We start from the raw sequence: 64,405 nt of genomic DNA on the forward strand, positions 1-64,405 counted from the left end.
ATACCAGAGATCTGTATTAACCACGTGTAATTAACCATGTGTAATTTATATAGATATATTAACAAAACATACCAGAGATCTGTATTAACCACGTGTAATTTATATAGATATATTAACAAAACATACCAGAGATCTGTATTAACCATGTGTAATTTATATAGATATATTAACAAAACATACCAGAGATCTGTTTTATCCATGTGTAATTTATATAGATATATTAACAAAACATACCAGAGATCTGTATTAACCATGTGTAATTTATATAGATATATTAACAAAACATACCAGAGATCTGTATTAACCACGTGTAATTTATATAGATATATTAACAAAACATACCAGAGATCTGTATTAACCACGTGTAATTTATATAGATATATTAACAAAACATACCAGAGATCTGTATTATCCACGTGTAATTTATAAAGATATATTAACAAAACATACCAGAGATCTGTATTAACCATGTGTAATTTATATAGATATATTAACATCAGGTTTTTGTTGTTGTGATAATGGATCATTGAAATAGTTACTGATCCTTTTCAGAGATCTCAACAGCTGAAAAGTTTTGACATGTTTGAATGCTGTTTGCTAAAACACCTGATGGTAAATCTCTTTGGAGGAGTCCACTACTATAATAATATTTTAAGTCTTCATTTTGCCATTCTTTGGATGTGATTTTGATTAATGGAATTGTCTTGCTTGTATGGATTTTTATTACTTTACAACTAGAAACATGATTTTTAAGAAAATGACAACAGGTCCTGATTGACAGTACAGTAACATCCAGAATCAATCAACATTTCTGTGGTAGGTTTCATGAGACTGGGCACGCTCAAAGTCAAGATGACCTGAAACCACTCTACATCCCTCAATTGGCACCGTTTTAGAGAGTTCAGAGCTAATTATGATTATTAAAATCACTGATAAGCATTATTCAGACATGACTGGTAAACACTGTCTTACCAACAACTTTTAATGATGGGCAGGTTACTCAGTACATTTCTTAGTTTTAAAGAATAATGTTATCAACGATACCAGGGAACATAAAGAGAACCCCTGCTGACCTGTGGTAGTTATTTATAGATATACAGGTAATGTACCTACTGATATTCTGTACCTGCAACTCGTAAAGAACTTATTGACTGACGATTTTCAAGTACACTTATATAATCTGATTATTATAATAAAAATCAATTTAAATAGTTATCTATATTTAACAAAACAAATGTATTTTCTCCGAGTGCCTGGGGGACAGGGGTGGCTTAGTGCGTATGATACCTGTATTCTTTACCTGTAGTTCTCATAGTGCATTCAGTTTAACTATCAACTATTCTTCCAGCCTGGTTAACTGGTTTTTGGTGCGCATTCAGACGGTCATAAAAGTTAAGTCAGAGTTCGACCTTACCTCGGAAGTAATTGGTAAGTTCAGAGATCAAAATACTATGACGTATGCCCATTGATCTCCATCACCTTCTCAGATTGTTGACTAGAAAAATGGCGGGAGATGGTTAACAGCTTTGCACATGCGCGAAAAAAAAACATATCTTGTTTGATGTTAGCCAGGAGCATTCAGATGGCAAAACTAAGCCAGCTTAACTTTCCAAGGTTTTAAGTCACCTCCGAAGTAGGTGCAAGTTGAGGCAGCTTAAGTTTGACCAGTCGTGTTCAGACGAAGAATGGTTGATAGTTAAGCTGCCTTAACTTTTGTCATCTGATGGCACTATTAGGTTTTATCTGAGCTTCAGCAAACTTGATCAACTTTTTAATTTAGTGATGTACATTGGCTGACGTGTAAATAAAGAGATTCCAGGAAAGGTAGACTGATATTTAGGGAGAAGTAACCAACCACAACAGGAACTGTTTTAGAGACTTAAAGAGACTTTGGGAGAAAGTAATGTAAGTTTGCTACAAGGTACATCTGTTAAAGATTCATGAAAACAGTAGAATTCGAAAAAACCAACACAAGTAATCACTGTTCTGACAAAATTTCTATCATTAAAACTATTTATTTTTCTAAATATTCTGTCTCCATTGGCTCAACATGTTTTCCAATTGACAAGCAAACAAGCAAACTAGCAAACAAGCAGACAAGCAAACTAGCAAACAAGCAAACTAGCAGGCAAGCAAACTAGCAAACAAGCAAACTAGCAAACTAGCAGACAAGCAAACTAGCAAACAAGCAAACCTCATGGAGTCTTGCCTAATATAACAGTTCCATTATCTGCTGTTATTGCAACATATGGACCTCAAAGTTTGGCAAGCAAGCAATTCTTACTCAGTCATTCCTAATTTAACAATTCTGACTTTGGATGGGAAATTGTATGTTTGGCCAGAAAATTAGGGAAAATGCTGACAAATGTTTTGAAGCCATCGTGTAATTTATGAAATCCTAAAACAGATCTGACTTTGTTATTCCACAACAGGTTGAATGAACTCTGTATTATCATCAATGACATTAGAATCTGGCACTTAAAACACAGACCAGGTGGAAAACGTCAACAATTCCTGGCAAAAACAACCAGAATTCTTTCTTAATTTAAATCTGGATTATGTAACAGGGCATTCACCGATTTCAAGACTTTATTTTGTTTAATTTGTACAGGTCTGATAATTACCAGGTTTTCTTATTCTTGATAGACTAGGCTATTTTCAACTTTTACGAGAGGTCCTTCAAGATTGTAGAATTAGAGCGCCTCTATAATTAAAATTGAAGCGGGTGCTGCTAGCGAAGTTGACTCTTCTAGAACACCTGATACAATGTTGCAATTTAGTTTGTCATCTCAGCATTCCTCTCTCAGAGTCCACATAACTAATATTGCTTTTTTGGTATATTTCTTAACATGGACAGGGTTTTGCTATGGAAATGACTAGATATTTCAAAAACATCTAGACCATTGCTAGCATCTAACCCAGGTATTACACTCACTAAGCCACAGTGGCCCCAAAAGATCTGCCTTAATGTAACAACTTAGCAAATTGTAACTAGAGAACAGTTTTCAACATTTTTATATTTAAAGTTCCACCAAGATCTAACTGAAATATGTTGACAATGATCCTTTAAATGTTAACAGTACTTGAAAAGAGTTGTATGTTTATAAATAGATCAGCAAGATATAAATATATAAAATATATTAGAAGTACAAGAGTAAATATTTGACCAGGGATTATCCTTTTTTATTTCTACAAAATCTGAACTAATTATAGTAACATGAATATCAATATTTGCATATTATCAACGCAGAGTGGCCAGCTGTTCCCCTCGCAGCCTGAAGGCAAGTTTTTTTGTGCAAGACTCTCATAACTAGGTTAATATTCGGGCAACCTCAGATATTCAGCCCCCCCACCCCCTGGACATAAACCTGGCTCCACCACTGTTGAATACAATAAGTATAGTAATTCAAGTCGGCAAATGTTGGTGTCAGAGAAAAACAGACAAAAATATGAAAAATAAAATATAATTTACCTATAGCCAGCAATATTCCCAGTTTATGAAGAGTTTTAGATTCCATTATAATATTTCTTTCTCTTTTCAACAACATTGTGGTCAGAAAACAGAAAATAACCTACTGATTGACAGTTTTGTTTCTGCGTAGAATATAGTAAATAAGTCACTGACATCCAGTCTTAAAATCTATTGATATTTCACATAGTCTCAATTATCAAGTCACCTTTTATAAGAACATTAACCTCGAACTTGGATTAGACGATCTTCAAGTTTTGCTGACAACGTACTAAAAACTCTTTAAGTTTGATTATCCAGACTGAAAATCTTTGCAAAATTCCCATAGACATAATTACCCAGACCTTAACGAAAGAAATGGAAATACATTTTTGAAAAAAACGTACTAAGTGGTCTCTCACACTTTACAAACGACCAATCAGAAAACTTTAAAAAAAACTACAAGATTTAACGCTGATAAAATGTAAACAACTTATAAAATGTGTGATCATATCTTGGTTTTTTTATTCTTTGGACGGATAACAACAGGAAAGTGGTCGTCAAAGCGTATCAAAATTACGACCGAAATCTGGACGACAACCATCAGTTTTATCTACTAACGTCATCAAGTTTACAACCCAAAAATAAACAGCAAACCATTGTCCAGAGATTAAGTTAGCAATATTTGGGAAATCTGAACTAATTGATTTAACCTCGATACAATTATTACCACAAAATATTTCAACTATTCCAACTGAACCTGTCTGACCCTTTCATAAACTGAAAATTACTTAAACTGTGATACTTGTCTATAAATTGATCATTGATTGTCCAATGTTTGAATAAAGGTCTATCAACTAGTACTGACAAAAACAAAAAAAGTCTCTGATTATACCCCTCTCTAACCAGTTATTATATACAAGGCAAGGCAAGGCAAGGCAAGGCAAGGCAAGGCAGAGGCAGAGGCAGAGCAAGGCAGAGACAAGGTCAAACTGAACTAATATTATCCTGAATATTACCAGTAAATATTGTCAATATCAGTAAATATTTGATACAGATATTTATTCTACGCCATCTGAAAAGGGTTGCTTCTATTTTATCAGTTTGTTTACTGTGTTGATACACTTCTAATATTATAAACAACACATTTATTAAAGAAGCTGGAAGATTTGTGATATTATAGTACTTATACCATTCTTTATTAAGAGCCAACTTTCAAAAACACTTCGAATGGATTCAGTAAGTCTTCGTGCCTTATTATTTGTTATCTTAAACACTGAGTATCCTCTGTGAGCAGCAATGATGGGGGAGACCACTAAAAACTTCCCAAACCTGACTGAGACTAGGACATCTTGCAAAATTCTTCTTTAAACTTATGCTCAGTTGAATTATAACCCAACAAGTTTTGATCGGAACATGGCATTCTGACGATGTGTTAATACGACCTATTACATAAGCTTATTCAACACGCAAATGACCTCAAGATTCCAGCATTTATCAATTCTGACGTGGACTATCTTTAACAGTACATTCTACATCATGTAACATTTATATTCGATAGATGTACATTGTGTAGGATCAATATTTGTGTCATTATTACACCATTACATCAGACGAATGAACTTTGATTTTTATCTTTTCTTCCAATCAGCTTCTATAAAATTAGTTACTATAGCAACCTAGAAACATTATCGAACTGTTGTACATTTATCTCATTTTTATTTTCGTTTCATTAATCAATTAGTAAGAAACCTGAAGTCAAGTGTAAAGGTCTTAATGACTGCAGTATGCCTGAGCCAGACTAGAAGGTGAAAAGGGTTACAGTAAAGATAGTAGCCAAAGTGGAGGGTGTAAAGGTCTTATATACAGCAGTACATCTAAGCCTACATATAGGGTCTAAGCATACATTACAGGATCCTTAAGATAGCTGTAAGCCATCCTCGAGGATTCAGGATGCTAAAAACAGCAAGGGTTTTAAGTTGTTCACTAAAGTCAACCTAGAGTGTTTAGGCTTCCACAGATAGCAGTAAGTCACAGATAGCAGTAAGTCACAGATAGCAGTAAGTCAACCTAGAGTGTTTAGGCTTCCACAGATAGCAGTAAGTCAACCTAGAGAGTGTAATGAGGACCCATCTGATTATCTATTCACAGCTTAAATTTCCATAAACCAACCTCAATTATTTTATCACTGACATCTTTTGTGGTCCAGTGATCAGCTGATCAGGTCAACAGGTCATGTGACCTAGAGGTCAAATTAAAAGGTTAACAAATTGGTCAGGGATTATTTCCTGACAGATGTCCACTTTTTTCTTTCATTAACCTTTTAAATATAGCTTGTAGGTTATAAACTGGGTGAATAGGAATTTCAAAATGGTATTTTATATCCTACTGTTCTGTCCCTTATTTGGCAAACGAAATGAAAGTCCTACTTTTTTTCACTTCCAGGCCTATAACTGAGTGAATGCAGTGTGCACTGAGGAAAAATTTGCCAAGACTGATAAATACAGATGAATCAACAGTTCAGAGTTGGAGTCAGACATGACTTGTGTATAAAGCAAAATAATGTGCAGCTTTGAACTAAATGACTGAGCAACAATTCACCAGACGCCATTCAAGAACCCAAACCTCCACAACACCTGGGCAGGTTTCCACCATATTTGACCTAATTTTACTGAAGTATAAACTAAAAGTTGAAGAGAAAGCCACTTATATCCACTATAAACTCAAGAGAGTGACACAATCTGGTGGCTTTGATTTAAAAGCTATAATTTCCTGTTGCTAAGGGCGCCCATTTCAATTCGTTCTTAGAGGCATACTAGTTAATTCAGTACGCTATTCTAGTCTATTCTAAATTTAATACCATTTAATGAACTGGTTCTGCTAAAGTGAGACAGTTTTGAATAGTGTGAATACCGTACCCAACCAAACTTTCAATAATCAGACACCTCTCTCATCCAAATTTATCATGAAAACTCATCAAATATAGATCTGACAAGTCCCTGGAGATGATGGCACCTCCATTAACTAGAGTTTAGAAACAACACATGACACGCTTCATTTCAAACAACAACAACTACAGAAAGATTGGCAGCCATTTTTAATTGCCATCCTGCTGATTGTTGTCAAGGAATGATGTCATTGATGATGTAATAATGTAAACAGACATGATAACTGTGTTTATAATATAACAAGATAGAGTTTAAACCTACAGTCTCATGTGTTTATTGGTCATTTTGTCTGGGTAGGAGGTCACTAACCTTACCCCTTGACCAGACACCCTGCCATATTGACCCTCAATGTTTATTAAGTGTGGGAGTGGGGGGAGTGGGGGGGGAGGGGGGGGGTTCGTCCAGTGTCTAGTGTTTAGATCTATTTTGTAGAAGAAGTAAGAGAGATTGGTTGGTGTCAGACATGTTTAAAATGTCAGAGTAGAGTAAAACAGTACAGACTTATAATTATCTTCTGTATTGATTAATCCTACAGTTCTTTACTCATCTACCTTCTCTTACAACTATCACTACTTTATAATCTCTAGACTTTTGTCAGGCATTTGATTTTGATTTTAGATCAATGTTTAAGACTTTTGAATTGGTTCATTTCAATTTTCAGTAAAGACATCTGTAGGTCCCACAATTCCACAAACGCTAAGCATTTTATGACGTATTATTAGTAGCTTTTGCAACACAAATTTCAAGTTTCTGTAGTTGACCAAATCACAATGTTCATCATTTTTCCTTCTTCTATTCAAACATTAAGTATTCCCCCTTTTGGGACACTTAATGCCATTCTGCTTTGACACCTCAGCAATCATTTCAGAGAGCCCACATAGCTAATGTTTATATAACTAATGTTACTGCAATATATTTTTATGGTAAATGCTAATTGGCAGATAGGAATGTAGGAATCTATATAATAACAGGTTGGTTTCCTGTTTCAAAATTTCCCTCTAAATTTACCCAATTAACCGCAAGTTTCAGCCAAAATAAACAGCAGATGAGGTTCACTTCTATATTTCGGTAGGTCAATTAGTCCTTTACATTCAAGGTCAAACTATTACACTCTAAATCTTACATTATAGATAGATAACATTATATTCCCAATGGTTCTATTTTTTATGAATTTTATCCTTCCTCTGCATATATACTATAATTCTGAATTAGCCAGGCCACGTATTCTCGAAACGATCTTAGTGCTAGGATATCCTAGGTTCTTATCTTCTAACATTGATTCTAGGACATCCTAGGTTCTTATCTTCTAACATTGATTCTAGGACATCCTAGGGTCTTATCTTCTAACATTGATTCTAGGACATCTTAGGTTCTTATCTTCTAACATTGATTCTAGGATGTCCTAGGTTCTTATCTTCTAACATTGATTCTAGGACATCCTAGGTTCTTATCTTCTAACATTGATTCTAGGACATCCTAGGTTATCTTCTAACATTGATTCTAGGACATCCTAGGTTCTTATCTTCTAACATTGATTCTAGGATGTCCTAGGTTCTTATCTTCTAACATTGATTCTAGGATATCCTAGGTTCTTATCTTCTAACATTGATTCTAGGACATCCTAGGTTCTTATCTTCTAACATTGATTCTAGGATATCCTAGGGTCTTATCTTCTAACATTGATTCTAGGATATCCTAGGTTCTTATCTTCTAACATTGATTCTAGGATATCCTAGGGTCTTATCTTCTAACATTGATTCTAGGATATCCTAGGTTCTTATCTTCTAACATTGATTCTAGGATGTCCTAGCACTAAGATTGTTGTGAGAATACATGACCAGAAGTTTTTTCTGGTATCCCAGAGAAGTACCCCATGTTGGGAACAATGGCTATAAACCTCCATCATCACAATTCAGTTCATTCTCCCAAGGTGTATGTGGAAATCCAAGGGGAAATTGGAACCACAAACACAGGCTGTGGTGTGGAGTAATATAGAATAGAAACTGACCTGATAGTGAGGCTGTTTGTCTTTCCATCAAGGCTGGTCCAGTTGTCTGCCCATCACGGGGTATCACCTGTAAATATACAACACAAACATTAAAATAACATGATTATTACAGGACTATATACCTTCCACTAGGATTAACACAATGTTTAAAATATAAAATATGAGGCAAGGGATAAAATAAAGCCATTACCCTCAACAAAGTGGCCATGGTGACATTCAAAACTTCATTGAATCTTGAAACAAGGACAGAGAACCTTCTACTTGAAGCAACAAACATAAACTTCTGATACAATCGGCAGTGTCCTAACTCTAATAGAACTACCATTAAACTAAGATCTCAGCACAATTACAAACAGAGAAATGAAATGAAGTAAACAGTTGACACCATGATTTAGTGAGAAGTAATTAGTGTGTAGTAGGTAGGTAGGTTAGATACATTAACTGGTAACTCAGTGAGAAGTTATTAGTTATTAATCAAGACCATAGTTTTATAACAGAACGACAGAAAAAGGCTGTTCAGGGTGATTTCTCATAAAAAAAACTGAACAGTTATTATTCTTAATCAGCAAAATTCAGGAATCTCAATCAAACCTAGAACAAAATTCAACTGAACTGACTAAAAACTCATTAAAACATTGTAAAATTGAGTCAGTGAATTACAGTCAGTGATCAATTGTTAATCTGATTAAATATTTTCTCCTTTGATGGCCAAATTTTCCCTTTTTCACACTGTAGAAGTCAAAACATTTCAGAATTTATCTGTTCTCACTTGATAGAAATATATTGGACTTTGATGACCAAATTTTCCTCATTGCCCAATGTAGGATGTAAGAACTCTGTTTCTATTATATCTGATATCTATGATAGAGATATATTTGACCTATAAAAGCCTGATGACCTATAAAGGTCAACTATAAACACTGATCAAATTTGATGAAAAACCATCACCCGTCTAGTTTCCATTCTAAATCAATGAGGTAGAAAATATGAGAGATAAAATTCAGATGACCTGTTAATTTCAGCTTTCAAATCTCTACTATTATTTTCACACCTCTCCCTAGGGGTTGTAAACTAAACAGCTGATAGGAAACTTTAATCTCAAGTGAAATTAAAATGAGTTACACACTGTCACTTTTAAACTTTCCAAATTTAATAATTTCAAAACTTAATTGTTGATCTACAATTCTAGCTGACTCTAACCTTAACTTTTACAAGATATTTCAAGACTTAAAGAGTTTACAACCTTATTTTTCTTAATAAATCTATTCCCATTCTAGAATCCTAGCTGACTCTTTACCTAACTTTCAAAACATATTTGTCAGCTCAAAGAATTTACACATAGTTTACTGCAGCTTAAAACTTTCCAAAATTCATTTTTCCATCTTCAACATAAGCCGTCTCTTACTTAACCCATGAAAACTATTTGAAGACTCAAAGAATATCAACTTTCAAAATCTATACCCAATCTCCAATTTTGCTGAACTGTATCTTCAATATACCACAGCTAGCCTGCAGGGTGGACATTTCACACAGGTCAAGGGGTCAAACTAGAAGGTATGTGAATGACATGTATATGGTGAACTGTTTGTTTACATTGTTGATGTTTATGGTTATTTGTTTACTAAACAAGAGCAGGGTATTTAATAGTATTACTGTATATATATACACTAGGTTTAATATATCCCACCCATGGGTTGTAGCCCAGTCTGATAGAGTGTTGAAATCTTGTCTGTCATTTACATGCCTACATCCTTCTTTTCTCTCTATCAATGTATTCAAAGAAGCAAGTCAGCAAGATCTTAAATGTGCTTAGGTTTATTGTCCAATCTGCATGATAAGATGCTTTTTTCATGTCAGCCCCTAGACCCTAGCACTGACGAGGAGAAGCCAGGTTGAAAAATCTGAAGGTATTATCTCAACCTATGCCGGGATTGAACCCTGGACCTTCAGGTTTGTCAGCAAGGGTTTAATCCACTGATCCTAAAACTGCCTTCATATAGTCTTATTCAGATCCAGATAAATAATAGGAAATTAGGCTAATCTACCTCAGAAATAAGTAAGATATAGGTATATCTAGATTGTAAGACAGTATAGTCAAACGGACCTATAAACTGGATTATATGTGTTTGTTTTGACAGTACCCTAATGATCTAGGAAAGTTAAAAAAGTTGTCCAGCAACATTCTCTCTCTGTGTTTGTTTCTTTCTATAAATAATCTTTACATAATTCTAACCACACAATAGACATTTAACCACAAACATTATTATTTAAATCACACCTTAAACTATACACACACCTTGATTTTACTTGAAACCTTTGACTCAATCTAAAACCTTGATTTTACTTGAAACCATTGACACAATCTAAAACCTTGATTTTACTTGAAACCATTGACTCAATCTAAAACCTTGATTTTACTTGAAACCATTGACTCAATCTAAAACCTTGATTTTATTTGAAACTATTGACTCAATCTAAAACCTTGATTTTACTTGAAACCATTGACTCAATCTAAAACCTTTATTTTACTTGAAACCTTTGACTCAATCTAAAACCTTGATTTTACTTGAAACCATTGACTCAATCTAAAACCTTGATTTTACTTGAAACTATTGACTCAATCTAAAACCTTGATTTTACTTGAAACTATTGACTCAATCTAAAACCTTGATTTTACTTGAAACCATTGACTCAATCTAAAACCTTGATTTTACTTGAAACCATTGACTCAATCTAAAACCTTGATTTTATTTGAAACTATTGACTCAATCTAAAACCTTGATTTTACTTGAAACCTTTGACTCAATCTAAAACCCTGATTTTACTTGAAACTATTGACTCAATCTAAAACCTTGATTTTACTTGAAACCTTTGACTCAATCTAAAACCTTGATTTCATTTGAAACCTTTGACTCAATCTAAAACCTTGATCAATTTTACTTGAAACCTTTTACTCAATCTAAAACCTTGATTGTACTAAAAACCATTGACTCAATCTAAAATTGTTCATCGTCCCAGTGTCACTATCCATTCTTTTTGTAACTAGTTTTACAGAGTGTTACAGAAATAATATGAAATGAATTGAATTTCTCCTCTTTGAGTGTCACAGAGAGATCTGGTTCAATATTTTTTTACTACTTTACACATGAAATTATACAACAATGTATAACAAAATAACCTGTATTATCATATATTATCAACAAATATTGATTCAAATTTTAAATGATAAAGTTTAATTGATTAATAAAACAATCAATTTTAGTGATTGACCCATCAGATGACAAGAACACAGTAAATTTTAGAGAATAAGGCCCCCTTCCCTGACTGTACTGTCTGTAGGGTCAGGAATGTGATCTCTACCCAGCCTGTAAATTAATCACCACCCCACATAATTAACTTGTGAATCAAAATCTCTGTGTCTGTGTTGGCTTTTAACTCCTATCTCTTATCATATCTCTGATAAAATTGTTAAAATATTTGAAAATTTTGAATGTTGATAAAATCGATCACAAGTCAACTGATCTAATCGTTTATCATGTGTATAGTTTCTATTTCTATAATTTATTCAGATTATAAAAACTGACAGAAAACGTGATGATGACGTATTGTTAATCACCGTGTTATAATGATAACATATCAATCAACATAATTTACTGAGTTTTTAATCAGATAAAATATAACTTGTTAATAATCCTTTGAAAATATTTTATAAATATATCTTTCTAAACAGACGGTGTGCTAGAAATTTTCTACTCTTCTTTCTAAACAGACGGTGTGCAAGAAATTTTCTACTCTTCTTTCACTTACAGCTGTTAAAAGATTTATAACATAGCCTGTAGTTCACACGGACTAGACACTTGTCAGCCTCTTCATCACTTACAATAGAAAGCTTGGAAGTAAAACTCCATTCATTTCACTCCATCATTTACAGTTACAGGGGCAAATTCATAAGTTTTTACTTTTAACCATCGTTTAAAAAGATTGTAAAGAAGTTTTCTAATTTTTTCATGTGTATCGATGACAACTATAGCATCAATTTACCCCATTCCAATTTTCAATCAGACATCTGTGGTTTCTGTATTTCCAATAAAACTAACCATGACAACACTAGAGGGGAACTGCATATATATTAATAGTAGCTTCTGGTAGTTCCCCTCTAGCGACCTCATAAAACGTGTTAGTTTTAGTGGAATTGCAGGAACCACAGAAGTCGGAATGAAAATAGGTGCAAATTAGTGTCCCTGATACACATTAAAAGATTAGAAAACCTCTTTACAATCTCTTTAATTGTGGTTCAACATAATGATATAGACCTGATTTTCAATCGAAGCGAAATCAATATATTTATGTCTTTAATACAACAGTTTTTATTGGCTGATTAATAAATTCACTGAGATTAGTCTATACAGATATTGAATTTTGAATTGATGACAGATTTAATCTAGGTCAACTTAATCAATATAACAATATATCATTGGCGTATTACCAATATTTTTGATCAGATCAATAATTCTAATAATCAGTAAACAATAATTATTTGGAATTCCATGAATTTGATTCAAATTAGGTCAACTAGTCCTGATTGAAATCGCTGAAGTGATCAATATTTTTAACACAATCAAAAACAATAGATTGAATAAATTCAATGTAAGTTAATCTAGGGCAGCATATCAATTGAAATCAAGAAATCAATATATTTGACGTGATCAATACTTGTAATATACCATTAACAATAACAATATCCATATCTTGAATTCAGCTGATTCTAATCTCAGTCAGATCTAATGACTGTGTCACCATTTCATTCTACCATTTGATACTACCATTTGATACTACCATTTCATTTGATTCTATTTGATTCTATTTGATATCTATTTGATTCTATTTGATTCTATTTGATCTCTATTTGATTCTATTTGATTCTATTTGATATCTATTTGATTCTATTTGATTCTATTTGATCTCTATTTGATTCTATTTGATATCTATTTGATCTCTATTTGATTCTATTTGATATCTATTTGATTCTACCATTTGATATCTATTTGATATCTATTTGATATCTATTTGATATCTATTTGATCTCTATTTGATTCTACCATTTGATATCTATTTGATTCTACCATTTGATATCTATTTGATATCTATTTGATTCTATTTGATATCTATTTGATTCTATTTGATATCTATTTGATTCTATTTGATATCTATTTGATTCTACCATTTGATATCTATTTGATATCTATTTGATATCTATTTGATTCTACCATTTGATATCTATTTGATTCTATTTGATATCTATTTGATTCTATTTGATATCTATTTGATTCTACCATTTGATATCTATTTGATTCTATTTGATATCTATTTGATCTCTATTTGATTCTATTTGATATCTATTTGATCTCTATTTGATATCTATTTGATTCTACCATTTGATATCTATTTGATATCTATTTGATTCTATTTGATATCTATTTGATATCTATTTGATATCTATTTGATTCTATTTGATATCTATTTGATATCTATTTGATTCTACCATTTGATATCTATTTGATTCTATTTTATATCTATTTGATTCTATTTGATATCTATTTGATTCTACCATTTGATATCTATTTGATATCTATTTGATATCTATTTGATTCTACCATTTGATATCTATTTGATTCTATTTGATATCTATTTGATTCTATTTGATATCTATTTGATTCTACCATTTGATATCTATTTGATTCTATTTGATATCTATTTGATCTCTATTTGATTCTATTTGATATCTATTTGATTCTATTTGATATCTATTTGATTCTACCATTTGATATCTATTTGATATCTATTTGATTCTACCATTTGATATCTATTTGATTCTATTTGATATCTATTTGATATCTATTTGATTCTACCATTTGATTTCTATTTGATTCTATTTGATATCTATTTGATTCTATTTGATTCTATTTGATATCTATTTGATATCTATTTGATTCTATTTGATTCTATTTGACTATATCTATTTGATTCTATTTGATATCTATTTGATTCTATTTGATATCTATTTGATTCTACCATTTGATATCTATTTGATTCTATTTGACTATATCTATTTGATATCTATTTGATATCTATTTGATTCTATTTGATATCTATTTGATATCTATTTGATTCTACCATTTGATTTCTATTTGATTCTATTTGACTATATCTATTTGATATCTATTTGATATCTATTTGATTCTATTTGATATCTATTTGATTCTACCATTTGATATCTATTTGATATCTATTTGATATCTATTTGATTCTACCATTTGATATCTATTTGATTCTATTTGATATCTATTTGATATCTATTTGATTCTACCATTTGATTTCTATTTGATTCTATTTGACTATATCTATTTGATATCTATTTGATATCTATTTGATTCTATTTGATATCTATTTGATATCTATTTGATATCTATTTGATATCTATTTGATTCTATTTGATATCTATTTGATATCTATTTGATTCTACCATTTGATTTCTATTTGATTCTATTTGATATCTATTTGATATCTATTTGATATCTATTTGATTCTATTTGATATCTATGTAAATGATATAAATCTTTTGAATTTTGACCTATCAACGTATAAGGCAGAGGATTGGAGAATAGGGTTTATAGTCCAATCAACTTTATCTTGATCACAAGAAATACTGTTTTAACAAATAAGCCAACCTAGAGGTTGTAAAAGGTTATAAAAATAAAGATAGCAGTAAGCCAATCCAGAAGGTGAAAAAGATTGTAAATATAAATGAAAGCAGAGGTTAAGAACAAATCAAACTAGAGGGATTAAATAGCAAGCCAACCTAAAGGATGTAAAGGATGAAAGCCTGGGATTGAACTGACCTAGCTATATAACAGTAAGATTAAAGATAAGGAAAGCTGTTTTAATCTGACATGTGGTAAATCTATCAGGAAGTGTTTGAAGATATAAAACAGGGAGGTTTTTAAATGATATACCAGCTGGTGCCTTCTAATCAATGTTTTAAATCAAACTCTATATAATATAATATTGACTCTAACTAATATACAACCACAGAATCTAGATCTTCAATGAAATTGACAGCATATTAAAACCTAACGTTTTATTCATTTCCACAATTCTGCAGGGAGACAGGCAACACCATGCAGTGTGCAATGAAATAAATTTTGCAGGACAGCAACATTAGCCTACTCTTTATCAAGTATCATTAACATACAGAGCCAGAAGCACACAGGGCCTCGGTTTATTGTCCAATCTGTACAACAAGATGTCTGCATCAGGGAGAACCAGGTTGAACTGAAAGTATATTTGACCTATAAGGTGTCTGACTTGAGGTTAAGGCATAAACATCTAACTCACTGAGCCACAGTGGTACCCTTCTATTTATTCCATGATTTGAAAACATATGAACTATTCAGTTATAATAAGTTATATATGTCAGCCCATGTTGAATCTGCATAAACTTGTCTTATTTATAAATAATAACTCTGTTCCAGTCACTGACTGTTTTATATTAATATTTCTAACCTGTATTAAATCATACAAGATATATATAATACTTCTATAGTACTTTTCTGCTTATACTTTTTTTATCCTTAATATGATGTCTTAACACGATGTCTTAACACGATGTCTTAACACGATGTCTTAACACGATGACAACCAAACTCCCAAATCAGGTGTATCTATTTAATTCCACAGGGAAATAAAAACTATAGGAAAAGATTTACCAGCAGGAAAAATCACAAGTTTTATAATTTTATACAACATGATTAATGTATTGGGTAAAATCATGATCATTAAACAATGAAGAAGGAAACTTTTCTCATGACTAAGGAAAAATCTTAAAGGTGGATAAATATTTTTACTAGAAGATTTAAAACTAGAGAAAATCTTTGGTTCTCCACCAGTAGTAGATATTTTATATTGTAAATGTTAATACTATTTCTGTAGACAGTGAAACTATATTGAATATATCAAACGAAACTAGCTGTATTCCCAAGTATTGAGTAAGCTGATACAAAACTATATATGGTAGTATTAGAGATTATGAAACGAACCCAAATATACATTATGGTATTCCAAATTATAAAATAAACCATACATGAATATGTTGTAGATTATGAATTGAAGTCAAATATACATTATGGTATTCCAAATTATAAAATAAACCATACATGCATATGTTGAAGATTATAAAATAGATAAAACTATACATGATTATATACCAATGTTATACAATCTCTCTAAAAACATTTATTATATATAATATATCAAACTTAACATGGCAATATTGGATTGTAGTCAAGATTATAAAACGAACCAACCCTTCATAATATTATAAAACTCCTACAGACCAACTATAACTAAATTATAAAACCTCCATTATAAAACACGTAATAATAAAATAAAATAATACATTACAAACCTTATACAGATAAAATCCTAAACAACAGATGTCTAGTACCAATTCCTTTGTTTAATATTTCTCAGAAATGCACCAATTTGAACAATTCACAGAAATAATACAAAACATACAATACAATCCTGAACACTAGTAAAATATTCACACAAAAGAAATTTGAATTTGAACAGTAGAGGTTTACTGTACGTTAGTTTACTGAATTAATTATGGTTTACAACTGTTAAAATATCACTAGTCTTGTAAGTCGTTATAAATTCACTAATCGTAAACGGTAGAACTTCACAATTTTAATATATCCACAATATTTTATCAGATATTCTCAGAAATTGATAAAAACTAGATGAAATGAACACATGTTTTCAAACCTCTCTGTCTCAGTCACGATACAAATATGTCAAAATGGTGTACACTGGTCTTCCTGTTCCATACACTGAATTCAACTACTGATACAGTTATTTACAGGGTGGTACAGGCTATTAGAATACTGCGTAACAATGTATAACTATGTTGTGTTAAAGGTCAACTAGCCCCAGGGTATGATTACTCTTCTCAGCTCAGCTCATCATTTACAAGAGGTTATTTACGATATTTTATTTTACTGTCTTTCCTCGCTAAAACCAGAGCAGATAAATACCTACAACTACAATAATTAATTCTTTATATTGAGAGCTGACACCAGACCGATTCTTAGAGATGGTAGAATCAGGCCACATATTCTGGAAACGATCTTAGCGCTAGAATGTCCTAGGTTATCTTCTAACACTGTTTCTAGGACATCCTAGCGCAAAGATTTCGAGAATACCTGGCTTTTATTTTATCCCTTCATCATAAGGTTTAGATAATCCACAAAGATCAATATCAACAGATTAGAGAGCAGGTTCCCAAACTGGGGTGTTTTCACCCCCTGGGGATGTGCGACTTAGGGGTGTGGCCAACTGGTGTAGGAGAAGAATTTATTTTGAACTGAGAGAGCATCTCACATCAACACATGCTGAAAATGTGGATGAAACAAATTTAGGGGTGTGAAAGGTCCAGGTGATTGCTCCAGGGGTGTGAAGACTGAAAAAGGTTGGAAATCACTGCATCAGGAACTTAAAAATAGTTGTTTCTTACTTTCTTTACCTGATTGGTCTATCACTAATTACAAGCTTAATTACTCTCATAAATTACTGTATTTCATTAAATCTGGATTCTTTTTAGTTAAAATTTGTGCAACAGATCCATCATTAGATAAGTATATAAATATATGGATAGACCTATATTAGTCTGAGATATCAGCTTCTGGTGGAAGCAGACATTAACTTGTCATCTAACGACCAACTATCTAACTTAGAAATATTCTATGAAACAGGCCTCTGGTGTCCAAGTTGACTTTGAAACAAACCAACTAATGAAGTATTCAGTCTGTAATTTGTCTTATTATAATAACAGAAGGAATGTGGTTAATTCACTGAGTAAACACTGATATCTTCTACCGTCCTGTATCTAATTCCTACCTTTTAACTATAGACACCTTGGATTTAACACCCACAGGCTACCAACCTATATAATATATATAGATCTATATAGATCTATATATAGTAAGTATGAATCAGACAGTAGATAGGGATATCCCCTTCTCCCCTCATTTATTAACTAGGTCATCAGGGCTCTGTTATTCTTCGGGGTGAAAAATGCCCTTTAACCCTGCTGAGAGATAGCTGAGTCGGATTGTTGTCTGATAGAACAGTGGGATAGCTCAGTCTTTAGTGGGCTAGGGCTAGGATAGCTACGTTTGTCAGTCCACTGCAAGATTGAATGTTGTCTGCTTGGCAATAAGAGTCCATGAGTTCTCATCCCCTAGAATTTAATGCCTTCTGCCAAATAGTAACATGTTACCTTCAACCATTGTAACCTTTCGTATCACCCACAGAGAAATTGTAGGGCAAGTTAAACCGGTCCCTGTAATAATGTCAAGACAGGTAACTCTAGCCTCCTGTGTCAGCAGTAAAATAGGTCAAGAGGGGGTAGTTTAGAACAGTAATTGTGGGGTATTTATAACACCAGGGTATACAAATATACTCCAGGGAGGTACACAGAGACTTTCTTGAGGACCCTTAACTCTAAGTAGGCAAACAAATCATTGAGAAGCCAAAAATTTCACTCAAACAGGACAAATTTCCAAAAACAGACATTTTGGCTTTATATATTCTACAAACAATATCTCTCACATTCAATTAAAACACACAACACTCTGTCATAAGCCATGAAGGTTATACTCACCTTTTCTCAAACACTGATAACAACTTAGATAAAACTCTTTTTCAACAGATCCTTAATTAAAACTCTTTTTGAACAGATCCTTAATTAAAACTCTTTTTCAACAGATCCTTAATTAAAACTCTTTTTCAACAGATCCTTAATTAAAACTCTTTTTCAACAGATCCTCAATTAAAACTCTTTTTCAACAGATCCTTAATTAAAACTCTTTTTCAACAGATCCTTAATTAAAACTCTATTTGAACTGTACTGGATAGGTTACTATGGTTAATCTGGTCAATGTGGTAGGCATGTCATTCAAACATGACTAAAATGCCTAATGCCAATATCAATGGGTATGTCAATTCAGCATCCCTTTCAGAGAGTCCACATAGCTAATAATGTTTATATCAAATTTAGCTTTGTCAACTTTCAGAGCATCCACATAAGCTAATAATGTTTTTTTCGTAATTTTATCAAATTTATTTATATTTATTTGGCCGTTCTAAAATAAACACCTCATTATTTTAAACTGAAACTTGGTCATGGAAATAAAAACCTGTTTTAAAATGTAATTGTAGGACGCAAAATAATATTTATGTAAATATCTGGTTTTTATCACTCTTCAGCTGCAGCCATTTTAAAATGATGCATCATGGAGACCCAAGGTCGGTTAATGACCTTGTAAAAACACAGACGTCTTTCTGTTTTAACAAGATAATCTATTTTCACAACATTCAAAACACCTCATTAAAGTTTCTCGCCCTGCATAATGCTAGTTTATTTTGGTCATTCTTATACAATAAAAAATGATATGTATTTACATCTCCATAGTTACGTCTCTTACATAGCCTTGCAATGGATTCTGATCCAGACTGGCGCCTTACATCTTAGATCTTTTATTTTGAAACACTAGTTTGAAATTATTCATGAGAGTAATGAAAGAATGTTTTTGATTTCTCTAGTCAAACAGTAATATTGTACCAGCCAGCCCCGTTGTTAGGGTGGGGTCCGTGAGGGCTGGGATCCAGCAAGTGAGAATTAAGCCCCATCAAAACCTTCAGCAGATATTGATTCATTTACAGTGTCTTAGTACAAAATCAAAAAGATGTAAATTTCGATATATTTTTGGTACCTCAAAATCGTTAGAAATGAGTTCTCTGGGCCCTTAATTCTTCAAAATCTGAGCCCCAGCACCAATTCATTCCTGGCGACGAGGCTGGTACTAGCTATGATTTGGTCCTAACGATATTGTCTAAATAATGATACTGGATAAACAAAATTCAAAACTAGAAATATTATAATCTTTCAATAACATGTAGAGTAGTCATAATATTATAAAATATCACTATTATAGATACAGAAGTAGTATATAGTAATATTTTCATATAGAAATATAATGTATATATATCAACAATGGTAAATATTGAAGTCTACCAGTGCTATTACTTGAACTGTATTTGCCAGATGTCTGACTGGAGCTCCTTCAAGTCCAATTAGGTCTCTAAGATATTCTCCATTTAAAATCTTTCCAGATAGAGAAACTTTAAACTAGAAATATGTGGAATAAATACTCTATCAACAAGGGGAGATAAGTCTGTCTACATGAATAATCTCAACAGCGTCTGCTGGTCCTAGAATTCACGTCTGCTTAAAGTTAAAATTTCAACCAGACAAAGCTTTCATTCATCCAATCAACAAGTGTCTTACATAAATAATCAACAAGTGTCTTACATAAATATCCTGGCTATCACAATATTTCTCTTGTTCCAAGACAACCTTTACAATGATCATTTCTATAAATAATACTAAGATCTATCTTAGTCATATTATTTAATTTAGATCTGACAATGAAATTTAAAAAACTTCATGAGCTCAGCCTGCAAAATACCTTTCTATCTTCAATGTTATAAGACATCCGATAATAGTTGTCCCAAAACCTTAAAGTCAATTGAATGGTTAATAACAAAAACTGATTTTATATTTAGTATGATTACTCTTCTAGACACCTGATACCACTTTTCATTATGAAATTACTTACTTATCATTGATATACTTCCTCATGTGAAAAGTTGCTACCAAGCTTTTGCCATTTTCAGGCTTAGTTTTGCTGTTGGTACATGGTTAATTTATTTGGCTTAATAACCAAATTTGATAACCATATTTCCTTAAATTTGGATAATAACTTAGTAAAATTTTAAGAAACAAGGACCCTAATAGAATTCTACTAGTAAATATGACCATGTAGAGTTTGTCAGTGAATTAATAATTACCTGAAGAAAATAACCAAAGAAAAGATGACACAAAAATACTCCAAATGTTTAACACAATAAATTTAAAAATAGTGTAATCTTCTGTCTGAATAACCTCCCCTTATTATCAGCCCACCTGCCTGTTATTAGGTAACTATGACAACTGTTAACAGTATAAATATATCTATAGATTATTTCTCATATTGTACCGCCAACAAAAGAATATTGATATTCTGTGAGAATTACAACAAATTCACTCAATAATCCACGTTAAAAATCATGAGCAATGGACGAAATGACATGCAACTAAATGGAGTCACATCGTATTTGACTGTTCCAGCTTGAGATTATGAAACTGGCCATACCATGCAGTGTGCAATGGTATTTGGTCAAATAAAAACATAAACCAGCAAGCAGATAGTAAAGATTTATATGGAGAAGGGGGTAACAGTAAAGATTTATATGGAGAAGGGGGTACTGTTATTGATCAGGGATCCTAAAAGGATAATGGAAAGAAAAGGGATGAAAACCTCCAAACTAAAGAAATGAGTGCCTTATATCTTAGTACTATTCATCCATAAAAACTATTGGCTTGAATTATGAAATGAACGTTACAAAATATTATTATAATATAACTGTGACCTTGGCCGGTGTTTTTATGAGGACTTTCATTTCATAATGTTTATATTAAGATCTATGTGTAAGATAGAGCCTTACCCCCCAGCGGATTGTAGAGACACTTTCAGTGTAATGGGTGTTTAAATTATGACATTAGATTATTGATTGGCAAATTTCATAAGCATGTTTATATTACAGTAATAAACAGGGGGTATCTTTAAGATAATAATCATTTGCAATCTATTTAACATTTTATTTCAGTATTTTCTAATAAAAGTTACTGAACTGTCTTTGAAGTTTCTAAAAACCACCACATCCATTTATCTGTACACTTTTTGTAAATTTGGCTCAAAATCCAGGTTTTTCAACCCAGTTTCCCTTCCAGTAATTCAGATTCGAGGAGCAAACATGGAAACACGCTGAGTCGTTAAGAAAGACGAATACACTGTACCACAGGCTGTGCATGTAAAAGTTTACCCCATTGCACAGTGCATTAGGCCAGTTTTCGTTAATCCAAGCAAGTGCAAAAAAGTGAGACATAAATCACCATTTCATTTTATTTCTCTAGGCCATCTCAAGTTATAAAGAGGAAAGAGTAAGATAAAGGTTAACATACAATGCTATCACACAAAATTTTCCTCATTGGACACTCTAAAGCGTTATCTTACTTCATTATTCAAATCAAGTGCAAAAAAGTAAGACATATAACACCATTTGAATCTTAAGTTATAAAAATGTAAGATTAAGATATAGGTTAAGACACAATGTTATAATAAGATAGGAGAAAGAAGGTGTCCCTGTCTCAAACCCGATCTATTGTAATTTATAGTGATGATATCATCTTGAAGTAATCTTAAAACACACCCAAATTATTCTACAAATTTCTACACAATACAACAATACAACTTATTAAATTTATCATTGGAAAGATAAATAGTTTTAAAACCAAAGTTAGGAAGCCATTGTGAGATTTTGTCAAATGCCATAGAAATAAAAATGACTTCCTGCAGAAAACAGTGTGAAAATTTTCTCACAATTTGGTTCCAGAATCAAATGAATGAAATTGCACGGACAGTAATAGATCAAGGATTTTGAATTCTTGAACCAATGTAAATGTGCAATCTTGAATATTCCTCTCATTTTGCAATTTCATATTTGTAAAAGTTCATATATAAAGAAAATCAGAACCAGCAGAATTGAACTTATAGGTTATAGAAGAATATTGGAATGGATACATTGTGTGACTTTGTATATTTTTGTTATAAATAACCAAGTTATTTTAGTTTCTATCATTGGTCTGATTTATTACAACTATAGCTAAGATAACATCTTATAGTACTCAGAAACAAATATTAACCCTTCAGAAACAATAAACACAAATATTAACCCTTTTAACACTACTGGTTGGTCTAGTGTGCCAATTTTTAGGAAATATGACTGTGAAAAGTTTAAATAATAAATTCTGGTTAACAATAGTCATTCTCATTTAAAATCATGCCTGTATCGATACATTTGACCATTGTTTACTCTATCCAAATAGATTCATATAAGACAGTAAATTTTAACCAATCCAAACAACCATTTACAAGCCAAGGGGATAGTCTGTATTCATATAATGTAGACAAGTTTCATGCCTGTGTATATAATTACAAAACAAACCAAAAAACTGACTGTAGAAGTATGAATATCTATTAATCCCTAATACAAGGTATACTTGCTATGGAGAAACACAGTATAAATATGTATTGGTTTCAGACATGATGAAAAGACAATGATCATTAGCAGACTTGTTCTGAAAGTTTAAACTACAAACAAAGTACAACACAAAAATAGTATGATTCATTCACATATCATCAGCTTGGTTTACTAACTGACTCGAGATAATGTTATAGAATCAACAAGGCCATTGTTTTAACTCCCACCTACACCTTCTAGAAAATACTACAACAACTAAAATACCAAATCTAATCATACAAGATATATGTGGAGGTACTATTTGTCAAATTGTTACATAATGTTTTCAGAGAGAGATTTGATTTGTAAAAGTTTACGCTATACCAAACTTTCATTCAACCCCAAATTCTATAATTCAATAGATCATTTGATTGGTTAAATATTATACGATCTTGAGTATGAGAGAAGTTTAACAATTTGATCAATGGCATCAAAGTTACATAACCAATTTAAAACACTATGAAACAGAAAGAAGCATCCCAGCTGAAAACAGAAATTCAGAAATATTAGACGGCTTACCTTGACCATTCTGTTTTTATCACACGGCATAATCTGGTCTTGGCAGTTGTTCTCATGGACGTTGATCAAACAATCTGAAAAATATAACAGACAATATCTATAGTATAAATATTATATCTGATATCACAGCCACAACATTTCAACGTTGCTCTTTAAAATAACTAATAATATATAATTCATCTTTATAACAATTACTCCAAAACTAAAAACACTTGATCAATGTACATCTGATTAGTTTAACTTTATAATTGAATACTGTACATATTTATAAGTATTTCTATTATAAAATATAAACCTAACTAGGTGATAAACTGATGACTTTGTTTAGAGAATGAGGTGCCAGACTTAATTACATCAGCCATCATCATCGTTAGTACATCACTAATTACAACATATCATAATTAAATCATGTATAAATATCAGAATTAAGTTACAGGTGTTATGTGTGTATTTTTTAACAATTATCTTCCACGTAATAAAGAAATTAACAACTTAGCAAAAACTTAAAATCAAAAATTAAGTATCATAAACATAAAAAATGATCAAGTTGACAAACCAAAATACCAAATAAACATTGTTAGCTAATTGGAGATGCAAAGTTGGCCATGAGTCACAGAGTGGTATCAGGTGTTTTTGAAGGGTGAGCATGCCTCCCCTTATTAGCAACACCTGTATCAACTCATTTATCAGTCAATTATAAACTTCAGCTAAATCAAGGGCAAAAACTTATCTTCATTTAATGAAAAATTGTGAAAGTCAAACCTATCCCAGACATTAATAAGTTTACAGTAAAATCTTACATTTTTTACTCAAAAATTTCCACTTATCCATTATCTTTATTTATCCAGAAAAAATGTTTTAACATCACACAAATTTCACCTTAAAACACAGATTGAATATTTAAAACTAACGAAAAATATCCTAAACGATAGCATCCAACGAAATTTATTATACAATAGCTAAAACAGAACTAACAGTGTAGTCATATGTCAGGCGTTTTCTATAGAATGATATCTATTTATAGTAACAGTGTGTACCAGACATGCGTTGTAAGTTCTGGCATTCTGGTACAGATGGGAGTGATAATGTCAATTCATGATTCAAGAAACAAATTCTCCTTCCACAAATCTGGGCTACATTATCTTACATTTGATAGAATAACTCTAATAACTGGCTGATCTCTAGAGTATTATAAAATAACTCTAATAACTGGCTGATCTCTGGAGTTTTATAAAATAACTCTAATAACTGGCTGATCTCTAGAGTTTTATAAAAATAACTCTAATAACTGGCTGATCTCTAGAGTTTTATAAAAACAACTCTAATAACTGGCTGATCTCTAGAGTTTTATAAAAATAACTCTAATAACTGGCTGATCTCTAGAGTTTTATAAAATAACTCTAATAACTGGCTGATCTCTAGAGTTTTATAAAATAACTCTAATAACTAGCTGATCTCTAGAGTTTTATAAAATAACTCTAATAACTGACTGATCTCTAGAGTTTTATAAAATAACTCTAATAACTAGCTGATCTCTAGAGTTTTATAAAATAACTCTAATAACTGGCTGATCTCTAGAGTATTATAAAATAACTCTAATAACTGGCTGATCTCTGGAGTTTTATAAAATAACTCTAATAACTGGCTGATCTCTAGAGTTTTATAAAAACAACTCTAATAACTGACTGATCTCTAGAGTTTTATAAAATAACTCTAATAACTAGCTGATCTCTAGAGTTTTATAAAATAACTCTAATAACTGGCTGATCTCTAGAGTATTATAAAATAACTCTAATAACTGGCTGATCTCTGGAGTTTTATAAAATAACTCTAATAACTGGCTGATCTCTAGAGTTTTATAAAAACAACTCTAATAACTGGCTGATCTCTAGAGTTTTATAAAATAACTCTAATAACTGGCTGATCTCTAGAGTTTTATAAAAATAACTCTAATAACTGGCTGATCTCTAGAGTTTTATAAAATAACTCTAATAACTGGCTGATCTCTAGAGTTTTATAAAATAACTCTAATAACTAGCTGATCTCTAGAGTTTTATAAAAATAACTCTAATAACTGACTGATCTCTAGAGTTTTATAAAATAACTCTAATAACTGACTGATCTCTAGAGTTTTATAAAATAACTCTAATAACTAGCTGATCTCTAGAGTTTTATAAAATAACTCTAATAACTGGCTGATCTCTAGAGTTTTATAAAATAACTCTTATAACTGGCTGATCTCTAGAGTTTTATAAAATAACTCTAATAACTGGCTGATCTCTAGAGTTTTATAAAAATAACTCTAATAACTGGCTGATCTCTAGAGTTTTATAAAATAACTCTAATAACTGGCTGATCTCTAGAGTTTTATATAATAACTCTAATAACGGCTGATCTCTAGAGTTTTATAAAATAACTCTAATAACTGGCTGATCTCTAGAGTTTTATAAAATAACTCTAATAACTGGCTGATCTCTAGAGTTTTATAAAAATAACTCTAATAACTGGCTGATCTCTAGAGTTTTATAAAATAACTCTAATAACTGGCTGATCTCTAGAGTTTTATATAATAACTCTAATAACGGCTGATCTCTAGAGTTTTATAAATTGTTTCCGAGTTTATTTTGTCAGATTGACTAATAGTATTATTAGTGTTTGGAGCACCTTCTTTCCAATCTCAGAAAACATTTGGCTGTCACAGCTAAATTAGAGATAGAAAGAATGGCTAATTGCAGTCATTTCAAATCTCCACAGTTTCACCTGATTAAGATGGAGACAATATATCACCATAGTTTATCCAATATTAGAGTGTAATTATTTACATTGACAAATATCTACCAAGCTTGGCAGTGGTTTAACTGTTTACATCATGAATTATGTCACCAGTATAAATACTGTCCTCAAAAATATTCATATCATAATATCATATATTACATAATTCTTATTTTCAATTTATAAATTTCACAACTCTTAAAACTGAAAATTTGCGATAAGGGTTAGGTTACATGCTTAAACTTTGAATATTCTACAAACATGAATACCCTGAGCCCCCTCCCTACTTACCCCTTTCACCCACCCCCAAGAGAATCAAACTGTGTACTTACTTTCACATTTTAAGGCTGGTTTATTGGCCATGGTTTTATGACAGACATGACAGGCGGTGTTGTTACTGTAGCAGATTGAGACAAACTGATGAGTTGATGTATTTTTGACTTTGTTCTCCTTTTCTTTCTGTAATTAAACAATTAACAAATAATCAACAATTAATAAATAATCAACAATTAATAAATAATCAACAATTAATAATTAATGAAAGTAAAATATACTATAGAGGGAGATATAGCTGTACAGTATAACACTTACACCTGTTAAAAAATTCCTCATTTTAAATTTCACTTTATACTATTCACTATTCAAACTATACACAAGGTTGGTCCAAAACACACCACTATCTTTACAGATAGAACATATCCAAAATCATGTAAGTCAGTGAATTCAAAAAACAAAACTCAAACTCAAATCCCTGTCTTAATAGTGACACCCTTCACTGTATAAAATTCAAATTAAGTTTGAGTTAAAAATTGTGTTGGACACTCCTCTAGTTTCTGGTCATGTTAAAAAATGTTCATTCATTAAATCAATCTATCAAATTATTAATTAAAGATATACACAAAATATTTCAAATTTTCAAATAATTTAAATTTGATTGGTTGATTATTAATTACTAATTTAAATAATTTTAATTTCAATAATTGACTTATAATTATAAATTACACCTTTGTATCAGAATGTCTAATATAATACAAAATAAAATATTTTTGAGATATTCAAGACCCTCAAACTCTTGCCTACAGACACACATCTATAACTCTGTTTTACTATTGTATAACTCTGTTTTACTATTGTATAACTCTGTTTTACTATTGTATAACTCTGTTTTACTATTGTATAACTCTGTTTTACTATTGTATAACTCTGTTTTACTATTGTATAACTCTGTTTTACTATTGTATAACTCTGTTTTACTATTCTATAACTCTGTTTTACTATTCTATAACTCTGTTTTACTATTGTATTACTCTGTTTTACTATTGTATAACTCTGTTTTACTATCTGTATTATAAAATATAAAAAGTTGTGTATAATAATTGGACAGTCATGATTTGATTCTAATATTCATCTGACATTTAGATTCTAGACTAAATATATACACAGATATAAATAGCTTAAAATATTGAGTCAAACTAGCAAGTTCTGTTGAGAAACAAGCCAAGCCAGCTTTCAGCCTTTAAGAAGGCAAGATTCTCCCCTCCACAGAGATTTCAGTATGATAAAATTGTCATGTGTGTATTTATGCTGAGCCAAGTTCTCCAATTCACATTTAATTTTTGTCCTTGTCAACAAATGGCTAATATGGACATGACTTTATGATACACAATACACCTAACTTAATGTTAATATTTGTCAGGTGTAGAGATCACTTACCAGAGTGGGGGTAGTGGTTTAAACTGACCACCCAGGGACAATAGACATAGAACAATAGACAGACTGTCTATCATAACATAGAGAATATATATTACTAGTTTAATAGGTCAGTTTTATTGACTGTATTTCTGGACAGAAAATACTTACAGGCCTACAGAGATTGGTCAATGGTCAAAATACAGATTATCATATTATATCATGTAATGTTTTGAGTCAGGGGTGCTGAATTGACACACACATTTAAAAAAAAACCAACTACCTTTAACAAGGATAATTACAATCTAGAGGACTCTTTATACAAGCTGATCCTTGGTTAAATCTCTTAGTAATTATTTCACAAGAATATTAAACTAGGTTCTTGAAGATTCTGTCTACCAGCTGATCTTTGCTCAAACCTCTTGGCAATAATTTTACAAGGATAACTACTTAAGTTCTAGAGATCCTGTCTACCAGCTGATCCTTGACCAAACCTCAGATCTTTCCTGAATTATCTGTTCCTATTTACAGCTGGGTCGACTAGATTCAAGGTCTGTGGCTGTAAACACTGGCTGAGGTCATAGAACACTGGTTGTGAAAATTACTGTAGACTTCCAATATTATAGTCTGATCAAATTAAATTGATTAAATACCAGGAATAATTAAAGATAATATTAATTAGAGAATTTAATTACCTGCATTCAGAGGGAGATAAACAAATAGCCAAGATGGTGTAAAAACAAGGTAAATACTCTACAGACAGACGGAATAACCAATTAACATTGTTTACTAGTCAATAATCATAATATAAATACATAGTAATTACTACTAGTCCAGTTCATTATATAGTATAACTAGATAAATACAACAGCTTCTTGTCTAGGCTGTTCCATTCACTCCCTCTACTATAATATATCATTACTTATCATCTTGTCTAAATCAATATACTATCATTCATTCATTTATTCATTCTTTGTCTTACTTTGTTTATCTTTTTCATATTCTCAATAAGAAATATTAATTTCTTGACAATTTTTAATAATTATTTATTTAATTCAATTAATTTTATTATACATTTACTCTTATCTTTCTGTTAATATTATTCATTCAAATATTCATTTATTCATCTAGACACCCATTTTATCATTGAATTAACTCTGTATTTTAAATTATGACGGAGAATAGTTTATAATTAGCTCTGCCAACTTTTATCTTGACTTTTTATTTTAATTACCAGCAATTCTTCACTTCTTATAAACCTTTTTTTAATTCCCTGACAAAATGTTTAATGACTTTTATAACTTAGATTAAACCACTTTCCCTTCCATTCTTTCAATTATTCATTTATTCATTCATTCTTTCCTTTGCATTATCCATTCATTCATCCAATCCTTCATTAATTCATTCATTAATTCATTCATTCATCCAATCCTTCATTAATTCATTCATTATTTCATTTGCCATCACTCAAATTTTCAACATATCTTTAAGCATATTTTAGCTGTATACACTTTTAGTTTGATTTCATTCATTCAGTCATCTATCCATTCATTCATCCATCCATTCATTCACCTATCCATTCATTCATCCATCCATTCATTCACCTATCCATTCATTCATCTATCCATTCATTCATCTATCCATTCATTCATCTATCCATTCATTCATTTGTTCTTCTAAATTAATTTATCTAAATAAATTTATTTAACCTACCTTTTTATTTCTGTAGCTAATCCGAGAGAAAACGCTTGTTTTCCGTTTCTTTCCCTCCTCTTTCTTCGTTTGTTTATTTTTATCATCGCTGTCTGGAGAGGGAGAGCGTTTCAACTCTCTAAAATAGAAAATAAAAAAAACAATAATTTCTAGACTCTACAGTCAACAAAAAATCGCAGAAAATTGCACATGTAGTAGGAAGTTAGAATGTTGTTGGTTTGGTGATTAAGTGCAGTGGGTTTGAATCCTCCTGAAATTAAATTTCCGGAAACAAAATGAACTTACTCATTAAGAAAATCTTGTAAAGAAATTGAAGCCTTTTTATTGGACGTTACTGAATCTTCATCAAATTCTTCTACTTCACGTTGACGGCGAAATAACGCACTAAAAATACACACAGAGTCAAAATATTTAGTAATAATTTATACTTTAACTTTAATTACTAGATTATATCATTTAATTCACACTTAATAAAATATAATATTGATCAAAATACAATTTGAAAAGTTAAATGTTCACAAATATCTTTCTTGGACTAGAGTGGACAATTTATCCTGAAAATATGTGAAATATACCAGATAAAATAATTGTATTATTAATAAAAAACAATGAAACTAGCAAGCTATATATATATATATTTTTAGATGAATTGTTAAATACTACATTATAAAATATTGTATTATTAATAAAAAACAATGAAACTAGCAAGCTATATATATATATATTTTTAGATGAATTGTTAAATACTACATTATAAAATATTGAAATCTAAAATAATATTGTTTAATAGTTAATATTTATTTATCTATGTTTCTAAATAAACAATGAAAAGACCAAAAAAACAAAAGTTCTTTCTGGGTATATTAGAAAGTTATTTGTCCAATGGTGGACTGAAAACTGCAGAAAAAGTGCAGAATCTAAAATTCAAAAAATGCTTAGTTTTTTGTAGAAATCTATGTAATGACAAGAGCTCATCTCATATTGCTGACATGTTTCAGATATGCAATCTTAATCAGGACAACTAGTTTCAAATTGGAGGTTAACTTTTCAATATATAACTTAATGTATATATCAGCTATAAAATAAGATTTGAGAAATTAAGCACTAAGATATGTAAGTTTATGTTTTGAAGCTCTAGGTATTTAGATGAGAGGTAGAAGTTAGTTTAGAGAAGCAGGAAAAACAGAGTTATTTCCCTTATTTAGGACAGACTGATACAATGATGTTACTAATATTATTAATAAATAGTTTTTACTACACAATTATTATCATAAATTATATATTCTACTGGAAACAGAATTCAATATTATATTAATTTTCTACAAAACACGTTTAAAATCACACAATTTTATTATCAGATGAAAACAATACTGACAATAAGTTTCAGGTCCTGTATTAAATCAACAAGTATATCAAAACAGAACCTGAAACATGTTGTTATAAAGAGTGTGATCATCAGACAACTGATCTATTTGTTCTCAACCGAACTTCAATAGGGATACATGCTGTAATAGGTCAGTTGTCTGAAGACTAACACTACAATAGGGATACATGCTGTAATAGGTCAGTTGTCTGAAGACTAACACTACAATAGGGATACATGCTATAATAGATGAGTTGTCTGAAGACTACAGTAGATAATGAACTATATTTGCTAGGTAATGATGGGATAGAGAATGCTGACTAGTTTATTAGCACTACTACTAGGTGACACATTCCGGACACAGTTTTATTCTTTAAACTTCTTCCTGATTTTTACAGATTCTAGACCAACTAGTATGATATATGATAGGACAGTACAGTACAGTAGATAATCAAAAAAAGTTAACAAGCCAAAATATGTTACACCGCTACAAATTCCTTTTGATTCTGAATAAAAACATCAGTTTAAATTTTAACTGAATTAGTCAGAAATAAAACATAAAATATTACCACAGAACTCTTGTAAATTCTCAAAAATTTAACGTCACTTTTATTAATTCTGTGAAAGCAAGCCCTCAATATGAAAGTCAGAGAGAAGTTTAAGATATGAAGGCAAGAAATGAGATTATAGCATACGTCAGGCAGTCAGCGAGGGGAGATAACTTACTCATGTTCCTCAACAAGTTTTTGAATAAACTCGTGGTCACCAGAGCTGAAACGTCAACGTTGAAATTTGGGGAAAGGCAAAAAATGTAAAAAAAAATCGTAACAAATAATTTGGGACAAAAATCAAAATGGGCAAAAAATTTGAACAAAACTAATTTTTAAACCATAAAAGGAAGACCAAAACTTCCAAATAAAAACCAAAAAATACTCATGGATGGTGGAAGGAAGATGGAATTGGAGAAACAACATAAAAAAATCACGTAGACCTCAAAGCTGTGCAAAAAGACAACATTGATCGTGCCTACAAAATTTAGACTTGTTTTACCAGACAACATAGGCCCAATCAAAAAGAAACATGCTACAAAAAGGTGGATGTTACTAAAAATACTCACTGCTTTCCTTCACGATTTGCTTCTCGTCTCAAACTGCTCTTTCTATCTTCTGAAGAAAAAAAATATGAGTTACAACCAATGGTGGGATGAAATAGCTAATCTTTGTTCTACTTCAGATTTTTCAACTTGGTCTCAGTTGTTCCATGGCATGACTACATTTGACTGAGAGAAAGACTGTGAGAGAGAGACTGGGAGAGAGACTGGGAGAGAGAGACTGGGAGAGAGAGACTGGGAGAGAGAGACTGGGAGAGAGAGACTGAGAGAAAGACTGGGAGAGAGAGACTGGGAGAGAGAGACTGGGAGAGAGAGACTGGGAGAGAGAGAGACTGGGAGAGAGACTGGGAGAGAGAGACTGGGAGAGAGAGACTGGGAGAGAGAGAGACTGGGAGAGAGACTGGGAGAGAGAGACTGGGAGAGAGAGACTGGGAGAGAGAGAGACTGGGAGAGAGAGAGACTGGGAGAGAGAGAGACTGGGAGAGAGAGACTGGGAGAGAGACTGGGAGAGAGAGACTGGGAGAGAGAGAGACTGGGAGAGAGAGACTGGGAGAGAGAGACTGGGAGAGAGAGAGACTGGGAGAGAGAGAGACTGGGAGAGAGAGACTGGGAGAGAGAGACTGGGAGAGAGACTGGGAGAGAGAGACTGGGAGAGGGAGAGAGAGACTGGAAGAAAGACTGGGAGAGGGAGAGAGAGACTGGAAGAAAGACTGGGAGAGAGAGACTGGGAGAGGGAGAGAGAGACTGGAAGAAAGACTGGAGAGAGAGACTGGGAGAGAGACTGGAAGAGAGAGACTGAGAGAGAGACTGGTGTTCCCTGCCTAAGTATTCTCGAAACAATCTTAGCACTAGGATGTCCTATATTCTTATCTTCTAACGTTAATATCTAAGATATCTTAGTGCTAAAATCGTTCTGAGAATACATGGGCTGGATCTTACCTGTTGTTTTCTGTCCTGCTGCTGGTATTGATGGAGTTGAAATAGATTTTGTCATACTGGAATGTGGGATGTTCAAACAGCTGCTATCAGCTTCATCGTAAGAATTACGAGATTTACTGGCTTCCACTGAATACGTTCGAAATGTTACTTCTTTAGTTGCCGTCTCCTGAAATATAAATATCAGAAATATTATGAATAAAATAATAATGATAAAGCTGCAACAACATGAAACCTCCTTAATCCGCAAATGAGATCTTCTAAACATACATCCGGAAGAGTTCAATAAAAGATTGGAGTTTTGTGTTCATTCCTGAAGAAGACTTTGATTTTCAAAGTAACTGTATTGATGAGGATTGTATATCTGAAACACATGTGTAGTCAGCTTAAGATGAGCTCTGAGTCTTTGGACAACAACGTCAAACCTGTCACTCACCTCCACCTCTGAATTAGAACGTTTATAAACTGGATCTGAAGGTTGTTCCTCCGATTTCATGGGTCCCGAAACTGCTCCTTCTGTCAATAAACGGGCAAAATACGAACTGGCATCTGGCATATCTTCAACTGAAATAAATTAACATGTTTCAGGGTTGTTTTTTAGGCTTTGGGCTTCTTAAATTGCAGTGTGATGGATGTTGTTTTTCTTATTTTGAAGAAATGAAAGATGAAAGGTTCAGATCATATAAAATTATATTTCAGCGTTAAAGTTCTAAAGACTATAAAATGTCAAATTATCAGCTGTTAAGAACTGGATTCATGAACACTTGAATACCTTAAAAAAAGTTTGCATCTCATTACCTTATATTACCTATATATTACCTATATATTACCTATATATTACCTATATATGAATATTAGCTCAGCATGTTTAAAGGTTTGAAAAGGTATTGCTAAAGGATGAAACATACCTGTTGGACCGGACCCTGGATAATCTGCAGTAGTCGAAAAATCTACTGGTTTGTTCATTTCACCAAGTTTTATACGTGATAAACTTGGTGTGGCTTGTTCTCGTGCGTCTTGATAATCTTCTTCATCTGAACCATCGTCACCATGAGACTGTTCAGGCTCATACTGAAATACAATTTATAACACAGTTTTAAAGGAATACAGTCATATAATTATTTGATTTATCAGCTGATCGATTCTCGTGACCTGTATCACTTCTCAGAAAGAAATTTCAAAAATAATCTAAATTATTAGAAATTCATTTGCTGAAATAATAAATACTAAATAAATAAAAAACCAAGTGAACTCTTCAAAAGGGATGCTTAAATGACAAGTCTAAATACCAACTAGACAATATTATCTATGTGGACTCTCACAAAGAGAGAAATTTAACGTGGATTTTCTGTAAGATGTGATGATATTTATGTTGCAGAGTGGTGTCAGCAATAGTACTTCTAAGAATGACGTCAATTATTGACTATCACGAGAAATATCTCAAGACTTTTAATCCTGACATTATTTCAATCAGATTTTATAATAGAACTAGAAAGAGTTGGTTATTTTATTGTTAATTACTGAAGCCTATCTCTAAATTAACCTAATACAGACAGTTTAATCTGTCCTTTTAGAATTTCCTAAAATAGCAAGACCCTTATTCGAGACAAAATGTTTTATTTATGTCCATTGAGAGCAGTTGATATCTTTGATGCCTTTTTTGTAGCATCTTCAGTTTCATCAAACTTCTTTATAATGTCAAACTTCAGGGAATATTTAATTTGACTATTTCACTGTTAGTTTCAGAATAAACTTACTCGAACCATTTAGAGTTAAATTCAGACATGACTGGCTACAATCAATATCCCTGATTTCAAGTATAAAAGTTTCAGAATTTAGTAAAAAAATTGGGTGAATAATAGTTTTTTAATTTTGTTTAGGAATTGTAAAGCATGAATAATTTCCAATAGTTAAAACATCTTAGAATTATGTTTGACATTCGGAACGAGAGATTTTCAATAATTTGAATAAGAAATATCAATATATTATTATACAGTTCAGTAAACAACTATGGCAGTTAAAATTCAAAACATATCATCATAATAAAATATTGCTTGTAGCTTGGAAGAGATTACTGATAGAATCAGGGTAGATTTCCAATAAATTACCTTGTTTCTACAACTACATATAGATAATAATTCAACTGTAATCAATTCTGTTGTAATGTTGTTTTTTAATCTTCAGAAATATTCATGTTATTATTTTTATCTTTAAAACTAGAGAGATTTCAGGGAAATTTAAACATTACAGAATTATCAATACACCAGAAAATAGCAGTGAATTAATATCCATTTAAAGAGATTGTAAAGAAGTTTTCTATATTTTTTATGTGTATCAGGGACACTGATAGTTTCAATTTACACCATTCCAATTTTCAATCAGACATCTGTGGTTCTTGTTAAAGTGATTTTAAAAAGGTTTTCTAAATTTTTTATGTGTATCAGAGACACTGGTAGCATCAATTTACACCATTCTAATTTTTAATCAGACGTCTGATGTTTCTGAAATTCCACTAAAACTAAGTATTTGATGACTTATTGCTGGTCTGTTCCTTGTTCGTTGATTTTTTAAGTGTCTTATAATTATTCGGGTTTTTCAATTTTGATAAATCACATCAAGTAAAAAGGGCTACCATAGAATAAATAAAATTCAGCGAAACTCCTCTAAACTGACAGCCCTTCTATCAGAAAATATCAGTTAAACAGAGTTACATCCCTTTATGAATTGTGTACAAACCTTTTTCCTGTCAGAGCGAGCATACGAACTCTCGTGGAATGATCCTTGGAATCTTCGTCTTCTTCTTCTAAACTAGTCGTATTGGGACACCAACTTCTTCTCCGAACTTTCGCTTCATCATTTTGAATTCGAGAAATAGATTTATTTATATATTTAATATCATTAACGCTCTGATCACTATGGTTACTGGTAGAATAATCTGTCGAACTGTCTACTGTTACTCCGTTGACACAGATTCGAATGTTCGGGTCTATAATATCGGTACACACCGCGGAGGGATATGAAAAGTTGGCACTTTCCACGTAATTATTGTCATGGTTTCTGTCATCATCCACCAGGTCAAGCATAGATTTATGATGATCTGAAAAATATAAAAATTCCATTGACATAAAATGGTGTGATGCATTCTACTTTTCTGCACCAGAATGGATAGAGAAAGGCAATGCCATAGTGTGGGCAATGAGGGAAATTTATCACGAACAGGATCATTAGGCTTCTCAAACTGTTCAAAATCTTGAACTGTCTGCAACACACATTAGACTCTCGAACGACAATGTGTATTCCATGTAATTCCTCTTGACCTGCATCACTGACTGGATGAAGCCAGGTTGAAATATCTGAAGGTATTATCTCAACCTCTATGCCTGGATTAGACCTCCAGCAGGTTAATAAGCAAGCATGTTACTATGAAACCATTAGTGTGGCAACTTTTCAGAAACAGAAGCCTGGTGTTTCAATATTACCTGTTTCATGAGGATTTATTATTGTAAAATCATTAATAATACAAGGCATGCTAGCCCTTCTAGTACCCTTGATATAAATAGTCTGAGATGGATTGTTCATTTTGATGTCTCTTTAAGAGAGTTCACATAGGCTTGTATTGTAACTTTCAGAGAGTTCACATAGGCTTGTCATGTAACTTCAAGAGAGTTCACATAGGCTTGTCATGTAACTTTCAGAGAGTTCACATAGGCTTGTCATGTAACTTTCAGAGAGTTCACATAGGCTTGTCATGTAACTTTAAGAGAGTTCACATAGGCTTGTATTGTAACTTTCAGAGAGTTCACATAGGCTTGTATTGTAACTTTCAGAGAGTTCACATAGGCTTGTCTTTGAGAAGAGTCCACAAAGGCTTGTCATGTAACTTTCAGACAGTTCACTATAACTTCAAGAGAGTTCACAAGGTTTATCATGTAACTTTAAGGGAGTTCACAAGGTTTATCATGTAACTTTAAGAGAGTTCACAAAGTTTATCATGTAACTTCAAGAGAGTTCACAAAGGCTAATTATATCTTTGAGACAGAACAAACCACGGTTCGAGTCAAGTCTACAATAAAATGACAGTTCTATTATCTGGTCTGGGACATTTCCGAAATTCAATCACAAAAATAAATCATTTTCCTGACTTTACGACATCATTAATCTTATTGTAGAATTCTATATTTCATAAGAATCCAAGAAATCATTCAGAACAGAAACTAAACAATTGAAGACTACTGTGTTTCAGAAATAGTCCAATATTTTTCCTGAGTTTCTTATCTTTTTCTTTGTGGGTAAAACACAAGGGAGAAATCCTTTCATAGTCCACCACAAGTGACAATTAAGTCCATTGTCCAAAAATTATATTTTCAAACTTTGGTCATTTCAGCCACAATTCACAAGAGAATAGGCCATTGACTCAATATATGTCCTGAACTTCTCAACTCTTCTATTGTAAATATTTAAGTCCATTGTCAAAAAATTTCCAAAAATTTTGTTATTGGTTCAGATTTAGCTATAATTCTAATTGAACTCTAATTATTGACTGTTTAAAGAGAAGTAGCATGACACACAAAATGTTACTAAGGAGAGGTTTTTTTATAGCACATTTTTACCCGTTGAAAACTTCAAAATATCCAATTCTTTTTTAACAATACAATAGAACAATATCTAATTAATATTTAAAATGACAAACTGGAAAGGAGAGGACAATTTGGGTTCCCACTGTCACAAAAATCTCACGAAGTACAAACTAACCAACTGTACATAGAGATTACTTTACTCTGGGAACAAAACTCTCTTTTTCATGCCAAAAGTAAAGGATTCTTGATCTAATATAACATCATTAATTTTACATACTTCTCATGACAATATTTTACAATTTATTTGCCCTGAAATTAAAACACCTATATTCAATATGAGTTTTTAAGTTATTACCATGTATTAGACCAAGAATACTGGTAAATATAGTCAAATAATTAACACTTTACACCACTAGTCAGACATGACTGGTAAATGCAGCCTTATCAACAGTCTAGAGCTCTAGTCAGACATGACTGGTAAATACAACCAAATAATTAACATTTTACACCACTAGTCAGGCATGACTGGTAAATACAGTCTAGAGCTGTAGTCAGACATGACTGGTAAATACAGTCTAGAGCTGTAGTCAGACATGACTGGTAAATACAGTCTAGAGCTGTAGTCAGACATGACTGGTAAATACAGCCTTATCAACAGTCTAGAGATCTAGTCAGACATGACTGATCTATACAATCTAATAATAGTTTACTAAGAAGACCTTTTAGTCACACACGCAGGGCACTTACAGCTAATCAGTCAAATTAATAGACATGACTGGTAAACACATCTAAATACAACCCCTGATTCTAATCAGCCAAATCATCAGAGAAGTCAGACATGACTGGTAAATAAATCCAAAAACAAACCATGCTAATTGGCAATAAAGTAAAGAAAAGAAAGCCTAGTACAATATTATTACTCAAACATTTTGACTTGAGAACCTTCAATAAATGAACAAAAGATTTAAGAAAAGATACTGGCCAAGTTTGTTTCAGTTCAGCCTTAAAGTCAAATAAACAATAGCTAAGATATTTACTGAGGGTGGAGCAGGTCAATAAAATAATATCCACAATGACCTGGCACTTTTACTTTTATACTTTATAATACATAGTACACAGAGTTACATCAAAATCTACCGGTAGGCCATTGGGCAAGAATTATCAGAAATTTCTCAACAGTTTCTATAAAGCTTAATCTAACTCAGTAATAAATGAAACATTTTGTTGTATATTCTGGGGAACCTCTTTTCTTCAAGCTTTTTAAAAAAGATTTGTCAAGTTATAATGTTCTGTCCTTTATTGAACTAACAATGACCTCTGACAATTTGTTTCGGTCAAGAAATAAATAATTAACCAATCAAATTTAAGAACAAGAAATAGGGCTAGATGAAGAAAAAGTCAAATTTTAGAAACTGGATATACCTTTATATATCAAGATAGACTTGTTAAAGTATAAACATATTTTACTCTGGTTCTAATCATAAAACAATACTCTTGATCCAGAAACAGTTTGAATTGAAAGTTTTCCTGTGAACTGTCAGCCAAAAGATATTGTATTTTATAAAATACATGTTCAATGGTAAGAAAACAAATGTTTATCCTAAAAAATGTTTTAAACTTGGAAACACAGCATGTAGAAATTACTACCAGACTCTACCAATAGTTTTACTGTTTGAAAATTCAACTGTAGCTAGCCTTTGATAGGTCTGGTGTTCAGATCTCTGATTTAAAAATTGGAAGACTATTTTCAGTCACAATTTGGCTTACAGATGTGACAATGATTAAGATGATAACAATGTGTAAAACATTTAGATTGAAAACGTCCCCCCCCCCCCCTCCAACCCTCACTGTCTATTCCACTGCAAATCAAAATTAAAATTAAAACTGACCGTCATTGATAGAAAGAGGTGGTATATCCTGACCCTCAAGGTCTAGAGCTGGACATGATGTACTAAACCGTGCCAAGTTTTCTTTTCTCAAATCCTGAAAAATAGAAAAATTACAATATTTAGAGTAAAATCCTAGACAACAGAAGGTAATAAAATCCTTTTCTAATTTTCCAGTTTTGATTTTATGATATCAATTTGAAAAAAACAATATAGACAGTCCAAAAAATATAATTAGATAAAACACATTATTCTTACAATAAATAAAATATACAGATACAAACTTCATCTTTATCCAACTATAAATATTAACATTTTTACATCCTGTCTAAAGTAAAATCTCTGTCCAATATAATACACAATGTAGAATATGAAAACCCAACCTTTATACAGTCCGATAATATAAACAGATGAATACTCAGTGTTCCACTAACTCTTTGCTATAAATGTACAGTTTTATAAAACCTGCCTCAAGAAAAATCTAAGAAACAAAGAGTCTTTATCCAACTATGTTTTAAACGTTAAAACACTAGTATGTCCAATATAATACATAGTGAAAATATAAAACAGTAACAAAAATATAACATAGGTCATACTTCATCCAACTTTAAACATAAACGTAAAATCTTTCTTTCTCCAAATATATAACCTTGATAAACACAGTCCTCAGTAAAACTCTTTCTTTCTCCAAATATATAACCTTGATAAACACAGTCCTCAGTAAAACTCTTTCTTTCTCCAAATATATAACCTTGATAAACACAGCCCTCAGTTAAACTCTTTCTTTCTCCAAATATATAACCTTGATAAACACAGCCCCTCAGTAAAACTCTTTCTTTCTCCAAATATATAACCTTGATAAACACAGTCCTCAGTTAAACTCTTTCTTTCTCTAAATATATAACCTTGATAAACACAGCCCTCAGTAAAACTCTTTCTTTCTCTAAATATATAACCTTGATAAACACAGTCCTCAGTTAAACTCTTTCTTTCTCTAAATATATAGCCTTGATAAACACAGCCCTCAGTTAAACTCTTTCTTTCTCCAAATATATATCCTTGATAAACACAGCCCTCAGTTAAACTCTTTCTTTCTCCAAATATATAACCTTGATAAACACAGACCTCAGTTAAACTCTTTCTTTCTCCAAATATATAACCTTGATAAACACAGTCCTCAGTTAAACTCTTTCTTTCTCTAAATATATAACCTTGATAAACACAGTCCTCAGTTAAACTCTTTCTTTCTCCAAATATATAACCTTGATAAACACAGTCCTCAGTTAAACTCTTTCTTTCTCCAAATATATAACCTTGATAAACACAGTCCTCAGTTAAACTCTTTCTTTCTCTAAATTTATAACCTTGATAAACACAGTCCTCAGTTAAACTCTTTCTTTCTCTAAATATATAACCTTGATAAACACAGCCCTCAGTAAAACTTATAAACTATATAATACAATGAGAATAATATCAAAATCTGGTTTCAATTCACTGAAGACAACCAAATACTCTACTCTCTCTTGTGATATGTACAGACACCATCTTGACCCACTGGCAAATACTTCATAAATACTTCATAAATACTTAATAAAACTTTCTAAAACTTTACACAATCTTCATCTTCAATATTAAATAAAACTAGTAGACCATTTACAAACTGACTAACAATACAACTATATTATAATCTAAAAATCATACCTTTTATTGAAAATTTTTTAAACACGTTTTAATTATACTTTATTAATAGTTATGGGGTTAAACGTCAGTTTTTATTTTAGTTAAAACTTTCAGTCCAGGGAAACATTTTTCTGTATTTTGGTACATATATATTATATAGTTTTCATAAATTTGAGCAAAAATGTTTCTAAAAACAGTCTATTTAGAAATATTATGAACATCATTTCTAAACTACACGACTCAAATATTCAATATTAAAATAAGAATTTAACAACCAATTCTATAACAATTGATATTTATAATTTAATAAAATATACCAGAGTTTTAAATGTTAGAATTATAATATATAAATATATAAAATAACAACCAGATTATTGTTGGTTTCAATAATACTATATACTTATACTTAATACTAACTATGCTAACTTCACCTTATCTTGTATTGAACATTTATCTCTTTATTTGTGACCTTGGCCAGTGCTTTACATAGAAGTTAAAACTTCTTCACTCTTAACACTAATTTCACTCAGCAGAGCTGTTGGTTTGACTATGGACCTACTCTGTTTGATAAATAATAAATAATAATAGACAAGATAAGGGTGGGTATTGGTACAACTTTGACTATATAAGTTCATCATTTCAAGTTTTATTTCAAAAGAAAACTAAAAGTCGTATTTTCATTCCAACTCTTTAAAAGAAATGAAAAAACTCTGCTGAATAATCATAAAACATTTGAAATGGAAATAATCAAAAAATGCAAAAATATGTCTGAAGAGGATATTGTAATTTTGAAGTGTTAAAGTAATTTAAAGTGGAAGGTCCCCAAGTCCCTGGTCTAATTATATTCTGTATATTTACATTTTTAAAATTAGACTTTCAACATGTAAGATATTGACAATATTGTCGTTTTACATTAGTAAACAAAGAATCAATTAAAAATATTAACTTCTATTGTGGAGCTGACAATAAATGTTGAAGTCAGCAAGTTGAAATATGAAAAGAGAATATTCTGTGTTCATATCTTTGAAAGCATCTAGTTCTACAATTCTTGGCAGTTTTTTTAAAGCTGAATCTAGCTTGTTGATGAACAGAATAAAATCTAATATCTTCTGAGAGTGTGTTGATATCAATGGTTTGTAACACCATAGTAACATAATAACAAAATCACCATCAACCAGTGTTTTTAGTCTTCTTTATAAAACTTTCATTTTTCCCTGATATTATCAATATAATTTACAACATCAAACAGAGTTTTTAAGTTTTAAGATTTATCTTAGAGTTAAGATATTTTTGCTACCAGCCTATGGTTTTTGATATTTGGGATTGGTATTAAATCAGTTACTTCAGTTTGTTAACTTGGTTGATTTCCAAATATGGACAGGTAGCATGTTTGCACATGAGCGTGACTGAGTGCATGCTAGAGAGAGTTTAGTTTTGTCACCGGCGTGATGGTCTGGTCGGTAGATTCATCCTGTATATAATCGTTATTGTAATAAATTAACAATCCATCAACCAGTTTTCACAGTTAGCCAGAATGGAACTAGACTTACATCAGCCTGGAAGAGTTTGAGTATTTTACTTTAAGGATATCATGTTGTGAAAAAGTGAGAAGCTGCCTGACTGGTGTTTGAAATTACGTAAGTCAGAATAGAACTAGACCACTGGTTGTGCACGGCTTATCATGTTACTATAAATAGTTTAAACAGAGATTGTAGTGGGAGGTTTTATAACATGTGGTTAGAGATTATACTTTCACTTCCTGTTTAACAGACTGATAAGACACAGTCTGAATACACCAGACCAGTTTATACTCAAACTAGGCTAATAAATACTGACAATCCTGGCTAGTGTTGTTAAATAAACCTCTTTCACACCAGATGCTGTAAAGTGTTTGGATCTCCGTCCAGACCAGTAAGAGATCAAATATGACTATTTACAGTATAGTAAATCTCGAACAGAATTAAAACAGTTTTCAGTATGCTAGCTTGTTTACAATAATTATCATTCAATTGTTCTGTTCTGAGATTTTCTGTTCTTCTTTAAACAAAAACATCTCAACTTCAATTCATAATAAATCTTGCCGCAGTGGCCATGTATTCTCGAAACGATCTTAACGCTAGAATACCTTAGAAACAGTGTTAGATGTTAAGATTCTAGGACATCCTAGCGCTATCGTTTGAGATGCGGTTTTATTTCAATTCAATACATTTAGAACCAAGAAAAAGAAAAAGAAGTCAAAAACACCAGAAGTAAGACCAGATGTAAGATGTATATATTGAGTTAAAAAGTTGAACTGATTGTCAGAAACACCAGATGCTTCCTGATTTCCGTTTTCTCTAACAGAAAAACACCAGACGTATTCCAGTTATTCATTCAACTGATCATAAACATGTTGTTGAGGTCAGAATCGAGAGAAAACATGGCGAAAGGTCAGAAATATCAGTAGCAAATATTTCCACTGGCGGTGTTAGTTATTCCTCTGGTGGTCATGGAATTCAAATCAGGCACCAGTTATTCCAGTCTCGACTAAATATTCCACCTCTAGCCTGGTATTCCACTCAGTGCCAAGAATTCACAAATTGAGGTTTATTTGTTATTTTTGTCTGACCAATGGTCAGCTCTAGCCAAGATTATTAGGCAGGTTATTTTTAATATTTTGTTGTTCTGATTAGGGCTAAGTTTATTGGTTTCCCTCTGTTACCACAGAACCAGGATTTTCTTTCTATTTCTCCTCTCAGATTACTTGATCAATTGTGATTTTCTTTTTTGGTTTTCATAAAAAATCTTCTTCAATGTTAGAGAATATAACCTTGCTGATTTAACCAACTAATTCTTGATCAATTACAATACCCCCTTTCACCTATAAATCTTTACTTCTACATCCCTTCTCCCTATCAATCCTTACTATTCCTTACTATTTAGTGATTTTCTCTTAGAATTTCCCTACAATCTTCTTCTCATGATGGAGAATATAGCCTGACTGAATAAAACAACTTAAATTATAATAGTCCAAAAGTTTTACGCTAGATTACAATGTGCCTATTACTCGTTAAAAATGTCATTATTACCCCAATCATAGAATATAAGGGAATACAGCCATTTAAATATTAGTTTTTCTACCAGAATGCGTTACAACATTCTTCTGAAAGTCAATTCTTTAAGAAAATCAGAAAAATTCATTAAAAGGCAGACAAAGAGAATGATTTAGTTGAAAGAATATAAGACACATTAAGGTCACCCGTGAACACAGATTTATCAAATCAAATTATCAAGTTCAGAACAATCTGAGACTAAACGCCACTGGCCTAATAAGTTTTTTATTAGTTTTTTATGGGAAATTTTATTAACTTTATCAAAGTCTGGAACTTTTCCCTCAGGTGGCGGAATTGACTAGCCTGTGATATAAAAACTAAATAAATATACCTAGCTAGTTCTGTACCATCTTCACAATATTATAGTATTGAGAATTCAGTCTGTTACCTTGACAGATACTTGATACTTTTCTTGTATTTCACAAGTATGTGATTTGATTGGATTGTATGCTAGCCAAAACAGCCAATTGCAGCCCTTGGTATGCACAGCCAAACTGAGGACTTGCATGATAGAAGATAGATGCCCAGTTTTTCAGTTGTTGAAGGTTCTGTTTGGCTGTATCTACCAGCCATTAATCCAATCAAATCACAGCATTTACAAACTTCTGTGATACCAGAAACATGATGTCAAGGTATAAGGAGTATGTAATACCTTGACATTGTGAAGATGATATAGTAATGAAGGTGGTATATTTGAGAGAATGTCCTGCTGAAATAGTTAGTAAGAGAAGTTAAGTACTAACAGATGTATTATATATAGTAATAATAATAAAGTCTATAGCAAGGTGGTTTTGGAGAACTACCTGTTGATAATCTCCTAATACTTCTACACAATTAATTTTCATATAAATAAATACAACAATTACTTTTCATATAAATAAATACAACAATTACTTTTCATATAAATAAATACAACAATTACTTTTCATTTAAATAAATACAACAATTACTTTTCATATAAATAAATACAACAATTACTTTTCATATAAATAAATACAACAAACAGGGAGTGTTTCCTTCTAATTTTTTCCCCTTACAGTACTAATGTAATGGGTAACACTATGCAGTAGGCAATGAAGTAAATTTTGTCATATGGTAAGGTTGTCTTGTCTTTGTCCATTTATAACAGTACAGTAAAGTTTTTTTTCTTGATTTTCTGGGCCCCAAACAGGAAAAAGTGGAAGGGCAGGGACTTGTCGTCAGTTACAGACAGAGACCAGTGAGATTGAGATCGGAGATGCTTAATTTACAATCAGTGCTAGGAGTAAATGAAAACTATATCAGAACCTATTTTACATGTCACTGAAACAAATCAATGTATCAAAGACAACATAAAAACAGACACTGTCACCAAGAAATCCTCCAGTTTGAGGCCATATAAAGAATTAAAGTCTATCAAGAATGAAGTTTGAAGTTAATTAGGGTTTTAACTACTATCAAGGGATTAAATTAAAATATTGACCCTGAAGGTTTTTAAAAGTTCAAATTCTTGTTTTAAGAAGATTATTTTAATATAAAAACATTAATTTGACATTTGAATTTTATAATATGATATTTAACTACAAATCACTTTCAGCAATCTATTAGGATGAGACATTGCTGACAGTATTGATAGGTCATTGAGAATCAACTTCACAATGTTAAGATATTACGAACTTCTTCATATACCTTGACTTCAATAACCACTATTCTTGTAACAAATCTTCACAAAGCTATTACAAACTTCATCTTATACCTTAACAGCAATAGCCACCTTCCTTGTATCACCGAATTGGGCTATTATTTTTCTTGATCGTACACCAGTGAATACAGCCAATCCTAAAATCAGGACCTAAATACTTTTATAGTACCATATAGTAACATAAATTTAACCTAAATGGTGGTATAGTTGAACAACCAATTGGCCTTTAAAATATTGACCCATTCAGTGGAAAATAAGATCTAGAAAGTTAAAGATGTGTTAACAACTAACAGTATTATAGAACACTTCACTAGTTATCAGTTTAGAAAATAACATCAGCTTCCAATTATCTCTCAGCAGAAAAATACCATCTGAAACCTTTACTAAAATCTCAGTCTGTTGAGAAGGGTGTTGATTCACTGGTAAAGTTAATAAATTTGGTTTGCAGTCCCCAGGGCTATTATGAGTGCCACATGCACAATATTGTCCTGATGTTAGACCTGAAACCTTCCAACCTGCCAACTGTATTATACAGCAGTTAACCAGTTAACTATTAACCTCTTTTCTTCCAGAGACAATTTCTAATAATTAGAAAGAAAATGAGTTGATAAAGAGGTAAAAGGATAGAAATTAGTGAATAACGATGTTGTCGTCGTAGTTACGATCTCGCTAAACGAACAACCTCATATTGATCTCTAGTCATTTCAGAGGCTTCTGTTGATTGGAATTTTTAACCAATCGTTAAAGCCGTTATCAGTGATTGCCCCTGATTGATTGGTGCAACAATTTAGCCTAAAATTATTTTGTTTATGAATTCTGTAAGCTAAGATAATTCTGGTGTTCTATTCACTAACAATTCTATTTGAGAACAGGATGTAGCTTATTAGGTTAGATAGTTAGAATCTTAATGTCATTTGCTTGGTTGAGTTTAACTAATAGCAGTTGTGGGTTCATGTCTTGGTCATTTTTTAAGACATCAAATGCCTGTGCAAAATAAAGAACACCTTGGGTGGGATAATATATACTTGAACGAGTGATTTAACATCCAATTGTTTTGGGTGTAACCATGGTATTTCCAGAAAAGAGTATATTAATGCTAAAACCTACTGACTGGATGCCCTTTATAGATTATTACAGAAACTACAAAGTCATTAAAAAAAAACCAAACAAATAACCTTTGAACAAATGATATTAACATTACTGTACATCTGAAAAAATCAAATTCAAATTTTTAATATGAAAAAAAACTGTAACAAGAAAGTATATTCTTGCAAAAACTTGATCAAAATAAATTACACAAGTTCAGCGTCAGGTGTCAGTATAAACATTCAGACAATCCCATCGCTTAAAAAATACCAAAAATATTCACCCCACCTTTAACACCTAGCTAGAATTGACATTTCAAACTTCTAAAGAATAAGGAATGGTCTGTTTGACGCCTCGATGAAATTACATGATTTATAACTTACAACAAAGCGAAAGTAGAAAGAAACGCAACCTTTCACCTTTCTGTCGACTACCAGCTCGTTTTTTTGTGTTAGGTTTCCTGTTTTTTTGAAGTTTTGCCCAGATTGAGTAGAAGTTGAAAGAGAACTAAGATTAATTACCTACAGAGTTAGGTGGCATCAAGCAGGATATGCTTACTCTTCTAGACACCTGATACCATTATGAAATACTTACTCTTCTAGACACCTGATACCACTTTCATTATGAAATACTTACTCTTCTAGACACCTGATACTACTTTCATTATGAAATACTTACTCTTCTAGACACCTGATACCACTTTCATTATGAAATACTTACTCAATTATTATTGATATACATTCTCATGTGAAAAGCCCATTAGTTGCTACTAATGTTTCACCAATATATTGTTTTGGATTTCAGGTTTGTTTTGCGGTTAGGATCGTAAGGACTTGGTTTATTTATATATCACTGAATGGAAGGCAAGGAGAAAAGGGGAGATCTACAACTAAATTGATCAGAAAATAACCAGCCTATACTGGTTGAGATCTGATCATTACACGTTTTTTTCATTCATACACCTGGAAGACTATCTTTTATTGGTTCATATGCTTCTTGGATCATCAGGGAAGATCAGGTGTAAAAAAGGACAAATTGTAAGTTTTGAAGAAGAGCATATTCCAGCCAATCAAAACCATTCACTTTAATCTTATTCAAACTATCAGCAATATTTTATCTATGAGAAATAGATTTGGAAACATTCTTTCACCTATTTGACCATTTTCCTTAAAACAACTTGGGCTAACTCTGGTCAACACTTTAACACAAATAGCGCCTGTTAATCTTAGTTTAAGATGTTATTACGTGCTGTATAAAAAGGTTAAATTGGACCAAATACATGAAGATCATCTCATCTGCCACGAATAAGATGGATCTTAACAACTTCTACCTTTGTTATTCATAAACAATTGAAATATTTTTTATAACATATTGGAATTGTTTGGACCAGATTCAAATATTTTTAGAATTCGGTTAAATGATTACAGATCAATCAACCTAAAAACTCTTCAACTAGCAGGTACCAGTTATCAATATTTATACTTTCTCATGATTCATTTCAGGAATCAGACCATCCTGATGCCAATACGACTGGGTTAGTCCATGTTCTACCCTCAAGAGATCACAATCCTTTAATCTCTACCAAACAAACCAGTTATCAATATCTGTTCTATCTCTTGATTGTATTCAGAGATTTCTGAGAGCTTTCCATAATGCCGCGATACCTTACCGAACAATTGAATCCACTGAAGGTTTATCAATGATTTCAGAGAGTCCACAATCTAAATCACCAGTTATCAATATATATTCTATCTCTTGATTGTATTCAGAGATTTCTTTCAGCTTTTCATAACATCTGATGCAACATTCAAGAGAGTCCACATAGCTAATATTGTTCATTTAGTAGTCATTTAGGTTTGTCAATTGGGAATCCCTTTCAGAGAGTTCACATAGCTAATATTGTTTATATGGTAGTTAGGTTTGTCAACTTTGTATCCCTTTCAGAGAGTTCACATAGCTAATATTGTTTATATGGTAGTTAGGTTTGCCAACTTGGTCTGCATACTATACCTGATTTGCACTTAGCTTTCCTGATGATGGAATTACTATCCAAAACGTGCATTTACTGAAAGAATTCTTTTAATCTTAAATCAATTTTTTTACAGATGAATTTTGACCATTTAACAACTCTGTTTCAATTAGTGGCACGTTTAATTTAACTCTAGATAATCAAATCACCATTTTCTATTTAGAACCAATCAAAGTTGATCGTTTCGTGGAACTTCAAAATCCCCAAGCTCATTCCTAGAATTAGCGTAAATCCACCTTGTTATTTAATTTCAGCCTCTCGAACGAAACCTTTCACTTTAAGTCAGATTTTTTTGCGAGCATTTCACCCGAGTTATTAGCTCTTTTATTTTCTTTTGACATGTCCCAACGGATTTAAAAAAAAAAAATTTGAACATTTCACAGAAAAAAAAAACGAACAGAACTTTTAGAGCAAGATTTTTTCAAGTTTTAAAGGACAAGTTTTATTTATTAGATTAAAGAAGAAACTAATTGATGAAGACACATTGTGGTTTTATTCCCTGTTTTAACCTCCTTTACTGAAAGATGTTTTCTGCCTTCGCAATTCCATCTTTTAAAACCTGAGGTAATTCTAACCAAGCTCAAACATATAAATCTTTCAATGCTGTACATTATCACTTTCATTAGAGAGGAAGAAACAACCATACATAGGATCTTGTCTACCAGCTGGTCCCTGGTCAAACCTCTTGACAATGCTTCTACAAGGATAGCAACTTCGGTTTTCAAGGATCCAGTCTACCAGCTTGTCCTTGATCTTTTTCAGATTATCCAGACACTTTTACAGCTGAGTCGATTGGAATTATGAGGAAAGATAATTATTTAAAGTAAAATAAAACTAAATTTAATAAATTACAGCAGAGCAATTTAAATTAGAATTCTAATTCCAATCATCATTCAAGGTTAACTTGTGTATAGTAGGTATTAATGGATGAAAGCCAACACTAGACTGAATCCCAAAAGCACTGGCACAGATTATTCTTACCTTGAAAAAGATTCGAAGGCACCTAATCGTCTAGCAGACGACAATCCAACTCTCTATCAGAGTGAATATAACATACTGGCCATGTAATTATTAGGAAAGTTATCTAAAGCTATAAACAACAGGGAGCAGGAAAACTGAACCATAATGACCACCTTACACGTTAATCAATAACCTACACTAGGTCAACTGATAGATAACCTATACTAGCTAGACAATGACTGATGATATATAACCTATACTAGCTAGACAATGACTGATGATAGATAACCTATACAAGCTAGACAATTACTGATGATATATAACCTACACTAACTAGAAAATGACTGATGATAGATAACCTATACTAGCTAGACAATGACTGATGATAGATAACCTATACTAGCTAGAAAATGACTGATGATAGATAACCTATACTAGCTAGACAATGACTGATGATAGATAACCTATACTAACTAGACAATGACTGATGATAGATAACCTATACTAGCTAGACAATGACTGATGATAGATAACCTATACTAGCTAGACAATTACTGATGATATATAACCTATACAAGCTAGACAATGACTGATGATAGATAACATATACTAGCTAGACAATGACTGATGATAGATAACCTATAGACAATGACTGATGACAGATAACCTATACTAGCTAGACAATGACTGATGGTAGATAACATATACTAGCTAGACAATGACTGATGATAGATAACCTATAGACAATGACTGATGACAGATAACCTATACTAGCTAGACAATGACTGATGATAGATAACATATACTAGCTAGACAATGACCGAGTAGTCAATTCAACCTGAACACCTTACTCTTATTATGAGAATCTCCTCTCTGAGGCGACAAGGAGAGATCCAGTTGGTGAAACCCCTACCTATAGGCTCAATCAGATGATCTGATGTACAAGGAAGAGAGGGTCATAGAAAGTTGTAATATTTTCGTGGAAATCAATGCTGGATCTTGTGCGGCTAGAATTTTGTACAGAAGCCCCCAAAACCAATAATTTCTTTATCTTGAGACACCTGTCTTGTATTTCAAAGGACATTGAAGAGAATTTACCACCAAAAATTCTAGCTATCATCATCATCTATCAGAATCTGTACATAGAATTAGTATAATTACAAATAAACAAATAATAGATAAATGACCTTGGTTTAACCTTGAGAATATCAGAGTTACCTGTTAATTTATGATGAGTTTAATATAATAGAGAAAACACATGAACAATTTACCACTGGTCATAATAACAACTTCATCATTTACTCTCAGAAATAACAAACAGTTACCAGAAAACTCTTAGATCAGTCCAGCTAGTTATGAATATCACAATCTCTTCTTGTGGCCAATTGTTAGAAATCAAACCAAATATGGAGCATTAGATTGAGAGTTCCAAAACCAGTAGATCTAAATATAATTATTCTACTTGTCTTGCATTCAGCGCTAGACATCCTGGAAATAAATCAATATCAATAACAATACTATCATCATGTCTGGTTCCATAACCTCTTTAAATTCTATCAGCTAGTAAAACAAATAGAAGTCTATGTCTCTTCAAATTATAAATAAAAATATAGATGAGTGTATAACTTTAAATTCTATTAGCTAATAAACCAAACATTTATACGATCGTATCCCTTTAACAAATCATTTCTCTTCAATTCTTATATCTCAATATAAACAAACTTAACTTCAACTTTCAAACTGGTGCCAAAAAAAACTTGTAAATTAAAATAACACCATAGTAGACAGTACAAGGCAGTCAAACACTATAAATAATTACCACCAAGTTTTCTCTATCAAAACTCTCTTCAATTTTTTACTGTGTTTTTCCCTACTTCTCTAGTGTTTTAATTCATCTTTAGAACATGTATTTTTCTTGTATAATCTGGCACACCTGCCAATCGACAGTTGATACATGTTTCAATTGGCACGGATTTCAGACTCATTAAATAGAGATATCTTGAAGATTATTCTTGGATTCAAAATCTTCATTAAAACGTTCATTAAAAATTTCATAAACGCCCCAAACCAGTATCCTTGATAGGATCAAGGGTTTTTCTACACAAAACAGATTTCAAACATATTAAATAAAGAAATCCTAGATTGAAATACATTGAAAACTGTTCAACAAAACTAACCCCTTTACCTCCAACCATTACCTAGAGATCAAACCCATTGCTTTGAATATATCTTTATATACAAGTCAGGGCTGCATAAAGATCTTGAAAAATATTACGCTCACAGGTGTACCAGTCTACAGACTTTTGTTGGTTGGTTAGTTGGTAGATGACAAGTTAACATTCCCTTGTACAGACTTTGAGCACTATTAGAATAAGTAACAGATATTACCCTAGATAACCCTAGATATACAGGGCATGCTCCCTCTTTCACAACATTTGGTTTGTTAAGTTAGTCCACTGATTGTTATTGATAACAAATTCTACCCCCCATCTCACACACACACAGAGATATCTGCAATGGTTACTACACATTCCTCACACACACACACACCCACCCTCACATACATCTACAATGGTTACTACTGGTAACATATTCTTTCTAATAGTATTATAATTCTTGCTAACTGTAATTTAACAGATTTTATGGATTGTATCGTTTGTCGTTAAATGTCATGAAGAAATCAAACTAATTAAGATGACAACTAACCTAATAAAAACACTAGCGATAATATCTACAAGAACTTTTTACACTAATTACACACAGCGTTATCACTAACGAGGTTTTTTGTAACGAGGATAATTGAGAGATTCTGGCGTGAGAGAGAATATTATGATGATAACTTGTTAATAGAGCAACTTGTTTAACATTATTAAAATCTCATTTATCATAAACCTAATCACAACCACCATATCATTCCAAGTTTTAGTTCTGATTTACGATAATGGAATCATTTTGGTGAATTGGCTGTCGGTGTTAGAATTGGCTGTTGGTGTTAGAAATTTTGTGACCTTAAATAAGTCATCATTCCTCATTATTTCTGTTGACCCAGCTGTAAATGAGTATCGATAATCTGGAGTAGATCAATGCCAAGAGGTTTGGCCAAGGACCAGCTGGTAGACAAGATCTTTGATAACTAGTTGTTATCTTTGTAAAAAATAGCTGTTGTACAATCCTAAAAGATTCTTTAAATTCATTGGAATTTGATTTGATTTGCTAAAAAAAAATCGATTGAATCATTAAAGCCAAATTCAAATTTTAGATTTAGTTTTATTAACCAATCAAATGACAGTATTCATGAATATTTCATTTAATAAATTAACCGATAGTCAAGTGGAGAAAGTGATGAAATTCGATGGAAGAAGATTTATTCGGAAAGTGAATGGAAACTGAAGAATATTATCACCTGTCAATCAAAACTAACACCAGAAGTCAATGATCACTAGGAGATGTCTGAAATGAATATATTACTGTCTTGGACTACATGAAGAATTAATATCTACCATCTTACAGTGATTTTATTGACAGTCTTTACAAGTTATGAGAAGAAAGGTCTGTACAAGCCACTAGCCTTCATCACAATGTCACGTCTTTTATATTATTTATATATGTATGTTTAAAAGTGGTACTCACAGAAAAAGTCTTGAATGAAATAAATATAATGAAATCTTAATGCTTCTCTCCCCAAATATGACTTATAAAGAGAGGCAATATTATATTGTCAACAATACATCTATATATAACACAATAAAAATTCCCTGGACCAAACGGCCTCTCAGCTACCCCCTGTTGTTCGATGGCACCCTTATAAAACATAAAAAATCTTATATATAATGAACTTATTGGAATTTTAACATTTCACTACCCCCTGATATTGCAATTTTAAATAACCATGGCATCAATTTTCAATCAGAAGCCTTCTGACTTCTGCAAAAGGATAAACTTAATATTTAATATCTATTCAGATCTTCAAGTTGTTTTGATGACTATACTTTAGTTAGATGTTTCATCATTAGTTTTATAACTAGCGTAGAAATAGTAATTCTATAGAAACCTAGATGTTGACGGACACACGAAGCAATCTACATCTCATTATTATCAGTGACTGGTCAATCTTTACTGCTTGTCAGATCATTCTGTACAGTGGACGCAAATAACAGGAATACAGCTGACAAATACAAATTAAAATCATTATTCGGAAGATCATGAGCTAGCCAGAGTGAAAAACTGACAAATATAATTCTTCAAACCATTGCAGTCAAGGTATAATCAAAGAACCAACATATTTTAATCAAAGCTGTATGAAGAGAAATGTCCACAAGCCAACAATTTTTCTATATCCAACTGTAAGAGATCATAGTCTAGGATCTTCATGACTACAAGTAATTTCTTTTGTAAGACTTGAGTTTTAGAGTTTTACGTGAAATGAAACTATGTAGGGTCTACTTTATTACAAAATTATTTTTACAAAGCAAAATTTACTTGATCATAAAGAAAGAGAATAATTTTAATTAGCTTGATGACAGTGTTAACGATGATGCAATTGATAAAAAAATTAACGATTCCAAGATACACAGGAAATTAATTAGAAATCTGTCGTTAAGAATTTCAAAAAAGAATTTAAGACATGAATGAAATTAACTGGAGTCTACAGTTTCTGACAGAAAATTAAAAAGGCACAAATCAATGATATGAGGAAAACAAAACCTCTTTACAATCACTTTAAAGTTGGTGATTATTAATCTGTACCAATGCCTTCTGTTAATAACTCTAACCTCTAAGGTAAAACCAGTTCTATACAAGTCTAAAAAAACTCAGGTGGAAGAAGATAAGATATTGAAAGATAAAAATAAACTGGAACTAAAATAGAAATTTTAGACCAATCTATCAATACAGATAGATTCACTTCACTTTTTCTAGTTCCACTACTTGAACTTATACCAGTTTCTTTTCTTATCAAATCTATTATTCAAATTTTCAAAGTTTCTTTAATCATTTCGTGAACTTCTTACTGAAAACACTCTAGAATTCAAACTGCCTATGTGACCTGTGATTGGGGAGAGCATATCATACATGCTTAGAGACATATATCTTTTGTAATTTGAAATAAATTGGATGATGTATTCTCAAAGTTTTAATGACATGCTTTCCATAATCATCATATTTGTTCTTCACACACTGTCTGATATCGACAGGTATATTGATGCCATCAGTGTCCCTGATTCACATAAAAAGTTAAAGGGACAAATGAACTGTGAACACTATTACTGATTAGCTCAGCTAAAAAATTCAAGTTTCGGAGACTAAAGTATGATTGGCCTACCTGTCCCTTTAAGAAATTCCTTTTGCAATCCCTTTAATTCCTTTACCAGCGTACAGAATGATTCTTTCGTTAACCAGCCTCTTACGCAAACTTCACAATCACATTCTCCCCGATGATGAAGTGACAAACAGCAACTAGGCTTGAGGGGGATCGAGAGAAATGATCAGAAATGTGATTTATAGTAATCAAATATTTATAGAAAAACATGCAATGATGAAGTTCTTGTGCACTAGTTATTCTGTTCTCTTCCTGGTTTTAAGATGTAATTAAATTGTTAGCAGGTACATTTTCTCTATCAGACTCATTTCATTCAAATAGTTTAGTCATTTATGAAGAAATAGAAATTTTTCAGGAAGCTGATAAGAATTTACAGATTGTTAACCACATCATTTACTTTCTGTCTTCAAAGTGTCTTATTGAATTTTTTCAGATAACAGAGCTGTCTAATTCAGACACTATGCAATTGAGATTTTCAACTCACCATCCCTTTTTAATAGTCAACATAGCTGTTATTATTTATTTGACTGTCAACTAGACATCATTCTTTTTGACTTCCATTCAACATGTTTTTTATTTTTGGAATTTAGGTTTGACAATGTGACACATGGATAATATTATTTATTTAATATAATTATTAGTTATAACAAACTGGTGATAACTGCTGGTGGAGAAGCTTGACCCCTAGGTTATTCTTCAAACTTCAAACTTCAAACTTCAAACTTTAAGCTTTTGAGTCAAAGTCCAAAGGCTATTATGAATTATAGCTGCAATAAAATTAGTACTATACTGAAAGACTTATATATTTCGAATGAGTTCCAAGTTGCTACAGGTTACTAGGCTTAGACTCACTATGGTACAAAAGAACTTTCATAACTATGCTTACCAAGTATCTAATTTGGTCAGAGTTCCGAGTTGCTAGGGGTTACTAGGTTTCGACTCACTATGGTTAACTAAAAGACAAAAATGACTTTCATAACACGTTTCGAGTTGCTAGGGGTTACTAGGTTTCGACTCACTTTGGTTTACTCAAGTACAAAAATTACTTTCATAACTAGGCTTACCAAGTATCTAATTTGGTCGAAGTTCCGAGTTGCTAGGGGTTACTGGGTTAAGGAAGTATCTATTTTGAGTAGAACTCTGGTATCAATAATAATCACCACTAAGTTTCTACCAGTTAACTGTGAGTAATTGGAAGTAATCAGATATGACTGATACAATTCTGATAATACCACCTGATTTACTGAGTATGGTGGCTCCCGTGAGGGCCTGAGGGTGGGGGTGGGGGTTGGAGGGTATAGTTGGAACATGTCCCCCTAGAAAATGGTAAGTACCCTCAATTACATTCCCACTTCATGTCTATATAACTTCAAAAGATGATATTTTTAGCTTTTTGCCCAAAAATATGTGTCAAAATGCACCTAATCAATTGTATTTTTTTTGTATTCGCAGACCCTCTGTGAGATGTTTACGTCCATAATGCTTCCACTGGACTTCCATATTTTGATATATTCTCCCCTATCATGTCAGTCTACTCCCAAATTATATCCCAGTACCTGGAGACTGGTGCTGCCACTACTAGATATAATTCTGATAATACAGTTTGATTAACTGATAATAAAACAGCATACTCCTACTAGCTTAGTTACCAACTTCCAATTAAAACCAGTCTGTTTCACAGGTGAATGAAAGGAGAAAGATAACAACTTCCTCCTCGGTCCAATATTTATCATGAAATAACAGTCGGTGGTTTCTAGTTTCTATTTACTCTATTATATTTCTGTAATAAATTTCCTTTTTCCTGTTACAGCCACAAATTAATGTTTGATTGGTCTACAGTTACACAAAGTGACTGGCAAATTACACCAGTTTTGTCCTTCAAAGTAACAGCAGAATTTAGAAAACATCCCGACAGATAAAAAGAGTCCTACAGAGCATCAGAGGTGTTATATCAACTAGAGTTTATCATGACATTGATAAATAATACTAACGACAAAACTAAACATTTTTAGAAGCTAATAAATTTTTCACATGAGGAAATATATCAATATGTGTTGCAGATATATAATACTCATCAGGAAAGTCAGTTTCAGAATAATTGACAATAACAATGTTGGACTTGAAGCATATGAAAAAAGTATACGAACTCTAATCTGCCAAACAACTAGTTCAGAACCATCCAATTGATCCAGATTTTACTACAAACTACCAACAACTACCTAGTCTGTGATATCAGTTTGCTGGTAGCAGACGTTAACTTGTCATCTACCAACAACTACCTAGTCTGTGATATCAGTTAGCTGGAAGCAGACATTAACTTGTCATCTACCAACAACTACCTAGTCTGTGATATCAGTTAGCTGGTAGCAGACGTTAACTTGTCATCTACCAACAACTACCTAGTCTGTGATATCAGTTAGCTGGAAGCAGACATTAACTTGTCATCTACCAACAACTACCTTGTCTGTGATATCAGTTAGCTGGAAGTAGACGTTAACTTGTCATCTGCCAACAACTACCTAGTTTGTGATATCAGTTAGCTGGAAGTGGACGTTAACTTGTCATCTACCAACAACTACCTAGTCTGTGATATCAGTTAGCTGGAAGCAGACATTAACTTGTCATCTACCAACAACTACCTAGTCTGTGATATCAGTTAGCTGGTAGCAGACGTTAACTTGTCATCTACCAACAACTACCTAATCTGTGATATCAGTCAGCTGGAAGCAGACATTAACTTGTCATCTACCAACAACTACATAGTCTGTGATATCAGTTAGCTGGTAGCAGACGTTAACTTGTCATCTACCAACAACTACCTAGTCTGTGATATCAGTTAGCTGGAAGCAGACGTTAACTTGTTTTTATCAACCAAGAAAGTGAACTCTCTAGACATGGAAAGTAAGAAAGGGAGTATTTATTTAACTATTATGTATCATAATATTGATAAGTTTCAGACCAAACATTGAGTCTAATTGGTGAAAGATAAAACATAAAGAAAGTTACATCAACATCGTACTGTTTACAGAACAGATTGTTTTTCATTATATTAAGTTACGAACAGACAAGGTAGGATGAGGTAGGATACAATACAGTAGAAAATAGAAGAAGCGAGGTAAGGTGCTGGATTATCAACTATCAACAAAGTACAAGTGAAAACACAATTGAGGTGTGGGTCTTAAGATGATTTGCTTCTTCTACTTTCAACTGTATTGATAATCAAGAATGTTACACTAGGCCTCATATTATAGTACCTTAATATTATAAATAAGATACAGCTCACCAACTGTTTCATTACGGGCAAGATTGCTATTTGTCTTTCTTAAATTCTGTCCAGAGCAAATCTAGCAGAACACCAACCAGAACAAATCTAGCAGAACACCAACCAGAACAAATCTAGCAGAACACCAACTAGAACAAATCTAGCAGAACACCAACCAGAACAAATCTAGCAGAACACCAACTAGAACAAATCTAGCAGAACACCAACTAGAACAAATCTAGCAGAACACCAACCTGAACAAATCTAGCAGAACACCAACCAGAACAAATCTAGCAGAACACCAACCAGAACAAATCTAGCAGAACACCAACCTGAACAAATCTAGCAGAACACCAACCTGAACAAATCTAGCAGAACACCAACCAGAACAAATCTAGCAGAACACCAACTAGAACAAATCTAGCAGAACACCAACCAGAACAAATCTAGCAAAACACCAACTAGAACAAATCTAGCAGAACACCAACTAGAACAAATCTAGCAGAACACCAACTAGAACAAATCTAGCAGAACACCAACAAGAACAAATCTAGCAGAACACCAACTAGAACAAATCTAGCAGAACACCAACCAGAACAAATCTAGCAGAACACCAAGAGTCACAGAATGATGGGCAGTTCAACACAAAGATTTTAGTTTTGAAAGACAAAAACTCTCAAGCATTAAAGTTTCAGATAGATCTTCATTTAAAAAACCTCATTTAAAACTGGAATATAATATAGATTATATAATAAGTACACAGTCTGTCAGTCTATGGATTAAGTCAGTCAGACTATGGATTATGTCAGTCAGTCTATGGATTAAGTCAGTCAGTCTATGGATTATGTCAGTCAGACTATGGATTATGGATCTTTTCTGTGCACAGCCAGTAGTTCATAGGATTTTAACTCATTCAAATCACTTGATTTGTCATTCTAATTTTTTCATAACAAATAGAAGATTACAAGCAGAAAAAAACCTAATAGAACATATTATGACCGTATAATCGAATGAAAGACAAATCATTCCAGTCTATAATGGAATAAAAGGCCAATTATTCTCGTCTATTGTTCTGATTTAATACAATCTGTCTGCCAACTTGCCAACATATCTTTGTGACTTCTTATCAGTTTCAATACATTCTACTTTCAATTGCGTTAAATAGTCTCTCACGATTTCATATTGGCGACAGTTTTATTTTTGAACTGAATGACTGAGAAAAGTTTCTGTTAATATAACTAACTAACTAAAACTAAGTATTGAGATACTTTCGATAAGTTCGATTTAAAATAATGGTTACGTTAAATCTTCTTTCACGAATTGCAAATTGAATTAATATCTTTCTGAGTCATTTATTCTAACTCTTGTCTTATTTTCAACCAATCAAATACTCTGTTCAATAAAAGACTTCCACAGTACGTTATTCTAAAAAGAATCTTGACATATCACATACGGCAAAAGTTAAAAACCTGAAGAAAAAAACACAAAAACTTTCCAAATCTGCTTCTTTATCAGATTGCCAAATTATTTTGCGTAATTTTAATTCCTAGTTCTATTTCTAACTCTATCAATGAAGAGTTTCTTATAACCAAAGAATTATACTGTATATTTATTCCTTCCTATCAAAAATCATGATCTAAAATCTCACAAATCAAACTAGAAATTCTCATTCTATAACAATTGATAAAAAAGTCAAGTGTTGTTGACTTCTGATTATCAAAATATAAAATTCTTTGAGAAATCTTCAACAACTTGTTTCTCACAACCTTTCTGTTATCTTCTCATTGAGAAATTTCTCTCTAAAATATAATTATGATCATTAATTAACAAGCTCTAACGAAGTAATTTAGACCATCACAGTTTTACTGTTCTTATCTCCATCAAGACACTTCACGGCAGTTATTATTTTACTCGAAATAAGACAAATTGAAAGTACTCGGCACTGCACTCGATTGCACCAGATAAAAACCAGTTTGAAGTTCTGCTTTGCTTCACATTGGTTAGAGTAATGAAAACTGACAAGTCAATGTAGTATTTGATTCGAAATGAAATGAAACAAATTAAATGTACTGGGCAATTGCACTCTTTGACACCAGAATGAAATGAAATGTAGTTCGAGATCAAGGTCTTGCTATACTAGTACTACACATTGACCAGAGTAACGAAGACAGGCAACTCCATGCAGTGTGTAATGGGGGCAATTATGAAAGTACTCAGCACTGTACTCAAGATTTGGTTCCAAGGTTTTTAAATTATATTTGAGCATCTAACTACTCTAAGTGTAAGACAGCTAGTGTTAGGTTCTAAGCAAGTCTCAGGTAAAATTTTAGTGGATAAGAAACCATGTCCACTTCTTAACCAATAAAATTTACATTAATATAATCTAATATAATATAATACTTTGACATAAAATACAGTTTAAGAAAATCCTGATATTTAAAATTAATTCAGTGATTGACCAATCAGATGAAGGGAATGTTTGATTCAGTTTATGTATAAATCATTTTATGTTTAATTTTTTGAATCAAATTTAGATTTTAACGCAATTTAATTTAAAAAAAGAAATATGTGCCGCCATTGATAAAGTCTGTACAGTTGCTATGGACTGATGGAAGCGGTTTTGGCGCCAGAAAAGTGAATGTTATCAGTTTTATTTCTGTATCACAAGTATAAAAGATAAGGTACTATTAGGTACAGATCGTGTGTTTCTAATAACTCAGTTTTTAAACATCGTGTTGAAATTACAGCAGACTTGAGATAATTTTCAGGGAATATTTTAATGTATTATTTATCATAGTAGAAATGAGGATAAAATGGCAGGGTACTCTAAATTTACATGTGTTAGTGGCAAATTGTTATAATTTATAATTTATATTTTAAAATATCTTATATCATATTTGGAATGAAGAGTGGAAATAAAGTTAATGGTGAAAAAACTACTAAAATAAAAAACCAATGGATTTTTACACAGATAATAACTGACCAAACTTCTTGGCATTGATCTTTGACTGGAATGATTCCTGATTCAAGGTCACCAAGGATTTCACACCGACCAAAATTAGAATCCTTGACCATCATTTGATCGATGTAACCAAGCAAATGATGTTATGTAAAGGTTCAAATGCCCGAGAGGTTCCAACAACTCAAACAGCTTGTCCTAAATATTATACTCCTCGTTCATATCTGCCACGGACCATAATAAAGACATGATCACTACCTCATTAAATCCCAGTAAATATTCCAGACAATCTTCTATTAGTAAGTCTCTAATAATCTTCAATACAGTGGACTAAACACCCAACATTCACCCTACGGCTAGTATTTAAACTGACGATCAATCAAATCTCATCTTTACAATATTTCTTTCTCATTCTTCCTCAATTATTCTATAAAATCTTCAGTTTTGTGACTTGACTAAGGCTGTTGATTTTGTTTTATTCAAATCACATGAATTTAAGATATACTTATTAACACTATTATTCCTATATCTATCATTAAAAATATAGACAAACAAGACAACTTCTTTAATAGAAATCTCATCCTAAGACTGGCAAAATCGGGAGTAAAAGTAGTATAGTAGTGGAAACCTCAAAAGAGAAGTTTCATCAGGTGTCAGGTATCAAAACTATTGAATTCTTACCCATTTCCATCCGAGTTGACTGGAACTATGAGTGGAGATGACAAGGTCACAATACCTTGACACACTGACCGAGACTAGAACAAATGACCACTATTTGTTCAACGCAACCAAACCAATGATGTCATATAATGATTCCAACTATCTAATGGACTGAGCTACAATCTGTCTTTTTATTCAGCTCAGATTTTACAGAATTAGGAGACCTTATCTTTACCTGTCTTTCTCTAACAATCAGAGACCTTATCTTTACCTGTCTTTCTCTAACAATTAGAGACCTTATCTTTACCTGTCTTTCTCTAACAATTAGAGACCTTATCTTTACTTGTCTTTCTCTAACAATCAGAGACCTTATCTTTACTTGTCTTTCTCTAACAATTAGAGACCTTATCTTTACCTGTCTTTCTCTAACAATCAGAGACCTTATCTTTACCTGTCTTTCTCTAACAATCAGAGACCTTATCTTTACTTGTCTTTCTCTATCAATTAGAGACCTTATCTTTACTTGTCTTTCTCTAACAATTAGAGACCTTATCTTTACATGTCTTTCTCTAACAATTAGAGACCTTATCTTTACATGTCTTTCTCTAACAATTAGAGACCTTATCTTTACTTGTCTTTCTCTAACAATTAGAGACCTTATCTTTACATGTCTTTCTCTAACAATTAGAGACCTTATCTTTACTTGTCTTTCTCTATCAATTAGAGACCTTATCTTTACATGTCTTTCTCTAACAATTAGAGACCTTATCTTTACCTGTCTTTCTCTAACAATTAGAGACCTTATCTTTACTTGTCTTTCTCTAACAATTAGAGACCTTATCTTTACTTGTCTTTCTCTAACAATTAGAGACCTTATCTTTACTTGTCTTTCTCTAACAATTAGAGACCTTATCTTTACTTGTCTTTCTCTATCAATTAGAGACCTTATCTTTACCTGTCTTTCTCTATCAATTAGAGACCTTATCTTTACCTGTCTTTCTCTAACAATTAGAGACCTTATCTTTACTTGTCTTTCTCTATCAATTAGAGACCTTATCTTTACCTGTCTTTCTCTAACAATTAGAGACCTTATCTTTACCTGTCTTTCTCTAACAATTAGAGACCTTATCTTTACTTGTCTTTCTCTATCAATTAGAGACCTTATCTTTACCTGTCTTTCTCTATCAATTAGAGACTGAGTAAGAAAATAATTTATTGGATTCCACAAAACCAGAAACTCGTTAAAATCTAACAGGTACTTGACCTCGTTAAGGGAAATAATTAACCATTTTTACAGCTTCGATGATCATGACAAGTTATACAGTAAGAAGTTCTGACAACTGACGGTTTTTTTTTTCAAAATGAAAAGGTTAACGACCAAAATAATTACATAACACAACTTTCTC

General features: G+C 32.0%; 2 protein-coding genes across 2 annotated transcripts; both read right to left on the reverse strand.

Moving 5' to 3' along the window:
- Window positions 1-23,751: 23,751 nt before the first annotated feature.
- LOTGIDRAFT_157703 (hypothetical protein) lies at window positions 23,752-37,389 on the reverse strand (the record flags this gene model as incomplete). The annotated part of the gene is made up of 12 exons (XM_009050369.1): window positions 23,752-23,778; window positions 24,227-24,300; window positions 27,331-27,457; window positions 30,401-30,518; window positions 30,686-30,784; window positions 32,881-32,929; window positions 33,814-33,979; window positions 34,247-34,374; window positions 34,719-34,881; window positions 35,919-35,988; window positions 36,547-36,907; window positions 37,290-37,389. The coding sequence occupies 12 exons, from the start codon at window positions 37,387-37,389 to the stop codon at window positions 23,752-23,754; spliced, it is 1,482 nt and encodes a 493-aa protein (XP_009048617.1).
- A 2,876-nt stretch (window positions 37,390-40,265) lies between these two features.
- On the reverse strand, window positions 40,266-45,553 carry LOTGIDRAFT_157704 (hypothetical protein; the record flags this gene model as incomplete). Its single annotated transcript, XM_009050370.1, has 4 exons — window positions 40,266-40,370; window positions 40,870-41,060; window positions 41,128-41,722; window positions 45,434-45,553. The coding sequence occupies 4 exons, from the start codon at window positions 45,551-45,553 to the stop codon at window positions 40,266-40,268; spliced, it is 1,011 nt and encodes a 336-aa protein (XP_009048618.1).
- Window positions 45,554-64,405: the final 18,852 nt, after the last annotated feature.

This window comes from Lottia gigantea (assembly GCF_000327385.1).
Source record: "Lottia gigantea unplaced genomic scaffold LOTGIsca_15, whole genome shotgun sequence".
Taxonomy (NCBI): Eukaryota; Metazoa; Mollusca; class Gastropoda; family Lottiidae; genus Lottia; species Lottia gigantea.